The sequence below is a fragment of the Euprymna scolopes genome, chromosome 25, assembly GCF_053919585.1.
Source record: "Euprymna scolopes isolate OS-2025 chromosome 25, ASM5391958v1, whole genome shotgun sequence".
In the NCBI taxonomy this organism is placed as follows: Eukaryota; Metazoa; Mollusca; class Cephalopoda; order Sepiida; family Sepiolidae; genus Euprymna; species Euprymna scolopes.
The window spans coordinates 33238899-33310987 of NC_136506.1; the positions used below are offsets into that span (position 1 = coordinate 33238899).

A 72089-nucleotide genomic window follows, 5' to 3' on the forward strand; every position below is an offset into this window, starting at 1 on the left:
TCAGTGTATACATCCTTCATCAATCACCATAAAAAACAACACACTATTGCTAAACTATTTAAAACCTATATTATTTAAAATATGTAACGGGGGAATAGGGGCATAACAATTTCATATAGAAAAGAAAAATATTTACAATGAAAATAAAATAAAATAAAGATTAACAAGTGAAGCATGCATGGTCCCCCGTTAGTGCGCAGTGGACACAGCAAAAAAAAAAAAATAACTAAGTTCAATATTTACCCCCTCTCACTCTTAGCCCCGAAAAGCCCTTAGTGGACGTCAAATCCCGGCGAAAATGAACAAACGGTGCAGTTTTATGCTTTAACATGTCAATTTGAGTTCTGCATTATGCAAAAAAAAAAAAAAAAAATTACTAAGGCCATCATTTACCTTCCCCCGCCATTTAGCAACCAAAGTCTCCAAGGCCTTAACATATTTAAATTTGAGTTCAGCACCATGTAAAAATGCTAAATAGATATCTAAAGAAAATTTTGGATAATATGATAAAATAGTCCCAAAAATGGAGTGTTTTATTAGCCCTAAAAGAGCCCCTGGTGCACACCCAAGAGTCATCGCGAAGTATAGACAAACAAAATTATATAGAAATCAGTTAGTTACGACTTTTCAGAAAGTTTTATAAAAATCCAAGGTATCATTTTTTTAAATAAGCACAAAAGTGTAAATTTTAGCCATTTAAACCCGAAAGGCACCCCTCCTAGAGGGGCAATCGGGATTTTCCATGAAAATCCGTTGTTACTTTTTTACTTATATCATGTTTTATGTTTGTGCAAAATTTCAAAAAAATTCCAAGGCGTAGCTATAGTGAAAAGTGCGGACAGACGAACGGAAAGGTTACATTTAGAGATACACCCTTCTTTTGTCGGATGACCGATAAAAGACCCCCCATTACTAAACTGTGGCAAGAAAATTCAAAAAAAAATAAATGTTTTATTGTATAAATAAAATAAAATAGTATAGTATAGTATGGTATGGTATGGTATGGTATAGTATAATATAGCCAAAAGTTTATCGGAATGTTTCATTTGTAAAAAAAAAAAACGATTTTATTAATCCTATTGTAAACATTTTAAATCTTGTTACATTCAAGCTAATTTCGTCTGTCATATTTGTTAGCCAATCAAATTGCGTTGGTTTGAAAATACGCCATGACTCAATGAATAATGAGCATAGTAACTGTTTAAAAATCACGATAAATACTGAGCAATTTGATCAACCAGAATCGTGGCGAGTATTGTACAAAGGCAACTAAGCGATCTAAAGAAATTTGACAAACCGGGATTACACGCAAATTTGTTGTAAGAAAAGACAGGCAAACAAGAACCCCAACATGTATCGACCAAAACTCTATCTGATACTTTCGCACATATTCTACGCTGCAACCTCCGTGTCGTTGATGATACTTTGCGCCGTAAACGAATATCGTCTTGCTACCGATTATCACTGGATAGAGAACATTTTTAACGTCCCGAATTCTATCATGGTCGCCTATGCTCTGATGACTATTATACCCGCCATTGCCGTCCTCATCGGAATCTACTACGAATGCTATTGCCAATTGGTTGCGCTCTGTTGCAGTACCGTGTTTCTGCTTGTATTTGAATTGCTAATAGGACTCTCCGGTTTTGCTCTGAAGTCTGGTTACGTTAATGAAGTTTTAAAAGCCTTATCATCTGTTGAGAATTCTTACACCGGCGATAATTCTGCACATGCTATCTGGGATTCTGTTCAGAGAAACTTCGGATGCTGCGGATTCAATAACTACACCGAATGGTACCGATATCTGTCTCCCACCAACCTCCCGGACTCCTGCTGTATTCGATATACCCCTGGTTGTGGGAGTACCGCATTCAACACCGGTAATTTCTACGAAACCACATGTGCTGTTGCCATTTCCCAATGGGCTACAATCGCTGAAGTCGTAATGGGACTCTTCTTCTGGTTCATTATATTTCTAAAAATGACCTGTCTCTACTGGTTCCACGTGTATTTGGAAAGACTCATGACGTCTGGAACACATGATCTTGGAGGCTTACCAGATATTAACTCCAATCGAATCTAAATCCGTTTTGCGTTTTATTTATAGCATAAGTAAAATTTCTACACTTTGTATACAAATTCTTGACTACGAAAGCTTTAATTTTAACTGGAGTGTTACTGTATTACGCGAGCTAACGAACAGTTTATAACTTTACACTTGCATTGAAAATGTACACTGAGCATCTTTATAAAAGCTATGGTTGAATTGCTTTACGAACGTAAGATTAATTCTTACGTAAGCCTATTCACGTTAAATTAATCAAATACTTTATCTGTTTCGGTTGTTTTACTTCTAACTCGAATTTTACTCTTTTTACACAACAATAACGTAAGTTGTGGCTTTAATTAAAATGAATGCGTGTAACTATATCTAAAATAAGATGCCTCTTGTGTAAAATAAAGTCTCGAAGACTCCGTATGTTTTCAAAAACCGACTTTAAATATTTTATCCGAAGTTGGACTCCTACGTTAAAATCCATTTCATATTTTAACAATTTTTTTTTTTTTTTTTTTTTTTTTTGCTTCAATTTTAGTAACCCGTAATCGTTGAATTGATTCGTTATTGTTATTACAATTTCTTTAAACATAAGCCTGAATGTCTAGTTAAACTCTTCTTGTTTAACTTTATTTTCTGCCATATTAGTCAATTGATGCTCAGTGCCCGCTCGCGGGGCCTTCCTTTTAAACCGAAGGCCATTTCACGAATATTTTAAAACTTGATCCAGCCCTTTTATCATAGGTGATTGAGACTCGTAATGACTACTTTTCTAGCCACTTTCCGTTATGCTTCTGACTTGCAACATTCCAGAATGTTGGAAAAGCGATCTCGCTGACGTCTTAGCTGTATTGGTTTTGATCCACACAATGACCGGCATAAGATCTGTGTAGAAAATTGTAATACCCACCCATTCCAAAACAGCCAGTCTGGGATAAAACAAGTCTAGAAAATTTCTAAGATAGTACGGTAATGAAAAGAAATCCTCCGAACGTATACTATTTAAAACATCGAGGTAATATCAAACTTCTAGTATTGCTGGCGAAAACTTAAGGCAATGTTTTTATTTTCTAGTTAAAAACCTACGATTCTCTAGATCCAATTAATTTTAATCCATCTAATTTCATTTGCCAAGTAGGCATTTGTGTCAATATTAATAGTTTCGTGTTACATTGCCCCCCCCCCGCTCTTGATGCTAACACACGCATTGCAATGCTTTGTCTTACGATTCTCCGTCTTAATCGCACAATTTAGCCTAAGCTATTCAAAATATTGAATAATCCCAATGTCTTAGGTGAACATATGCAATTTTTAATATGGACTTGAATTTCGAATATTTAAATATCAGTCAGAAGGAAGTTTCTTTCCCGTAAATAAAATGGTACGGGCTCGTGAAAATATAACACGCTTTTGTGAATAAAATCACTTTAAACTTGTCTAATCCGTTTCATTTCGATGAAAACGTTAAATCTAGAAGAGAAAAACGTAAGAATTGTAACTTGTTAGCAATTATCTGTAACATTACTTGATTGCTCTCTTGGCCATATACCAAGATCTTTATCTCCAATATAAAAATATTGGATTTCTGGAATTAATGAAATCTTCCAAGTAATAGATGATTCCAGCAACATAAGTGTAAAACACAGTAAAGAAAATACGAGTTCTAACGTCACGCTCTGTGCCACGATGTGGAAGTTTTTGAAAATTTAAACTCTAACCATTACTTTCCGTTTTTCAATTAGTAAGTTTTTTTTCTTTACCTGTTCCTCAAGCGAATCGACTTAATACAGAATGTTTGATCTTTAACATTTTGATCAGTCTGCAGATTGTACGGAATCGACTACAATTAAACCTTGCTGGTTTATATATATATATATATATATATATATATATATATATATATATTTACAAATTAAAACTAAAATAAACCAGTAATTCAACTTTTTCTGAATTAAGATTCGGTTTGTGAAAAATTTTCTATAATTTTATAATTGGTACTTCTACGGACCGTGCTATTTTTTATATAGGAATCATTTTTCTAATCTTAAATGATTAGGTGAAAATCCAGAATTACAAAATTCCCTCGGCTATGTTAATGTTATTTTAACATGGTCTGCATTTTGTATCTGAAGAGGTAAAAACACTTTAGTACGGTTGGAGTTTTATTTTTGGAATCTAATTGATAAATTATTAAAGTTATTTCACTTGAAATGAATTTTAAGGTGGTTATTGTTGTCATTGAATGTTATAACTTGACTATTATTAGTACTTTTGCAGAATGGACTTGTTTTAAGATAGGATTTTTTCCGTAATCTTAAATGATTAGCTTAAATTCCAGAATTAGAAAACTCCTACGTTAACTTTCTAATTGTTTCAATACGGTTTGCATTTTAGTATCTGAAAGAGGTTAAAACACTTGAATACGGTTGGAGTTTTATTTTGGGAATCTAATGATTCTGAAATGAATTTTAGTCATTATCATTGAATTTTATAACTGAGAATTTTGAATTGGTTGACTTGCCGAGGGTAGGTCGGTGGGGAAGGAGTGCTGGTAGCTGTGACCAACACGGCCGGTGGTCCGTTAATCAAAGAACCTGAGTGCCTATTCCTTACAAGTTAGACATTCCAGTCACGCGTGAATCTCGTTGACTGACAGTTGGAGTAGATAAAAGGGGTGGCCTCTCTACTGTTGTTGTAGTTGTTGCTGTCTTTTAGACAAATTACACTTCGACCATTGTTACCATTTGTGTCTTTTACAAGGAAAGACTGCTTGTAAGCAACGTCGGCATTTCGTTGCAAGACTTAAACCGTCTTTCTTCTCCTCCTACTCGTCGGTATGCTAATTCAGACATAACTAGATACAAGGAAGTGAGACGGGACTCGTTTCCTATCATTATTTCCCTTTGATCTTCAAAGAATAAAGTACCTTTTTTCTCTCTAAAGCTTTATTATACCATGACTAAAGATCAGTTAGTATCTGTTCTGATGCTACGCTTCAACATTTGTCATAATCCCTTCTATACTGAGGCAACTTTAATTTTTGTTTCTATCCAGAGTTTCCCATCTTTTTTTTTTTTTTTTTTTTTTTTTTTTTTTTTTTGTGGGGAGCTGGATTTCCCCACATTAATGACCGACCTTGTGTCTAACACTACCGTCGTGTGGATGCTAGTAAATAGTAACATGATTGACAGTCCGGCCTCTCTTTCAGCTTAATAATGAACACTAACGTTTATTCTCAAACCAGTAAAAATGAGTCTATATAAACTGGATATTTAACTTTATGTAATAGAACAGTTGTAGCCTTTTGCTATTTATCCTATTAAACAGATGCCATCACTACCTTCGTGCAAGCATGATATTTAATATTTTAACCACTTGTCTATGCCCTGTACTTACAATGATACCACATTTATTCTGATTATAATACTTACGATATGTGGTAATTATGTACACATCGGACCAGAGAGAAAATGGCAGCTGATATCTTAAAATGTGTCCAATTTATCTAAATAGTGTTCGACAAATTTATGCTGGTCAGTGAATATTCGAACTTGTAATTACTGTCCGAAAATTTGGCATTATTCACTGGTTTGCCAACCATCGGTTAATAGCAAATTCTTGGAACGCTTATCCCCGAGTGGCTTCCGGGCCTTGATAAGTGGTGACTACCATGTGGAAAAAAAAGTTATGCTATTCTCACTCAATGTTTTGACGTTAAGTGGGCTGGTAAACGGCAAAAAATAAACCAAATACAATACGCAAGTCAAGCTAGAATTCATCACTGACAATTTTCTCTCAACTTCAAGCACGTCTCTCTCAACTGCCTCTGCCAACAGACATTTTATTAGAAAACTGACCCCATCCATTTGCATACGTGTAGTGGAAGATAAGATCTCGTGAGATTCCACGAGACTACACCTTATAAATCCATGGCTGCCATCTTTAATATCTCTTTCTCTCAGATCCCATCCGAAGGTAAGTTGTATGACCGCACGACACAAACACACGGGAGCACTTTTCTCTTTGATTGTTACATTCAACTCTACACTCCCCCCCTTGGTCTCCAGACCACACGTTTGGCATGCTGGACATGGTCGTCTGTTGCGGGCACTCATACGAAGGGGGGGGGGTCTGGACTGCATCTTCATTTGAGCTTTCAGAAGATGTGTCAGAACCATCAGCGTACAGTTATACCACCAGGCTGGGCGACTTCATCTACATCAGAGCTCTCAGAAGGGGTCCCCATAGACGAGAGCCATCCATTTCAATTGATGCCAAATTTGGATCAGAGCGTTGATGATGTAAAGATAAGAGCTTGGTTTTAGATGCATTAAAAGTAACCAGCCATCTCTTCCTCCATTGTACCACGCGCTAAAGATCAAAGGAGAGAGAATCAGAGAAATTTGTCATTTACGGCCTTTGCTGTGTTGTCATAGATGGTCCTCTCATCAGCATACATGTCAACGAATGATTTAAGTATGTGTTTTGGGAGATCATTCATGTAGATTAGGAAGAGAGTTGGGCCCAGGATTAATACTGAGGGCTTCTGATTTCTTCCCATGAACCATTACTCGTATGTGCCTATCCGAGAGAAATCATTTAATGATTGAGAAAACATTACCAGTTATACCGTAGCTGGAAATCTTGTGAAGTAGGCTCTTATGTTATACCTTATAGATGGCCTTTGATATGTCAAGAACAATTGCCCTAGAAAGTAAGCCTTATCAAGAGATTAACTAATCCTATTAGATATAACCGTTAGCACATCTGCTGCAGATCTGGCAGAACGGAAAACATATTGCATGTCACTAAGAAGGTTATTTCTGCTGAGGTGGTTGACTACTTCTCTATTTAATATGGATTCTAGCATGACACACAGGAGACTTATTGGTCTGTACTGACAGGCAGACGACTTATCACTTGGATTCTTAAATACAGGGCATACTGATGAGGTTTTCCAGGGTGTTGGGAAGCACTTCTCCTTAAAGCAACGCTTAAACAGTTTTGTACGTATGGGGGCAAGTTCTGGTTGAAGCTTTTTCAGCACTATAATTGGAATGCCGTCATGGCCAATTGCTTTTCTGGAATCAAGTTTATTGATTAGTTTGGCGACATCACGCACAGATATTTTTATGTTGGTAGTGTGTTATGTGTTATAGGAGGAAATACGGGTAGTTGATGGCCTTCATCGCATAGAGTAGAATTAGCTGCAAAGTTCTTCGCAAATAGTTTGGCCTTGTCTGATGCTGACGAGATGTCCTTAGACCCATTGATGATGGTTGGGATAGAACGCACGTTTCCATTCAGGATTCTGTTCGCTATTTGCCAAATTTAGTGGGAACCAAGCCGCTGCTCAGCTACTTTGGATTTAACGGACTGAGCATATAGCTCCCTTGCATTTTTTATCACTGTTTGGCAGTGGGTGCTGGAAGTCCTGAAAGCAGCCTTAGTCTCAGTGCATCTATTACGTTGATAGCTATGGAAAAAGTGATTTCTGTGCGCGATGGCAGCAGCACATTCTGGGGAGAACCATGGCTGGCTGTTAGATTTTTTCTGGAATTTTTTGGATCGTATGAATCGGTCTATGCCTACAATTAACCATTCGGTCAAGTCTGATACTATGGAGGACACATCCTTTTTAAACATGGAATGCAGGGTTAGATCAGATATAAATGCACGGAAGCTCTCAGTCAGCCGTAGAGAATCAATATGCAGTACAGTGGAAACGTACGTCTGAAGACTTATTACATTTCATTTTTATCTTAACTGATACAACCGAGTAATCGGAAATCCCAGAAGAGACAGAACAGAATATGAACATTGCTCAGGGGAACTTTTGAGAAAAAGGCCTAGAAGGCTAGTGTACTGACCGGAGGTATCAGGCACACGGGTTGGTTCGTGAACAATCTGGAGAGGTCATAGGCAATGGCGAAATCATAACAGAACCTCCCCTCATCATCTGTCTTGTTACAGTGGGTCAGCCATACCACATTGTGGACATTGAAGTCACCACAAATGCGGATGTTAGCCGAAGGATGAGCAGACAGGATGTGGTCAACTTTCTCGGATATGCTCTTAAAGAGAATAACTCCGCTGTTTTGGGGGCGATAGAGGGAGAATATCAATCCAGTGGTGTAAGCAAGTGAAACCCGCAAGCACATATAAGGTAATTTAGGGGCTTTACTGGATATTTCCCTACCACACGGAAAGCAAAGCCATCTTTAATGTAGGCATATATTCCATGCCCATGGCGATCTTGCGGCTCAGATTTAGATGTTAAGTTAGAGTATCCTTTAATTAGAAACTCGTCTAGGGAAATGGTCTGTCCTATGCCAGTTTCTCTTTGGAAGAATATGTCCGATCTGTCCCCTGCAATTGGATTTTCACCTCTGGAACGTAGACCCCTGGCGTTGGAGAAGGAGACATGGTAATAGAGGTCTACTTTGGAGGATAGGGGTCTAGGTTTATTCGTGTGTTTTTTTTCTGGAGATATTTCATGTTGAGGATTTGGGATTTGTGGAACAGGTCGACCGACTTGGTTAGAACAGGACAGATAGGGAAAGCAAGATAGAAAAAGACAGGAAACTTTTTGTAGCACATGAAAAGTAAAGCTGTAACAAATACCCACTAGAATGGCATCGAGGGGCCCCACCAAAAACTACTGCATGGTCCAGAATACATTCACCAGATAGCAATACAGCAGCCCCAGTACTTTGCACCTGCTGATAGGACAGCCTCTTAGTGGTTAATCGAAAATTTGGGTCCCTAACTATCAGGCGAATAACGTCAGCCTCGATGGAATGTTTATCTCCAGCACTCTTACTAGTGAGATGGCCACAAGGATAGACATAGAAACAGAGAATTTCTTGACGAAGTACTGCCGACCTGGAAAGCAGCTTTTTCTTCACCCTTTGTCAGAAAAATCACTGGAAATAAAGACTGAGGGACAAATAAGGAGAAACGAGAGTAACGAGTGCTGCCGATAACGCATCCACACTGCGTTGTCTACTCTCCATTACTCTTGTACAGGTAGAGAACTGCGTCGTGGGTGAAATACTTTCTAGGGCGGTAAAACGATCCAACCATTGTTCCAGTGATTTTTGGCAACATATAGGTCTTTTAATTCAAGACAGAAGTAAAGGTCAGTTCCAGAAGTATGTCGAAGCCCTGTGCTGCATAGAGGCGAGAACAATTCATTTCAACTGTGGAAAAGCGGTCGTCTGAGCATTGGTGGTGAAAAGGCAAGTTTAATTCCTAGGTGAATATTTGGTGAATTTTTTTTCACCTCTTTCTGGCTTACCCCGAATATCCACAAGAAAGCCATTCTGAACACGTTTCATAATCCGTCACATTTGCTTTCAAACCATTAAAACTAAATTTTACAGACTTTTCGTTCCCTGAGAGTTTCTTGTTTTATGAGTATGTTTAGTGTTTTTGCAGTATTATAAGTTTCGCTTTATTTATTTTTGAACACTAATGAATCTTGTTTAGTAATTATGGTGAGTTTTAATTTCTATTTACGAGATATTTTTCATTAACGTCGTTATGTACATATTGTGAAATCTATATATTAATACGATAGCGTGGTGTTATTTTTTGTGTCACGTTTACATCAGTGTCGTTTAATTGTTATGTACTTCCATTTCTTATAATAAATAATTTTACCATGAATTCCGCATAAGTTTCTGTTTCGGTTTCTTTTAAAGCTGACGGCACTCAAGTACTATTGTGTTATTAATAAGTTTACTAAGAATTCTTCATAATTTTTGTTTCAATTATAGCTGATAGCGCTTAAGTCATCTATTTTTTTAAATAAATAATTTTACTAAGAATTCCTTAAATGTTTTGTTTTCGGTTTCGATTATAGTTAATCACACACCAATAATATATTTTTAAAAATTAATTTTATCAGAAATACTTCATAAGTCTTAGTTTTGGTTTCGATTTAAGCTGATGACACCTTAGTAATCTATTTTTTAGAAAAATTTTATCAAGAATTCTTAAGTTTTGGTTTCGGTTTTGATTATAGCTGTTGAACTAAAATTATATAAATATATATATATATATAAATATATATATATATAAATATATATATAAATATAAATATATATATATAAATATATATATAAATAAATAAATATATATATATTTATATATATATTTATATATATAAATATATATATATAAATAAATATAAATATTTATATATATATAAATATATATAAATATATATATATAAATAATATATATAAATATGAATATATATATATAAATATATAATATATATATACATATATATACATATACATATATATAAATATATATATAATATATACATATATATATATATATATATGTGCATGGGATTCGGTTTCGAATCAAGCTGATGAACCCAAGTAGTATAATTTTTTTTTTTGAAATCGCAACTTTATAATATATGAAAATCGATAGAACCTTTACTCCATAAAAATATATACTAAATCTGCAAGAATAAAACTATCATATTTAAGCGTATTTTATCACCCGATTACGCGCCGCGTTCCTGCTAGCTTGGATAAATACTTTTGCTACAATTATATCAGAGCGTCTCCATTACCTCTCAATATCTACAGAATGCCAACATCAATATATTACATATGAATCAGCCCCCTAGTGCTAAATTCAACGGATATCGAAAAATGTGAACGGTCCAGTTTGAAAGTAAAATATCATTTAAAAAATCTTATACTGCGAGAAACATCAATTAATATAAAGCACATTTGTATTTTGTATTGTTTGTTTTCTTGCTTAGAGCCAAAGGTGGCTTCGTCGCGACGTTTACATCTTTCGAGGAGCAGCAATTGTCACTTTCTGCACTGATGACAGTGAATACGTGAATCACTAATGTATATATATATGAAAATTATTTATAATTCATAATTATTTGGCCCATGTATGTGGTGGACCTGAACGAAAATCACTCCCCTTAAGAACGGCTTTCGGAATAAACACCCCAAGTTCTCCATGTTAAGAACCACATTCTTTTTTTTTCTCTTTATTTGTTTCGCAACTTTTTCAATGGATTACTATTGATTTGACATATAGAGAGGGTGATTCTCGTTCAGGTTTGCCGATGGAAGATCAGAGAGAGATTCTGATCACATAAAATAATTATGAAGTCAGTTGGAAAAGCGTTGACTTAAGATTTTTCTTAGCAAAGTGGTTGTATAGATATAGAGGAAATGTACTAGGATTAAAAAATGTGTACATTTTTTGAAAATGAGAAGGATAGGGATGTTACAGGAAAACGGGCTGCTCTTTTCATGTAAATAGGAAGAACATTAGGTAAGTGAAAATTTGGTTAGGATAAGCCGCGGCTCGAACCTTGTAAGCAAGGTTAAGAGATAGAACGTTTGAAATCGGAATGTTAAATAGGCCTATTGTTAAATTCTATTTTAAATAGTTAGATATTGTTTATATCGTAAAAAGAATTGATTGCTCAATCTTTTATAAAGCTGAATATTAAAAATGTCAGCTAAAAAGAATGAACAATTCAAATTAAAAATGTATTGTTAAAAATAGTTTAGGTTACAAATAGGTTAGTTGAGAAAGTTGTCAAAAGTGTGTTAGGAAAAACGTGTGCGTAGCTCCGTGAATTGATCACGTTTTGGAAACACACTTCTGACGTCAAAGCAAAAGAGGGATTCTCACTATAGGAGCTAGAGTTACTCAGAACAGAGTAGTTGAGGCAGAACAGTAAGCAGATTCTGTCAGAGAAAGTTGATCGGCCAAGAGTTGACATGGTCAGAGGAGGGACATTTGGAAGCGAAGGGTAGAACATTAAACTATGTGGATCCCAAATGTGAATTCCTGAAGTCATCAGCATTCGACCGGTCCAATGAATAAATAATCATCTTTGTGTTTTTTGTTAAGCTGTTGTCATGTGTCCTCTGTCAACACCCAGAAGGTAATGTGTTAAACATCTTATTATGAACATTGCGTAACCCTTCCAAGAATATGTATCTTTTTTCCTCTCTACATGTGTTACAAGAAATATAAGAACCGTGCATCTATTACCCTATCACCCTCAATATATATATGAAGCTCCATGCATCTCAGAACAGAACTGTATATGTATAAATGTCTTCTATCTTCTCCATCTCTCTCTCTCTCTCTCTCTCTCTCTCATCATCGTTAGAGTCTTGGCCTTGCTGGGTACACTGAAGAAATTATTTAGGAATTTTTGGAGTATTTGTTGTCAATCAACTTGGATTAAATGGTCCACAAGGTCCGTGCCATCACTTTTGGGTGAAGATCAGGGTCTTTCTTTTTGTCAGGGATCTCTGCAGAAATCCATTTTTCTGGTAGACGTTTGTACTCTGGGGCCTGCCAGGTGAGAATATGCGCATGCGGCAATCCTCTCTTTTGATATTCAATGCTGTACATGAAAGACCCTTCCCCACCTGACAAATCCCCCTTTCTTAATAAATTCAAGTAGCTCTTTAATATCACTTTGGCGCTCAAACATGTATCGAGGGCCTCCTGTGTAAGTTGCCGGAAGTACAACTCGTTGACTAATCGGTTCTGTATTCCCATCCTCCCTAAGCATTGATTCCTCAATTTGCCATGATTATCCGCCCCCAAGGTCTGTTGCTCTCGCCTCCGGAACTGAAAAAGTTCTCTTTCAATCTTGCAGTACACACCCACCAGCCATTGTTGAAATAGCCTCCAATACCAGAGAAAATAGTTTCCAAGCCGAGTCATCAAATGGTAGGAATAAAATTGCTGTTAGGTAACTTTTCGCCTTCATTGGATGCCTTCATGTAGATGTCGTAGGATGGAGAACCATAGGGGTAAATTAATAGGCACATTAAAGTATCGTAGAGGGGATGTAGTTCGGAGATCCGTTTTAATGTATCATTTTTAAAACGCAAGACGGTTTGCTGTGGATTCGTTCTCAATTTAGATTCCAATCTCATACATTGTCATTGGAGCATTGAATCTTGCGGCATCCGAGCTTACCTTATGACAAGTTTGTGTTCTACCAAGTTTTCTTCTTCAGTCTTCTCATTTGTTGTTTTCAGTTGACAAATAAGTTGTTCTCATGTAAAAATTCAGTCAGCCTTCGGAGAATGTCTCGATTGAGTCTACTGTCACGTTCCCAACTATGTAGTTCCTCTTCCAGACTATCCCAGAAGTAGACTTGAATAAACTTTGCTGTTGCATCTTCAGGTGGCAAAAGACTCCTAATTTTGTAGCAAAATTGGCCTCGATTTCTTACAGAAGGATTCCAGCAATGTACCGCCGCAATTTCGTGACCAAATGATGCCATTGCTAAACAATTGTTATAACTGCGTGGATTTTGCAGAAACTCTTAAGAGATGGGACCGTTGTCGGAGAGCAAATATTGCAGCAACTGAACCAGTGGTGAAAAGCTATCAAGCACAACCTTGAGAGCGGACAACCTTGCCAGAAGAACAACAACCAGGGGGGGGGTCCCCCTTTAAATTTCACAGCTGAGAAATGTTGGCACACTTTGTCTATTTTTCCTATATGGGCTGTATTGAGAGAGTTATTTTTGTTGTAGAGCAATTCTTTTCTATTGCTTTGTTCTATTTCATGTTGTCTCAAAGCAGTCATTCGTTGTTTAGCTGCCTCTTTTTCTGTCATTTGCTGGGGCAAAGTCACACACACTCTCTCTCTCTCTCTCTCTCTCTCTCTCTCTCTCTCTCTCTCTCTCTCTCCTTGCAGCCTCTCGCTCTTGCCCTTGGTATAGGCGAAAGCTTCGGTGGGTTTTTGATTCATTCTGTCGTCGTTGAGCCTCTCACAACTGACCTTGTGTACGTCTACTTGTTACCTCATGTTACTTATTTGATCGTCATATTGCTTCTCTTTCTCGAGCACCTCTTTGCCTTTCTTGAATTTCTTCTTGTGATGAATTTAACCGGCTTGCAGCATGCCTATTTCTGCCAGCTTCACGTTAGGTTGCTTTTTGCAAATCGAACAGTCTTGCTCTCCTTTCTCTTTGACGTATTCTGTTGGGTTCCAGACGTTTTTCTCTATGTGAAGTGGTTTCATTGAAGCTAATTGCAGCAACTCTTAGTCGATTAGCTTCCAATCTTTCCACTCTTTCTTCCTCAGTTTCATTTCTACTTCGTTTGTGTGGCATCATTCCGGTTTCAAATGCAACTGTTGAAAGATATTAATGACTGTAAATTAATTAAATATAAACGAAATTTATACTAACTGAAATAAACGAACTATAAATAATATTTCTAAATAGTACAATTACAACAACGCCACCTCCCCCGGACGCCGTCGACCCCCAAAATGTGTTTGTCGGGGGGAGGGTCAACGTGTGAGTGCTAATTTTAAGTTAAATTATTATAGAAAAGTGATCCCCCACTTTATTGAAACTAACATTTCTTCAAAAAGTCCCAGAGTTCAGGAGTTCAAACCATACAAACGGTAAATTTGCGACGGGCTTGATCATCATATTTGGTGACAGAAAAAAAATCGGTTTGTGTCAAAAAACAAAAATAAATGTTGTTTTTATCATAAAAATAATTATTTGTCCAATCATGAGATTTTCCTAAATGCCCGGGCGGCCATCTTGCTTGCCAAACTGTTGTGATTACGTTGGACATTGAATGTCTTCAAATATGAATAACTACTCGTTTGCGTGAGAAATAAATGAGATATGCATTTTCAGCGTACCCAAAATCTATTTAAAGTCGACAATTCAAAGGTGAATGCATAGGGGTCGGTAAACTAAAAAAATACTGATTTATGGTAATAATAATACCATAGCGATGTATGCGATATCATATATGGTAAAAAATTATATTTTATATTAAATAAATTATAAAGAAAATCTGTTTCGCAGGCAATTAAACACACTTGCTATGGTATAATTATTATAATAAATCTTGAGCAACACCGATTAAATTTTATAAACAAAAAAAGGAGCAAATAACGTATTGGATGATGAATTTTGCTCACATGGAAATTGGCCCTGTGTGTGACTAACTCTGCCCTCGTGGGGATGCAAGTAAACGAGGACAGAAATTTTAATTATTTTTCTCTAAGCCCGTACCCCCTTACTCCCGGGCATCAGCGTTGAAAATAAGGAAAAATGATGTATTCTGGAGCAGAAGTTTTTCAAAAAACAACTTATGAATTATATCGGCATACTTATAGATCACATTATCAAAGAAAACGACTAAATACAGAAACGGATAAGCCAGCAATAACAAATAAAACAGTTTACTTAAAAATTAAGTATAAGCGAAAAAATACCTTCAAATTAAAAATAAAAATAATAATTCAGCTTAGAAAATATTTCGAAATGAAAACAAACTAATACAGAAAATATTTAATAACGTGATCCGTTTTAAAGAATTAAACTATCACAGTTATTCTTCTTTGGTTTTCTGGCTTTAAAATTAAACGGTTTCAGATTTCAGATAATAATAAGTTAAATCAAATATAAATTTAAATCTATATAAACTAAATAATTAAATTTTAAATTATATTTTAAATAGTACAAGTGAAACGAGTCTATTATGTCGAATACATAATATCATCGAGCTAATTATTTAAATAGATTAAATTTAATGTGATATGCTAATGACCGTAACTCAATCAATGTAGATGTGGTTTGAAGGATGCTATATATAGAAATTACGCATAAAATATAATGTCTCCTTTTACAGAAGTATCCTATCATAGGCGTTAATATTTCTTGACCAGGAGAAGTGTACATACATACACCTTTATATTTCTTTGATCATAGGGAGTTGTACACACGGACAGGCACACATGGACGCTACTATTATATGTATAGAGAGAAGCAGCTGTATTTTCTAAGCTCGTACAGCAAGTGACTGCTTTTCCATAAAAATCATTTTTTTTTGTGCTGATAAATTTTACAATTTTCTTAACATTTGTGATGCTTAAAGAAGTATTAACTCATAAAGTTAATACGATATTGCGGTGATTGTGTAAAACTGTAATACTGTAAAAAAAACAGTATGATAAAATGTTTACGAGTGTTGAGTCTCTTTTTTTCAAAAACAACGAATTAGCATTGTTTCCAAATCAAATGAAATGTTGTAATTTGTTGTTAAAATTTTGCTCTAAAAGTTTTATTCGTGGTATTTGGATTCTTCGAACTACTATTCTCATCTTGGGTGGTTTTCTTTTTTTCAAAACGTTTCTGGCGATGTTCTTCAGGTGTATCTTGTTGAAATCGGGGAATTGGGATTCTGCACACGATTTCAAACTGAACCCTTTATTTAATCTACGTGGTTAGCATGCTCTTGCTCCGTCAGCGCAGTGGATAAAGTGTTTGGTAAAAAATTAATTGTAAATTACACACTTCTGGAGGTTGAAGGCCCAATAATCAGTGTGGGCGACACTCAGAAAACAATTGTGAATTACTTAAGACTTCTATCCAGTCATGACTGACAGAATGAGCTTCAAAACGCGTGGATTAAATAAGGAGGTTTGTTCGAAATGCCGTGCAGATTCCTGTGTTCGACAGAATGATTACGGAGTTCGACGAGATAAACCTGAAGAAGGTCAGAGGTTACATCTAGCGGACCGTTGTGAAAATAACACTAAAGACGGGAACAGTATACCGAAGAAAGTAAATAAAATTATAAATCCATATCCCTCTAAAAATTCAGATAAATAAAAATATTTATTCTCAATAGAAATGTAATATTATAACGAACCAATGCTAACTAAGCTAACCTAGTTTGTACTTACTTTAACTCTATTCTAACCAAGATACCGCATTAACGTCCATCAGTGTATACATCCTTCATCAATCACCATAAAAAACAACACACTATTGCTAAACTATTTAAAACCTATATTATTTAAGATATGTAACGGGGGAATAGGGGCATAACAATTTCATATAGAAAAGAAAAATATTTACAATGAAAATAAAATAAAATAAAGGTTAACAAGTAAAGCATGCATGGTCCCCCGTAAGTGCGCAGTGGACAAAGCAAAAAAAAAATAACTAAGTTCAATATTTACCCCCTCTCTCTTAGCCCCGAAAAGCCCTTAGTGGACGGCAAATCCCGGCGAAAATGAACAAACGGTGCAGTTTTATGCTTTAACATGTCAATTTGAGTTCTGCATTATGCAAAAAAAAAAAAAAAAATACTAAGGCCATCATTTACCTTCTCCCGCCATTTAGCCCCCAAAGTCTCCAAGGCCTTAACATATTTAAATTTGAGTTCAGCACCATGTAAAAATGCTAAATAGATATCTAAAGAAAATTTTGGACAATATGATAAAATAGTCCCAAAAATGGAGTGTTTTATTAGCCCTAAAAGAGCCCCTGGTGCACACCCAAGAGTCATCGCGAAGTATAGACAAACAAAATTATATAGAAATCAGTAAGTTACGACTTTTCAGAAAGTTTTATAAAAATCCAAGGTATCATTTTTTTTAAATAAGCACAAAAGTGTAAATTTTAGCCATTTAAACCCGAAAGGCACCCCTCCTAGAGGGGCAATCGGGATTTTCCATGAAAATCCGTTGTTACTTTTTTACTTATATCATGTTTTATGTTTGTGCAAAATTTCAAAAAAATTCCAAGGCGTAGCTATAGTGAAAAGTGCGGACAGACGAACGGAAAGGTTACATTTAGAGATACACCCTTCTTTTGTCGGATGACCGATAAAAGACCCCCATTACTAAACTGTGGTAAGAAAATTCAAAAAAAAATAAATGTTTTATTGTATAAATAAAATAAAATAGTATAGTATGGTATGGTATGGTATGGTATAGTATAATATAGCCAAAAGTTTATCGGAATGTTTCATTTGTAAAAAAAAAAAACCATTTTATTAATCCTATTGTAAAACATTTTAAATCTTGTTACATTCAAGCTAATTTCGTCTGTAATATTTGTTAGCCAATCAAATTGCGTTGGTTTGAAAATACGCCATGACTCAATGAATAATGAGCATAGTAACTGTTTAAAAATCACGATAAATACTGAGCAATTTGATCAACCAGAATCGTGGCGAGTATTGTACAAAGGCAACTAAGCGATCTAAAGAAATTTGACAAACCGGGATTGCACGCAAATTTGTTGTAAGAAAAGACAGGCAAACAAGAACCCCAACATGTATCGACCAAAACTCTATCTGATACTTTCGCACATATTCTACGCTGCAACCTCCGTGTCGTTGATGATACTTTGCGCCGTAAACGAATATCGTCTTGCTACCGATTATCACTGGATAGAGAACATTTTTAACGTCCCGAATTCTATCATGGTCGCCTATGCTCTGATGACTATTATACCCGCCATTGCCGTCCTCATCGGAATCTACTACGAATGCTATTGCCAATTGGTTGCGCTCTGTTGCAGTACCGTGTTTCTGCTTGTATTTGAATTGCTAATAGGACTCTCCGGTTTTGCTCTGAAGTCTGGTTACGTTAATGAAGTTTTAAAAGCCTTATCATCTGTTGAGAATTCTTACACCGGCGATAATTCTGCACATGCTATCTGGGATTCTGTTCAGAGAAACTTCGGATGCTGCGGATTCAATAACTACACCGAATGGTACCGATATCTGTCTCCCACCAACCTCCCGGACTCCTGCTGTATTCGATATACCCCTGGTTGTGGGAGTACCGCATTCAACACCGGTAATTTCTACGAAACCACATGTGCTGCTGCCATTTCCCAATGGGCTACAATCGCTGAAGTCGTAATGGGACTCTTCTTCTGGTTCATTATATTTCTAAAAATAACCTGTCTCTACTGGTTCCACGTGTATTTGGAAAGACTCATGACGTCTGGAACACATGATCTTGGAGGCTTACCAGATATTAACTCCAATCGAATCTAAAACCGTTTTGCGTTTTATTTATAGCATAAGTAAAATTTCTACAATTTTGTATACAAATTCTTGACTACGAAAGCTTTAATTTTAACTGGAGTGTTACTGTATTACGCAAGCTAACGAACAGTTTATAACTCTACACTTGCATTGAAAATGTACACTGAGCATCTTTATAAAAGCTATGGTTGAATTGTTTTACGAACGTAAGATTAATTCTTACGTAAGCCTATTCACGTTAAATTAATCAAATACTTTATCTGTTTCGGTTGTTTTACTTCTAACTCGAATTTTACTCTTTTTACACAACAATAACGTAAGTTGTGGCTTTAATTAAAATGAATAAGTGTAACTATATCTAAAATAAGATGCCTCTTGTGTATAAAACGTCTCGAAGACTCCGTATGTTTTCAAAAACCGACTTTAAATATTTTATCCGAAGTTGGACTCCTACGTTAAAATCCATTTAATATTTTAACAAATTTTTTTTTTTCTTTTTTTTTTTTTTTTTTGCTTCAATTTTAGTAACCCGTAATCGTTGAATTGATTCGTTGATATCGTTATTACAATTTCTTTAAACATAAGCCTGAATGTCTAGTTAAACTCTTCTTGTTTAACTTTATTTTCTGCCATATTAGTCAATTGATGCTCAGTGCCCGCTCGCGGGGCCTTCCTTTTAAACTGAAGGCCATTTCACGAATATTTTAAAACTTGATCCAGCCCTTTTATCATAGGTGATTGAGACTCGTAATGACTACTTTTCTAGGCACTTTCCGTTATGCTTCTGACTTGCAACATTCCAGAATGTTGGAAAAGCGATCTCGCTGACGTCTTAGCTGTATTGGTTTTGATCCACACAATGACCGGCATAAGATATGTGTAGAAAATTGTAATACCCACCCATTCCAAAACAGCCAATCTGGGATAAAACAAGTCTAGAAAATTTCTAAGATAGTACGGTAATGAAAAGAAATCCTCCGGACGTATACTATTTAAAACATCGAGGTAATATTAAACTTCTCGTATTGCTGGCGAAAACTTAAGGCAATGTTTTTATTTTCTAGTTAAAAACCTACGATTCTCTAGATCCAATTAATTTTAATCAATCTAATTTCATTTGCCAAGTAGGCATTTGTGTCAATATTAATAGTTTAGTGTTACATTGCCCCCCCCCCGCTCTTGATGCTAACACACGCATTGCAATGCTTTGTCTTACGATTCTCCGTCTTAATCGCACAATTTAGCCTAAGCTATTCAAAATATTGAATAATCCAAATGTCTTAGGTGAACATATGCAATTATTTTTAATATGGACTTGAATTTCGAATATTTAAATATCAGTCAGAAGGAAGTTTCTTTCCCGTAAAATGGTACGGGCTCGTGAAAATATAACACGCTTTTGTGAATAAAATCACTTTAAACTTGTCTGATCCGTTTCATTTCGATGAAAACGTTAAATCTAGAAGAGAAAAATGTAAGAATTGTAACTTGTTAGCAATTATCTGTAACATTACTTGATTGCTCTCTTGGCCATACACCAAGATCTTTATCTCCAATATAAAAATATTGGATTTCTGGAATTAATGAAATCTTCCAAGTAATAGATGATTCCAGCAACATAAGTGTAAAACACAGTAAAGAAAATACGAGTTCTAACATCACGCTCTGTGCCACGATGTGGAAGTTTTTGAAAATTTAAACTCTAACCATTACTTTCCGTTTTTCTATTAGTAATTTTTTTTCTTTACCTGTTCCTCAAGCGAATCGACTTAATACAGAATGTTTGATCTTTAACATTTTGATCAGTCTGCAGATTGTACGAAATCGATTACAATTAAACCTTGCTGGTTTATATATATATATATATATATAAAATTTAAAAAATTAAAACTAAAATTTAAAACTTAAAAATTAAAACTAAAATAAACCAGTATTTCAACTTTTTCTGAATTAAGATTCGGTTTGTGGAAATTTTTCTATGATTTTATAATTGGTACTTCTACGGACCGTGCTAATTTTTATATAGGAATCATTTTTCTAATCTTAAATGATTAGGTGAAAATCCAGAATTACAAAATTCCCTCGGCTATGTTAAGAATGTTATTTTAACATGGTCTGCATTTTGTATCTGAAGAGGTAAAAACACTTTAGTACGGTTGGAGTTTTATTTTTGGAATCTAATTGATAAATTCATGTTATTTCACTTGAAATGAATTTTAAAGTGGTTATTGTTGTCATTGAATGTTATAACTTGACTATTATTGGTACTTTTGCAGATTTTTTTAAGATAGGATTTTTTTCGTAATCTTAAATGATTAGCTTAAATTCCAGAATTAGAAAACTCCTACGTTAACTTTCTAATTGTTTCAATACGGTTTGCATTTTAGTATCTGAAAGAGGTTAAAACACTTGAATACGGTTGGAGTTTTATTTTGGGAATCTAATGATTCTGAAATGAATTTTAGTCATTATCATTGAATTTTATAACTGAGAATTTTGAATTGGTTGACTTGCCGAGGGTAGGTCGGTGGGGAAGAAAGGAGTGCTGGTAGCTGTGACCAACACGGCCGGTGGTCCGTTAATCAAAGAACCTGAGTGCCTATTCCTTACAAGTTAGACATTCCAGTCACGCGTGAATCTCGTTGACTGACAGTTGGAGTAGATAAAAGGGGTGGCCGCTCTACTGTTGTTGTAGTTGTTGCTGTCTTTTAGACAAATTACACTTCGACCATCGTTACCATTTGTGTCTTTTACAAGGAAAGACTGCTTGTAAGCAACGTCGGCATTTCGTTGCAAGACTTAAACCGTCTTTTCTTCTCCTACTCGTCGGTATGCTAATTCAGACATAACTAGATACAAGGAAGTGAGACGGGACCCGTTTCCTATCATTATTTCCCTTTGATCTTCAAAGAATAAAGTACTTTTTTTCTCTCTAAAGCTTTATTATACCATGACTAAAGATCAGTTAGTATCTGTTCTGATGCTACGCTTCAACATTTGTCATAATCCCTTCTATACTGAGGCAAGTTTAATTTTTGTTGCTATCCAGAGTTTCCCATCTTTTTTTTTTTTTTTGTGGGGAGCTGGATTTCCCCACATTAATAACCGACCTTGTGTCTAACACTACCGTCGTGTGGATGCTAGTAAATAGTAACATGATTGACAGTCCGGCCTCTCTTTCAGCTTAATAATGAACACTAACGTTTATTCTCAAACCAGTAAAAATGAGTCTATAAAAACTGGATATTTAACTTTATGTAATAGAACAGTTGTAGCCTTTTGCTATTTATCCTATTAAACAGATGCTATCACTACCTTCGTGCAAGCATGATATTTAATATTTTAACCACTTGTCTATTCCCTGTACTTACAATGATACCACATTTATTCTGATTATAATACTTACGATATGTGGTAATTATGTACACATCGGACCAGAGAGAAAATAGCAGCTGATATCTTAAAATGTGTCCAATTTATCTAAATAGTGTTCGACAGATTTATGCTGGTCAGTGAATATTCGAATTTGTAATTACTGTCCGAAAATTTGGGATTATTCACTGGTTTGCCAACCATCGGTTAATAGCAAATTCTTGGAACCCTTATCCCCGAGTGGCTTCCCGGCCTTGATAAGTGGTGACTACCATGTGGAAAAAAGTTATGCTATTCTCACTCAATTTTTTGACGTTAAGTGGGCTGGTAAACAGCAAAAAATAAACCAAATACAATACGCAAGTCAAGTAAGAATTCATCACTGACAATTTTCTCTCAACTTCAAGCACGTCTCTCTCAACTGCCTCTGCCAACAGACATTTTATTAGAAAACTGACCCCATTCCATTTGCATACGTGTAGTGGAAGATAAGATCTCGTGAGATTCCACGAGACTACACCTTATAAATCCATGGCTGCCATCTTTAATATCTCTTTCTCTCAGATCCCATCCGAAGGTAAGTTGTATGACCGCACGATACAAACACACGGGAGCACTTTTCTCTTTGATTGTTACATTACAACTCTACACTCCCCCCTTGGTCTCCAGACCACACGTTTGGCATGTTGGACATGGTCGTCTGTTGCGGGCACTCATACGAAGGGGGGTTGGCTAGACTGCATCTTCATTTGAGCTTTCAGAAGATGTGTCAGAACCATCAGCGTACAGTTATACCACCAGGCTGGGCGACTTCATCTACATCAGAGCTCTCAGAAGGGGTCCCCATAGACGAGAGCCATCCATTTCAATTGATGCAAAATTGGGATCAGAGCGTTGATGATGTAAAGATAAGTGCTTGGTTTTAGATGCATTAAAAGTAACCAGCCACCTCTTCCTCCATTGCACCACGCGCTAAAGATCAAAGGAGAGAGAGAATCAGAGAAATTTGTCATTTACGGCCTTTGCTGTGTTGTCATAGATGGTCCTCTCATCAGCATACATGTCAACGAATGATTTAAGTATGTGTTTTGGGAGATCATTGATGTAGATTAGGAAGAGAGCTGGGCCCAGGATTAATACTGAGGGCTTCTGATTTCTTCCCATGAACCATTACTTTTATGTGCCTATCCGAGAGAAATGATTTGATGATTGAGAAAACATTACCAGTTATACCGTAGCTGGAAATCTTGTGAAGTAGGCTCTTATGTCATACCTTATCGATGGCCTTTGATATGTCAAGAACAATTGCCCTAGAAAGTAAGCCTTATCAAGAGATTCATTAATCCTATTAGATATAACCGTTAGCACATCTGCTGCAGATCTGGCAGAACGGAAAACATATTGCATGTCACTAAGAATGTTATTTCTGCTGAGGTGGTTGACTACTTCTCTATTTAATATGGATTCTAGTAACTTACTCATGACACACAGGAGACTTATTGGTCTGTACTGAGAGGCAGACGACTTATCACTTGGATTCTTAAATACAGGGCATACTGATGAGGTTTTCCAGGGTGTTGGGAAGCACTTCTCCTTAAAGCAACGCTTAAACAGTTTTGTACGTATGGGGGCAAGTTCTGGTTGAAGCTTTTTCAGCACTATAATTGGAATGCCGTCATGGCCAATTGCTTTTCTGGAATCAAGTTTATTGATTAGTTTGGCGACATCACGCACAGATATTTTTATGTTGGTAGTGTGTTATGTGTTATAGGAGGAAATACGGGTAGTTGATGGCCTTCATCGCATAGAGTAGAATTAGCTGCAAAGTTCTTCGCAAATAGTTTGGCCTTGTCTGATGCTGACGAGATGTCCTTAGACCCATTGATGATGGTTGGGATAGAACGCACGTTTCCATTCAGGATTCTTTTCGCTATTTGCCAAATTTAGTGGGAACCAAGCCGCTGCTCAGCTACTTTGGATTTAACGGACTGAGCATATAGCTCCCTTGCATTTTTTATCACTGTTTGGCAGTGGGTGCTGGAAGTCCTGAAAGTAGCCTTAGTCTCAGTGCATCTATTACGTTGATAGCTATGGAAAAAAGTGATTTCTGTGCGCGATGGCAGCAGCACATTCTGGGGAGAACCATGGCTGGCTGTAAGATTTTTCCTGGAATTTTTTGGATCGTATGAATCGGTCTATGCCTACAATTAACCATTCGGTCAAGTCTGATACTATGGAGGACACATCCTTTTTAAACATGGAATGCAGGGTTAGATCAGATATAAATGCACGGAAGCTATCTCAGTCAGCCGTAGAGAATCAATATGCAGTACAGTGGAAACGTACGTCTGAAGACTTATTACATTTCATTTTTATCTTAACTGATACAACCGAGTGATCGGAAATCCCAGAAGACACAGACCAGAATATGAACATTGCTCAGGGGAACTTTTGAGAAAAAGGCCTAGAAGGCTAGTGTACTGACCGGAGGTATCAGGCACACGGGTTGGTTCGTGAACAATCTGGAGAGGTCATAGGCAATGGCGAAATCATAACAGAACCTCCCCTCATCATCTGTCTTGTTCGAGTGGGTCAGCCATACCACATTGTGGACATTGAAGTCACCACAAATGCGGATGTTAGCCGAAGGATGAGCAGACAGGATGTGGTCAACTTTCTCGGATATGCTCTTAAAGAGAATAACTCCGCTGTTTTGGGGGCGATAGAGGGAGAATATAAATTCAGTGGTGTAAGCAAGTGAAACCCGCAAGCACATATAAGGTAATTTAGGGGCTTTACTGGATATTTCCCTACCACACGGAAAGCAAAGCCATCTTTAATGTAGGCATATATTCCATGCCCATGGCGATCTTGCGGCTCAGATTTAGATGTTAAGTTAGAGTATCCTTTAATTAGAAACTCGTCTAGGGAAATGGTCTGTCCTATGCCAGTTTCTCTTTGGAAGAATATGTCCGATCTGTCCCCTGCAATTGGATTTTCACCTCTGGAACGTAGACCCCTGGCGTTAGAGAAGGAGACATGGTAATAGAGGTCTACTTTGGAGGATAGGGGTCTAGGTTTATTCGTGTTTTTTTTTCTGGAGATATTTCATGTTAAGAATTTGGGATTTGTGGAACAGGTCGACCGACTTGCTTAGAACAGGACAGATAGGGAAAGCAAGATAGAAAAAGACCGGAAATTTTTTGTAGCACATGAAAAGGTAAAGCTGTAACAAATACCCATTAGAATGGCATCGAGGGGCCCCACCAGAAACTACTGCATGGTCCAGAATACATTCACCAGATAGCAATACAGCAGCCCCAGTACTTTGCACCTGCTGATAGGACAGCCTCTTAGTGGTTAATGTAAAATTTGGGTCCCTGACTATCAGGCGAATAACGTCAGCCTCGATGGAATGTTTATCTCCAGCACTCTTACTAGTGAGATGGCCACAAGGATAGACATAGAAACAGAAAATTTGTTGACGAAGTACTGCCGACCTGGAAAGCAGCTTTTTCTTCACCCTTTGTCAGAAAAATCACTGGAAATAAAGACTGAGGGACAAATAAGGAGAAACGAGAGTAACGAGTGCTGCCGATAACGCATCCACACTGCGTTGTCTACTCTCCATTACTCTTGTACAGGTAGAGAACTGCGTCGTGGGTGAAATACTTTCTAGGGCGGTAAAACGATCCAACCATTGTTCCAGTGATTTTTGGGAACATATAGGTCTTTTAATTCAAGACAGAAGTAAAGGTCAGTTCCAGAAGTATGTCGAAGCCCTGTGCTGCATAGAGGCGAGAACAATTCATTTCAACTGTGGAAAAGCGGTCGTCTGAGCATTGGTGGTGAAAAGGCAAGTTTAATTCATAGGTGAATATTTGGTGAATTTTTTTTCACCTCTTTCTGGCTTACCCCGAATATCCACAAGAAAGCCATTCTGAACACGTTTCATAATCCGTCACATTTGCTTTCAAACCATTAAAACTAAATTTTACAGACTTTTCGTTCCCTGAGAGTTTCTTGTTTTATGAGTATGTTTAGTGTTTTGTGCAGTATTATAAGTTTCGCTTTATTTATTTTTGAACACTAATGAATCTTGTTTAGTGATTATGGTGAGTTTTAATTTCTATTTACGAGATATTTTTTATTAACGTCGTTATGTACATATTGTGAAATCTATATATTAATACGATAGCGTGGTGTTATTTTTTGTGTCACGTTTACATCAGTGTCGTTTAATTGTTATGTACTTCCATTTCTTATAATAAATAATTTTACCATGAATTCCGCATAAGTTTCTGTTTCGGTTTCTTTTAAAGCTGACGGCACTCAAGTACTATTGTGTTATTAATAAGTTTACTAAGAATTCTTCATAATTTTTGTTTCAATTATAGCTGATAGCGCTTAAGTCATCTATTTTTTTAAATAAATAATTTTACTAAGAATTCCTTAAATGTTTTGTTTTCGGTTTCGATTATAGTTAATCACACACCAATAATATATTTTTAAAAATTAATTTTATCAGAAATACTTCATAAGTCTTAGTTTTGGTTTCGATTTAAGCTGATGACACCTTAGTAATCTATTTTTTAGAAAAATTTTATCAAGAATTCTTAAGTTTTGGTTTCGGTTTTGATTATAGCTGTTGAACTAAAATTATATAAATATATATATATATATAAATATATATATATATAAATATATATATAAAAATATATATAAATATAAATATATATATATAAATATATATATAAATAAATAAATATATATATATTTATATATATATTTATATATATAAACATATATATATATAAATAAATATAAATATTTATATATATAAATATATATAAATATATATATATAATTATATATATAAATAATATATATAAATATGAATATATATATAAATATATATAATATATATACATATATATGCATATATATAATATATATATATACATATATATACATATATATATATATATGTGCATGGGATTCGGTTTCGAATCAAGCTGATGAACCCAAGTAGTATAATTTTTTTTTTGAAATCGCAACTTTATAATATATGAAAATCGATAGAACCTTTACTCCATAAAAATATATACTAAATCTGCAAGAATAAAAATATCATATTTAAGCGTATTTTATCACCGATTACGCGCCGCGTTCCTGCTAGCTTGGATAAATACTTTTGCTACAATTATATCAGAGCGTCTCCATTACCTCTCAATATCTACAGAATGCCAACATCAATATATTACATATGAATCAGCCCCCTAGTGCTAAATTCAACGGATATCGAAAAATGTGAACGGTCCAGTTTTAAAGTAAAATATCATTTAAAAAATCTTATACTGCGAGAAACATCAATTGATATAAAGCACATTTGTATTTTGTATTGTTTGTTTTCTTGCTTAGAGCCAAAGGTGGCTTCGTGGCGACGTTTACATCTTTCAAGGAGCAGCAATTGTCACTTTCTGCACTGATGACAGTGAATACGTGAATCACTAATGTATATATATATGAAAATTATTTATAATTCATAATTATTTGGCCCATGTATGTGGTGGACCTGAACGAAAATCATTCCCCTTAAGAACGGCTTTCGGAATAAACACCCCAAGTTCTCCATGATAAGAACCACTTTCTTTTTTTTTCTCTTTATTTGTTTCGCAACTTTTTCAATGGATTACTATTGATTTGACATATAGAGAGGGTGATTCTCGTTCAGGTTCGCCGATGGAAGATCAGAGAGAGATTCTGATCACAGAAAATAATTATGAAGTCAGTTGGAAAAGCGTTGACTAAAGATTTTTCTTAGCAAAGTGGTTGTATAGATATAGAGGAAATGTACTAGGATTAAAAAATGTGTACATTTTTTGAAAATGAGAAGGATAGGGATGTTACAGGAAAACGGGCTGCTCTTTCCATGTAAATAGGAAGAAAATTAGGTAAGTGAAAATTTGGTTAGGATAAGCCGCGGCTCGAACCTTGTAAGCAAGGTTAAGAGATAGAACGTTTGAAATCGGAATGTTAAATAGGCCTATTGTTAAATTCTATTTTAAATAGTTAGATATTGTTTATATCGTAAAAAGAATTGATTGCTCAATCTTTTATAAAGCTGAATATTAAAAATGTCAGCTTAAAAGAATGAACAATTCAAATTAAAAATGTATTATTAAAAATAGTTTAGGTTACAAATAGGTTAGTTGAGAATTCTTTGTTGTCAAAAGTGTGTTAGGAAAAACGTGTGCGTAGCTCCGTGAATTGATCACGTTTTGGAAACACACTTCTGACGTCAAAGCAAAAGAGGGATTCTCACTATAGGAGCTAGAGTTACTCAGAACAGAGTAGTTGAGGCAGAACAGTAAGCAGATTCTGTCAGAGAAAGTTGATCGACCAAGAGTTGACATGGTCAGAGGAGGGACATTTGGAAGCGAAGGGTAGAACATTAAACTATATGGATCCCAAATGTGAATTCCTGAAGTCATTAGCATTCGACCGGTCCAATGAATAAATAATCATCTTTGTGTTTTTTGTTAAGCTGTTGTCATGTGTCCTCTGTCAACACCTAGAAGGCAAGGTGTTAAACATCTTATTATGAACATTGCGTAACCCTTCCAAGAATATGTACCTTTCCTCCTCTCTACATGTGTTACAAGAAATATAAGAACCGTGCATCTATTACCCTATCACCCTCAATATATATATGAAGTCCCATGCATCTCAGAACAGAACTGTATATGTATAAATGTCTTCTCTCTTCTCCCTCTCTCTTTCTCTCTCATCATCGTTAGAGTCTTGGCCTTGCTGGGTACACTGAATAAATTATTTAGGTATTTTTGGAGCATTTGTTGTCAATCAACTTGGATTAAATGGTCCACAAGGTCCGTGTCATCACTTTTGGGTGAAGATCAGGGTCTTTCTCTTTGTCAGGGATCTCTGCAGAAATCCATTTTTTCTGGTAGAAGTTTGTCCTCTGGGGCCTGCCAGGTGAGAATGTGCGCATGCGGCAGTCCTCTCTTTTGATATTCAATGCTGTACAGGAAAGACCCTTCCCCACCTGACAAATCCACCTTTCTTAATAAATTCAAGTAGCTTTTTAATATCACTTTGGCGCTCAAACATGTATCGAGGGCCTCCTGTGTAAGTTGCCGGAAGTACAACTCGTTGACCAATCTGTTCTGTATTCCCATCCTCCCTAAGCATTGACTCCTCAATTTGCCATGATTATCCGCCCCCAAGGTCTGTTGCTCTCGCCTCCGGAACTGTAAACGTTCTCTTTCAATCTTGCAGTACACACCCACCAGCCATTGTTGAAATAGCCTCCAATACCAGAGAAAATAGTTTCCAGGCCGAGTCATCAAATGGTAGGAATAAAATTGCTGTTAGGTAACTTTTCGCCTTCATTGGATGCCTTCATGTAGATGTCGTAAGATGGAGAACCATAGGGGTACATTAACAGGTACATTAAAGTATCGTAGAGGTGATGTAGTTCGGAGATCCGTTTTAATGTATCATTTTTAAAACGCAAGACGGTTTGCTGTGGGTTCGTTCTCAATTAAGATTCCAATCTCATACATTGTCATTGGCGCATTGAATCTTGCGGCACAGATCTTACCTTATGACAAGTTTGTGTTCTACCAAGTTTTCTTCTTCAGTCTTCTCATTTGTTGTTTTCAGTTGACAAATAAGTTGTTCTCATGTAAAAATTCAGTCAGCCTTCGGAGAATGTCTGGATTGAATCTACTGTCACGTTCCCAACTATGTAGTTCCTCTTCCAGACTATCCCAGAAGTAGACTTGAATAAACTTTGCTGTTGCATCTTCAGGTGGCAAAAGACTCCTAATTTGGTAGCAAAATTGGCCTCGATTTCTTAAAGAAGGATTCCAGCAATGTACCGCCGCAATTTCGTGACCAAATGATGCCATTGCTAAACAATTGTTATAACTGCGTAGATTTTGCAGAAACTCTTCAGAGATGGGACCGTTGTCGGAGAGCAAATATTGCAGCAACTGAACCAGTGGTGAAAAGCTATGAAGCACAACCTTGAGAGCGGACAACCTTGCCAGAAGAACAACAACCAGGGGGGGTCCCCTTTAAATTTCACAGCTGAGAAATGTTGGCATACTTTGTCTATTTTTCCTATATCGGCTGTATTGAGAGAGTTATTTTTGTTGTAGAGCAATTCTTTTCTATTGCTTTGTTCTATTTCATGTTGTCTCAAAGCAGTCATTCGTTGTCTAGCTGCCTCTTTTTCTGTCATTTGCTGGGGCAAAGTCACACACACACTCTCTCTCTCTCTCTCTATCTCTCTCCTTGCAGCCTCTCACTCTTGCCCTTGGTATAGGCGAAAGCTTCGGTGGGTTTTTGATTCATTCTGTCGTCGTTGAGCCTCTCACAACTGACCTTGTGTACGTCTACTTGTTACCTCATGTGATTTATTTGATCGTCGTATTGCTTCTCTTTCTCGAGCACCTCTTTGCCTTTCTTGAATTTCTTCTTGTGATGAATTTAACCGGCTTGCAGCATGTCTATTTCTGCCAGCTTCACGTTAGGTTGCTCTTTGCAAATCGGACAGTCTTGCTCTCCTTTCTCTTTGACGTATTCTGTTGGGTTCCAGACGTTTTTCTCTATGTGAAGTGGTTTCATTGAAGCGAATTGCAGCAACTCTTAGTCGATTAGCTTCCAATCTTTCCACTCTTTCTTCCACAGTTTCATTTCTACTTCGTTTGGGTGGCATCATTCCGGTTTCAAATGCAACTGCTGAAAGATATTAATGACTGTAAATTAATTAAATATAAACGAAATTTATACTAACTGAAATAAACGAACTATAAATAATATTTCTAAATAGTACAATTACAACAACGCCACCTCCCCCGGACGCCGTCGACCCCCAAAATGTGTTTGGGGGGGGCAACGTGTGAGTGCTCATTTTAAGTTAAATTATTATAGAAAAGTGATCCCCCACTTTATTGAAACTAACATTTCTTCAAAAAGTCCCAGAGTTCAGGAGTTCATACCATACAAACTTGCGACGGGTTTGATCATCAGATTTGGTGACAGAAAAAAATCGGTTTGTGTCAAAAAACGAAAATAAATGTTGTTTTTATCATAAAAATAATTATTTGTCCAATCATGAGATTTTCCTAAATGCCCGGGCGGCCATCTTGCTTGCCAAACTGTTGTGATTACGTTGGACACTGAATGTCTTCAAATATGAATAACTACTCGTTTGCGTGAGAAATAAATGAGATATGCGTTTTCAGCGTACCCAAAATCTATTTAAAGTCGACAATTCAAAGGTGAATGCATAGGGGTCGGTAAACTAAAAAAATACTGATTTATGGTAATAATTATACCATAGCGATGTATGTGATATCATATATAGTAAAAAATTATATTTTATATTAAATAAATTATAAAGAAAATCTGTTTCGCAGGCAATTAAACACACTTGCTATGGTATAATTATTATAATAAATCTTGGGCAACACCGATTAAATTTTATAAACAAAAAAAGAGCAAATAACGTATTGGATGATGGATTTTGCTCACATGGAAATTGGCCCTGTGTGTGACTAACTCTGCCCTCGTGGGGATGCAAGTAAACGAGGACATAAATTTTAATTATTTTTCTCTAAGCCCGGACCCCCTTCCCCTCCCCCGAGCATCGGCGTTGAAAATAAGGAAAAATGATGTATTCTGGAGCAGAAGTTTTTCAAAAAACAACTTATGAATTATATCGGCGTACTTATAGTTCACATGATCAAAGAAAACGACTAAATACAGTGTAAGAAACGGATAAGCGAACAATAACAAATAAAAAAGTTTACTTAAAAATTAAGTATAAGCGAAAAAATACCTTCAAATTAAAAATAAAAATAATAATTCAGCTTAGAAAATATTTCGAAATGAAAACAAACTAATACAGAAAATATTTAATAACGTGATCCGTTTTAAAGAATTAAACTATCACAGTTATTCTTCTTTGGTTTTCTGGCTTTAAAATTAAACGGTTTCAGATTTCAGATAATAATAAGTTAAATCAAATATAAATTGAAATCTATATAAACTAAATAATTAAATTTTAAATTATATTTTAAATAGTACAAGTGAAACGAGGCTATTATGTCGAATACATAATATCATCGAGCTAATTATTTAAATAGATTAAATTTAATGTGATATGCTAATGACCGTAACTCAATCAATGTAGATGTGGTTTGAAGGATGCTATATATAGAAATTACGCATAAAATATAATGTCTCCTTTTACAGAAGTATCCTATCATAGGCGTTAATATTTCTTGACCAGGAGAAGTGTACATACATACACCTTTATATTTCTTTGATCATAGGGAGTTGTACACACGGACAGGCACACATGGACGCTACTATTATATGTATAGAGAGAAGCAGCTGTATTTTCTAAGCTCGTACAGCAAGTGACTGCTTTTCCATAAAAATCATTTTTTTTTGTGCTGATAAATTTTACAATTTTCTTAACATTTGTGATGCTTAAAGAAGTATTAACTCATAAAGTTAATACGATATTGCGGTGATTGTGTAAAACTGTAATACTGTAAAAAAACAGTATGATAAAATGTTTACGAGTGTTGAGTCTCTTTTTTTCAAAAACAACGAATTAGCATTGTTTCCAAATCAAATGAAATGTTGTAGTTTGTTGTTAAAATTTTGCTCTAAAAGTTTTATTCGTGGTATTTGGATTCTTCGAACTACTATTCTCATCTTGGGTGGTTTTCTTTTTTTCAAAACTTTTCCGGCGATGTTCTTCAGGTGTATCTTGTTGAAATCGGGAAATTGGGATTCTGCACACGATTTCAAACTGAACCCTTTATTTAATCTACGTGGTTAGCATGCTCTTGCTCCGTCAGCGCAGTGGATAAAGTGTTTGGTAAAAAATTAATTGTAAATTACACACTTCTGGAGGTTGAAGGCCCAATAATCAGTGTGGGCGACACTCAGAAAACAATTGTGAATTACTTAAGACTTCTATCCAGTCATGACTGACAGAATGAGCTTGAAAACGCGTGGATTAAATAAGGAGGTTTGTTCGAAATGCCGTGCAGATTCCTGTGTTCGACAGAATGATTACGGAGTTCGACGAGATAAACCTGAAGAAGGTCAGAGGTTACATCTAGCGGAACGTTGTGAAAATAACACTAAAGACGGGAATAGTATACCGAAGAAAGTAAATAAAATTATTAATCCATATCCCTCTAAAAATTCAGATAAATAAAAATATTTATTCTCAATAGAAATGTAATATTATAACGAACCAATGCTAACTAAGCTAACCTAGTTAGTACTTACTTTAACTCTATTCTAACCAAAATACCGCATTCACGTCCATCAGTGTATACATCCTTCATCAATCACCATAAAAAACAACACACTATTGCTAAACTATTTAAAACCTATATTATTTAAAATATGTAACGGGGGAATAGGGGCATAACAATTTCATATAGAAAAGAAAAATATTTACAATGAAAATAAAATAAAATAAAGGTTAACAAGTAAAGCATGCATGGTCCCCCGTAAGTGCGCAGTGGACAAAGCAAAAAAAAAATAACTAAGTTCAATATTTACCCCCTCTCTCTTAGCCCCGAAAAGCCCTTAGTGGACGGCAAATCCCGGCGAAAATGAACAAACGGTGCAGTTTTATGCTTTAACATGTCAATTTGAGTTCTGCATTATGCAAAAAAAAAAAAAAAAATACTAAGGCCATCATTTACCTTCTCCCGCCATTTAGCCCCCAAAGTCTCCAAGGCCTTAACATATTTAAATTTGAGTTCAGCACCATGTAAAAATGCTAAATAGATATCTAAAGAAAATTTTGGACAATATGATAAAATAGTCCCAAAAATGGAGTGTTTTATTAGCCCTAAAAGAGCCCCTGGGGCACACCCAAGAGTCATCGCGAAGTATAGACAAATAAAATTATATAGAAATCAGTTAGTTACGATTTTTCAGAAAGTTTTATAAAAATCCAAGGTATCATTTTTTTTAAATAAGCACAAAAGTGTAAATTTTAGCCATTTAAACCCGAAAGGCACCCCTCCTAGAGGGGCAATCGGGATTTTCTATGAAGATCCGTTGTTACTTTTTTACTTATATCATGTTTTATGTTAGTGCAAAATTTCAAAAAAATTCCAAGTGAAAAGTGCGGACAGACGAACGGAAAGGTTACATTTAGAGATACACCCTTCTTTTGTCGGATGACCGATAAAAGACCCCCATTACTAAACTGTGGCAAGAAAATTCCAAAAAAAATAAATGTTTTATTGTATAAATAAAATAAAATAGTATAGTATGGTATGGTATGGTATAGTATAATATAGCCAAAAGTTTATCGGAATGTTTCATTTGTAAAAAAAAAAAACGATTTTATTAATTCTATTGTAAAACATTTTTAATCTTGTTACATTCATGCTAATTTCGTCTGTCATATTTGTTAGCCAATCAAATTGCGTTGGTTTGAAAATACGCCATGACTCAATGAATAATGAGCATAGTAACTGTTTAAAAATCACGATAAATACTGAGCAATTTGATCAACCAGAATTATGTCGCGAGTATTGTACAAAGGCAACTAAGCGATCTAAAGAAATTTGACAAACCGGGATTGCACGCAAATTTGTTGTAAGAAAAGACAGGCAAACAAGAACCCCAACATGTATCGACCAAAACTCTATCTGATACTTTCGCACATATTCTACGCTGCAACCTCCGTGTCGTTGATGATACTTTGCGCCGTAAACGAATATCGTCTTGCTACCGATTATCACTGGATAGAGAACATTTTTAACGTCCCGAATTCTATCATGGTCGCCTATGCTCTGATGACTATTATACCCGCCATTGCCGTCCTCATCGGAATCTACTACGAATGCTATTGCCAATTGGTTGCGCTCTGTTGCAGTACCGTGTTTCTGCTTGTATTTGAATTGCTAATAGGACTCTCCGGTTTTGCTCTGAAGTCTGGTTACGTTAATGAAGTTTTAAAAGCCTTATCATCTGTTGAGAATTCTTACACCGGCGATAATTCTGCACATGCTATCTGGGATTCTGTTCAGAGAAACTTCGGATGCTGCGGATTCAATAACTACACCGAATGGTACCGATATCTGTCTCCCACCAACCTCCCGGACTCCTGCTGTATTCGATATACCCCTAGTTGTGGGAGTACCGCATTCAACACCGGTAATTTCTACGAAACCACATGTGCTGCTGCCATTTCCCAATGGGCTACAATCGCTGAAGTCGTAATGGGACTCTTCTTCTGGTTCATTATATTTCTAAAAATAACCTGTCTCTACTGGTTCCACGTGTATTTGGAAAGACTCATGACGTCTGGAACACATGATCTTGGAGGCTTACCAGATATTAACTCCAATCGAATCTAAATCCGTTTTGCGTTTTATTTATGGCATATGTAAAATTTCTACAATTTGTATACAAATTCTTGACTACGAAAGCTTTAATTTTAACTGGAGTGTTACTGTATTACGCGAGCTAACGAACAGTTTATAACTCTACACTTGCATTGAAAATGTACACTAAGCATCTTTATGAAAGCTATGGTTGAATTGTTTTACGAACGTAAGAATCACTTGCGTTAGCCTATTCATGTTAAATTATTAATCAAATACTTTGTAACCGTTTAAATATTTTAATTGTTTTACTGCTAACTCAATTTTTTTTTTTTACTGTTATACATTAATAACGTAAGTTGTGACTTTAATTAAAATGAATTCGTTTAACTACATCTAAAATAAGATGCCTCTTGTGTATAAAAAAATATATATTTATATAATCTCGAAGACTGTTTTCAAAAACCGACTTTAAATATTTTATCCGAAGTTTGACTCCTACGTTAAAATCCATTTAATTAACAAATCTATGTAGTCCTCCTCCGTTTTAGTAACCCGTAGTCTTTGAATCGATTCGTCGATAACGTTCTTACAATTTCTTTAAACATAGGCCTTCGAATGTCTTCTGTTAAACTTTTCCTGTTTAACTTTATTTTCTGCCATATTAGTCCGTTGATGCTTAGTACACGCCCACGGAGCCTTCCTTTTAAACCGAAGGGCATTTCACGAATAATTTTTTAAACCTCCTCTCGCCCTTATAATATTGAAGTTGATCATGAGACTCGTAATGGCGGCTTTTCCGACCACTTTCCCTTATGCTTTTGACTTCCAACATTCCAGCTGTATTGGTCTTGGCTCAACACAAAGATCGGCATAAGATCTCCATGTGAAGAAAATTCTGCTACCCCCCCCTCTATTCCAAAACAGTCTGGATTGATAAAACCGGTCTAGAAAAATTTCTTAGATAGTACGGTAACGAGAAAGGAAATCCTCCGGACGTATACTATTTATCTAAAACGTTGCGGTAATATTAAACTCCTTGTATTGCTGCTGCGACTTAAGGAAAGGTTTTTATTTTCTACTTCAAAACCTACGATCCTGTAGATCAATTATTTTTAATCGAGCTAATCTAATATCATTTGCCAAGTAAATGGAACTAATCCCACCGTAGGCATTTGTGTCAATATTAATAGTTTGGTGTTACATTGCCCCCCCCCGCTCATGATGCTAACACCCATTGCAATGCTTCGTCTTACGATTCTCCGTCAAAATCGCACAATTTAGCTTAAGCTATTCAAATTATTGAATAATCCAATTGTCTTAGGTGAACATTAATATGCAATTATTTTTAATATTGACTTGAATTTCGAATATTTAAATATCAGTCAGAAGGAAATTTCTTTTCTGTAAATAAAATGGTATGGGCTCGTGAAAATGCAACCCGCTTTTGTGAATAAAATCACTTTAAACGGGTCAGACAAAAGTTTAATTTCAATTGAAATGTTGAATCTAGAAAAAAACGTACGAATTGTAACTGTTAGCAATTATCTGTAACATGGTTTGATTGCCCTCTTGGCCATATACCAAGGTCTTTATCTCCAAATATAAATCTTGGATTTCTGGAAATGACATTTTCCAAGTAATAGATGATCCGAATGTTTAACCTTAGTAACATAAAACGTTAACGCACAACTTGGTAAAGAAAAAAAAATCACGCTCTGTACCACGATGTGGAAGTCTTCGAAAATTTAGACTCGACCCATTACTTTCCGTTTTTCTATTAGTAATATTTCTTTATCTGTCCCTCAAACGAATTGACAGAATGTTTGATCTTTAATATTTTGATCAGTCTGCAGATTGTACGGAATCGATTACAATAAAAATGTTGCTGGTTAATATATATATATATATATATTTGAACTTTAATAATTAAAATTAAAATATACCAGTATTATAATTTCTAAATTAACATTGGGTTTGTGACTAAAGTTTTCTCGCTGATCATTTTATGATTGGTACTTGTACGGCATACGCACCGTGCTGTTTTTTTTTTTTTTCATCTGAAAGATGATTTCTAGGATATAAACTCTGCTCATGAAATCTTCCTTTAGTTTTGGGCGCAGATAGGAATTAATAGTAGTTGGCGGTTGTTTTGTCTATGCAAGTTTTTGTACTGGGAGGGATACCTACCATAAATGTTTCGATAGAGCAGATATAGACTTGCAACGTCTCTTCTGTGAGGGAGTAGAGGAGAAAGTTATTGGTCACTGAATTTCGAAAACGGTTTTGTACCCTGCCAAAACAAAAGGGTGCGTTTAGGGACTTCACCCAACAGATAGTAACGGTACTTTATCGTCTTGATTTTTGTACAGGCAGAGAATTGCATCGGGAGTGAGATACTTTCTAGGGCGATAAAACGATCCCACCATTTTTTCAGTGATTTTTGGCAACAGATAGATCTATTTCAAGACAGAAGTAAAGGTTAGTTCCAGAAGTTTGTCGAAGCCATGTGCTTCATAGAGGCGAGAACAATTCATTTCAACTGGAGGAAAAGCGGTCGTTTGAGCATTGGTGGTGAAAAGACAAGTTTAATTCTGTAATTAAAGACGTTAGAATTTTAGGTGAATTCTTTTTTCAACTCTTTCTGGCTTACCCCGAATATTCACAAGAAAGCCATTCTGAACACGTTTCATAATCCGTCACCTTTGCTTTCAAACCATTAAAACTAAATTTTAGACTTTTCATGTTTCGGTTTCGATTATAGCTGATCGCACCCAAGTACTTTTTTTTTCTATAAATAATTTTACCAAGAATTCCTCAAAGGTTGATTTCGATTATAGTGTTTATCAAACACCAGTGGATTATTATTGATTGGGCATAGTAATTCTCGTTGAGGTTCGCCGAAGTAAGTTTTTAAAAGTTGAGCACAGTCTAGGAAATAAAAGGCGGTCGCCTGTACTTGTGCAAGATTGGGATTTCCGGTTGCTGTATCACTAAAGATTCACTTACTTACGTTAAGGCTGAATTTGGCTTTATAAACTAAATTTCCCTTAATTCCCGTGGCGGTTGACCATGACAAAGGGAAAACGTTCCGTGCTAATTGAATCAAAAGTGGCTTCGTGACGAAGTTCGAATACTTCGACTAGCTTGATTCGTCGGTTCCTGCACTGATGATCGCGAATGCATAAAACACCTATTGACACTATAGGTATTATATAATATTACCACTTCCCGAAGTCTGAATTACACCACAATAAGGCCATGCTGTTTGGTGGTCTGCGACTAGTCTAATTTATGGCAGTTTTTTTTAATGTAGGCGAAATCATTACAGCTGAGAAGTACTGTCAACAAGTGGATTAAATGCATCAGAAACTTCGACATCATCCAGTATTAGTCAACAGAAAATACCCAATTTTCCTCAACGGCAATGCCAAACCGTATGTTGCTAAACCGACCCTGCAGAAGTTCAAGAAATTGGGCTACGAAACTCCGCCTCATCCACCATTATCTCCAGACCTCTCACCAACTGACTACTACTTTTTCAAGCATCGTGATAACTTCATGTGTTAGAAATGCTTCAAAAACCTAAACGATATAAGAAAACAGTTTCAGCGATTTTATCGCCACCAGAATGCAAAATGTTTACGTTACTGGCATAAACACAGGGTGGAACGAGAAGTGTCGCTCTACAGAAAACAACACTACAGTTTTATATTAACACTTTTATTGAAAAAATCAATTCATGTTGCTTATGTAGTAGAGTTGATATCAATTCAATGCAACCTCAAACACAGCCTTTATATTGATCCGGGACTGGAAGCATGCTTTTTCCACATGAGCTCAGCGGGTAACGGCGTTCAGGCTGGCTTTGGCGTTGTGGGAGGTCATGTTTGTGATGTTCACGGCGTATGACCAAACGAATTAGTCCAGCAGGTTCAGGTCGGGAGACGAGGATACACAGCGAGAGAAGGGTACAGAGTCGTAGCACTCTTTCTGAAGCCAACCCTTGGTATCTTTAGACTTGTGGGATCGCGCCGAGTCCTGCTGCCACACCCAAGATCAACGTCCACCTGATTGTACCCGCGGCTCACCACACTTCAGCATACCCAGATACATTTTCGTGTTGACTTTCAAGCCGACTTCGAAGATGTATGCTGGCATGATGTAGAAACCACACCAAAGACCGTAACCATGGCCGGAAACTTTGCTTTCATCACGTTCGGCACGTCCCTGTTATTCGTTGCAATGAGGGTGCAGCGATGCATTTTAAGGGTGCTGGAAATAGTCTTGTTTCCATTACTATGATCGGCAGAGAGCAAGAGTTGTACAGCGGCGCATCTTTGAATATTGTGTCATTTTCAGACATGACAGAAGGCCTTATCGCTCTGAGAATTTGTACACAACTAACCAACTAGTAGGTAGATGGTATGCAAAAAAAAACCCCAAAGTTTTTACCAAACGGAAATGGAATCATGTTGTCATTTCTAGGGTGGCAATTGCATCGTTTCACTCTATATACTTGTTTTGCGTTGCCAAAAGAGTGTTCATTCTGATTATGCCTATTTTGATCAATAAATTTTTGTTGGAGTCAAAATATGTCCACTTGGTTTTAGAAGCTAAAAATCGCAAGAACTTTCCTGTCAATCTGATAATTAAAATTTAGTTTCCAGCAGTGCATATCCGAACTCTGGTAAATCTCCATGTAGCATTAATTTTGAAAAGCCTCTACATAAACAACATTTTGGTTGTAACCTCTTAAAGGTGTGTAAATATAGGTTTTCAGAACTTCGAATGCATGAGCAACCAATATGCAACTGGCCATGAGAAAAAGCAGATGTATGAAGATTAAGACCACCAACTTTGAGCCTTTGTCCTTGAGCTTTATTTATAGACATAGCAAAAGTAATTCTTTTGGGGAATTGTAAACCCTTGAATGTGTCAAAAGTAATAAGGGGAATCCGATGAATTAACATTTCCACCCTTAAAATTTACAGTTATTAAAATAGCTTCCAGAACATTAGTTTTTAATGATTGTATTGCTTACCGTGTGCCATTACACAGTTTAGGTGGATCTAGATGTCTTAACAAACCATTCGGCGTTCCAGCCGCGTTTTCTACCGATGTTGTAATCGAGAGAAAGATAATAAAATCTTAATACTAAACGACTTGAAGAAATCAATTGAATTTGAGCATGCGAAGAAAAATAAAATATGTCGGCAAGTTCATATAAACATTTCGCATTTCAACTTGTCGGCATATGTCTGTACGCGTTATTCACCCGTACAAACAAACATTTTACTCCCTATAAACCATCATTGATGCATGATTTCTGTTTCCTGTTTATTTCAGTTTTATGTAACCAGTACATTAAGAGTCCATCAGTTAAATATTTACGCACACATACATACATAACCTATTTTATTTATATAGATATTTTGACTTTAATTATTTACTCATTGTAGATATACCATTAGCGCATTAGTTGGATATTTAAATATTTTTAAAATGGAACGTAAACACGTGTTATGTGGCACCTGGCATTGATAGAGGCGATCTTGGATGACGGTGGCGTCTTTTTTTTTTGGGGGGGGGGTTGGCATTTAACAGGAACCACACACACATTTTATATGGATTAGGTATAAAAATTGTGCTTAAGTGAGGAAAGAATAAATATACAGACGAGCGTGCGTCAAAATAAAAATGGGAATAAACGAATAGAAGGGTCACCAGGAAGCAAGTGTTACCTTAAAAATAATCAGAATTGTGTAAATGCAAAAATATGAAAAGCCGGAATTTTATAAATGAAATACAAGATATGGGACTATAAAGATTACTTTTAATACTTAAGTCTTTTTATATATATAAACACGTATTTGCTACAGAAAGTTCCGTTATTAGTCACAATTCAAAATGTTTCTCTTATGTATATGCATTCATAAGAAACATACGTATGTAAGTATTTGGCAGCATGGCATTGTATATGTGTGCGTTGGTTTACATTGTTAATCTTACTGCGCGTATAACCGTGAGTAACTGTTCGCTTCTGTTCACCTGATTCGTTTGTGTGTAATCATGTGTGTACTAGGTAAAAGATGCTGGTATATGAGTTACTAAATTATTTTCAGTTTACTCTTAGCCTCCCTCGACCCAAAAGTTCATGAGTGAGTGTATTTCAGCGATCTCCCTGAAATGCCTTTATGTCCGGCTGCAGAAATATCTTTTCTTCAATGTGTGGCTCTTATTTTTATAGGAGGTTTTAAATTCACACTAGCTTATGTTAATATAAACATGTTACTTTTTGGGCTTTAAAATGGTTTCTATTAGGTGAAAATACTTTAGGTAAACACGCTAATGGCAAAATTGACTAGTTTTAGGAGGTGATGAAAAGAGCGAATTCCAGGGAAGCGAAGAAAAAAGAGTGCAGCAATTAGAGAATTTTGCTTTTCAGCATTCATAAGGCATTTATCGATTTACCCACCATACTTTATAGTAAAAAATGTAAATAACGGCATTATTACTAAAATAATAGTTTTCAAATTTTAAATGATATTTAAAACGTCTTTCTATATAGCATATAGTATTTCAAAAGATCTTCTGACGAGAAAAAAGTTTGTCTTCGAAATATCCTGATGTAAGGAAACATAAGATAAATAAGTAATGTATTCAGTAAAAAAAAATGTTCTTATATGCATTCGTTATGTAAAAAAAACGGTTAGGACGTAACCGGTTAATCTCTAAATTATGGAATTTTTTAATTCCTTTATCTTTTTCTTTCTGATATATCTTGTCTCCACAGTATATCATTTTTATATCTTGTATTTTATCCCCATATCATTTATACTATATTTATAATGTTGACCAACCATTATTGTTGGATATCATCTCTTTTAAATCTATTATATAACCCTTATCCCTGAGTGGCTTCCGGGCCTTGATAAGTGGTGACCACCGTGTAAAAAAAAAGAGCAGTGTGTGTGTGTATGTTCGTATGTTGTATGTCCAGCTAAAAGTAAAAAACAACAAATAAAAGACCCACAATTTTTTTAAAATTTTTTATCCGAGTTGTTCTGCATGTATACTATCTTAAATCAAACAAGATTATCTATTCTTTGTGTGTCAACTGTACCAGGTCAGTACTGGCGGGTCAGTTGTGTCCAATCTTATCTATTATATACATAAAAGATGAAAAATGGATGGCGAAGGCGAATGTGGAAAAACGTGCAAAGAGGAAAGACAGTATATATAGACGGATTGAGAGAGTTAGGTAGAAGTTTTAATATTAAGATGCTTCACACTTTTAAACTTCTCTTATATTTCGATTCTTTATGGTTCCGGGCAGTACCGGGTTAGCTTGCTAATCTGACATAAAATAAAAGTTTATGATCATTTCTGTGTGTAATACTTCTAAGAATGTATGAAATAATAACTGGAGAATTTTCACATCCTTAAAACTTAAAAAAATATTGATAATTTTATAAAAAAAATAAAAGTGAAAATTATTTCATTATTATAAGCAAAAACTAACAATTATCTTCTTAGTAATTATTGATTCACTCATTAATTTCATATAAAATCGATGGTTTTACTGTTGGTATTGGTTACCCCGATACATGTTTATAGTTAGAATTACTTCTAGAAAAACATGAGTTACTAACGAGAGGAACAACGTTGACGTTGCCAACATCCTAAGTAAAAGTGTTTCTGTGGAAGGAACTGGATTCGAACTTAGTACACCCGGATCGTTAGTCTGTGTCGCTAACCACTTAGCCACCGTCACTTTCTATTTTTGTTTAATAAGTAATTATTAATATAAAGTATTTGGGTTTTTTTGTAAAAAGATTTTTATATCATTCAATATATTAGGTGGGTCAAAAAATAACATCGTCTTTATATATATATTTACTATAATAATTAAATACCTACAGACACTAGTGTTTCATCCTTTCGGGATTCTTCAGTGCAGAGTGTCACGATTACTACCAGTCGAACGATTCGAACCCGCGACACGAGACATCTCTGGCTCGATAAGCGGAGGCCGTATCCATTCGGCTACCATTAACCGTGTGAAATAGCGTTGAATTTTAAACATTTTAATTTAAATGTTCATTACGTCAGACAGACAGTGATCAAATCGTTATACGATGATCTACGCATAAGAGCTAAATTGACCGACTTTTAATTCAACTGAAAGTGCTCAACGATAAGAAACGAATTTCTTAAAGGGGCTGTCATAATTATTTTTTTACTATAATAATTAAATACCTACAGACACTAGTGTTTCATCCTTTCGGGATTCTTCAGCGCAGGATGTCACGATTACTACCAGTCGAACGATTCGAACCCCGCGACACGAGACATCTCTGGCTCGATAAGCGGAGGCCGTATCCATTCGGCTACCATTAACCGTGTGAAATAGCGTTGAATTTTAAACATTTTAATTTAAATGTTCATTACGTCAGACAGACAGTGATCAAATCGTTATACGATGATCTACGCATAAGAGCTAAATTGACCGACTTTTAATTCAACTGAAAGTGCTCAACGATAAGAAACGAATTTCTTAAAGGGGCTGTCATAATTATTTTTTACTATAATAATTAAATACCTACAGACACTAGTGTTTCATCCTTTCGGGATTCTTCAGCACAGGATGTCACGATTACTACCAGTCGAACGATTCGAACCCCGCGACACGAGACATCTCTGGCTCGATAAGCGGAGGCCGTATCCATTCGGCTACCATTAACCGTGTGAAATAGCGTTGAATTTTAAACATTTTAATTTAAATGTTCATTACGTCAGACAGACAGTGATCAAATCGTTATACAATGATCTACGCATAAGAGCTAAATTGACCGACTTTTAATTCAACTGAAAGTGCTCAACGATAAGAAACGAATTTCTTAAAGGGGCTGTCATAATTATTTTTTTACTATAATAATTAAATACCTACAGACACTAGTGTTTCATCCTTTCGGCATTCTTCAGTGCAGGGTGTCACGATTACTACCAGTCGAACGATTCGAACCCCGCGACACGAGACATCTCTGGCTCGATAAGCGGAGGCCGTATCCATTCGGCTACCATTAACCGTGTGAAATAGCGTTGAATTTTAAACATTTTAATTTAAATGTTCATTACGTCAGACAGACAGTGATCAAATCGTTATACGATGATCTACGCATAAGAGCTAAATTGACCGACTTTTAATTCAACTGAAAGTGCTCAACGATAAGAAACGAATTTCTTAAAGGGGCTGTCATAATTATTTTTTACTATAATAATTAAATACCTACAGACACTAGTGTTTCATCCTTTCGGGATTCTTCAGCGCAGGATGTCACGATTACTACCAGTCGAACGATTCGAACCCCGCGACACGAGACATCTCTGGCTCGATAAGCGGAGGCCGTATCCATTCGGCTACCATTAACCGTGTGAAATAGCGTTGAATTTTAAACATTTTAATTTAAATGTTCATTACGTCAGACAGACAGTGATCAAATCGTTATACGATGATCTACGCATATATATAGTTGAATTTCAAAAGACGACGTTATTTTTCCACCAACCTAATACCTTGTCCCTTCATATCAAACGTAAGATATTTGTAATAACCATAGTCAAAACACAATGAGAAAATTTCTAAAAAGCGATAAAGCATTGGAGATGTGAATAAAGAAGAATTAAAAGCCAACAATCGATAGAAAATAAGACTAAAACATAAACCCTTATGCCCGAGTGGCTCATGCGCCTTGATAAGTGGTGACCCCCATGTAAAAAAAAAAGTTTTGACACATTTAAATTCTAGCTTCGTTTAAAGAAATGATCTTTTATTCTTACCTTCAACTCTAATTTTTTATGTCTATCATTTCGATTATGGATATATAGCACTCTCTTCCTAAAAAAATGTGTGTCTCAAATAGGCTGTAACAACCCAGTTCAGCTTCTGGCTTTCTCCTGTGGCTTGGATACTAAGCCCGGCGAAACTTTTACTAACTCTGAGACGAGACAAAGGTGGTCTACTAGCGCCTTTAAACTAGTCACTTCGGAAAGGATGGAGATTGCAACCCTGATTCAAAACTAAGGCGGCCTGACTTTTTATTGTTATTATCGGCAACTTCTGCAGCGCAGTTAAGGCCAAGCTGTACCAGCTCTATCTTTCTCTTGGATAATATGGCTTTGCAGAAAGGAGGGACTGCTACATGGGACACAGTTATCCTCCGGATGGTTGCAAAAAAAAAAACGTATTTGGCCTTAGTTATGAATGAGTGTAAGTAAATCTATTTTTAAATGGAGTAAATACAATAATTATTCACAAAAGGCAACACAAATTGTCAACTGAAGGTTGGAACGATGAAAATGTCACCATAAAAACACAACAGCTTTATTTTAAAAAAATTATGGTAAAAATAAATTCAGGTCACTTGATTATGTAGTAGAGCTGATATATATTCAATGTAGCCACCTTCAGCCTCAATCACCGCTTCAATACAGGTCCGGAATTAGGAGCATGCCTTTTCCATAAGCGTTGGCGGGAGGTCGGCGAATACTCGTCAGATGGCGGCGATGAAGCTGGCTTTATTGCTGTGGAAGGTCATATTGGTATTGTACCTGATGTATGACCAAACGAAGTAGTTCAACCGATTCAGATCGCAGGATGAGGGCGCCAATGAAAGAAGGGTAGAAAGTTCATTCTTTCTGAAGCCAAGCCTGGGTTTCTTTAGACTTGTGGGATGGCGCCAAGTCCTGCTAGCACACTTAGAGTCTGTTAGCGGCCACCTGACTGCATCAGGGGATCAACACACTCTTCAGCATATCCAGGTACACATTGGAGTTGATTTTCTAGCCGACCAATGATGTGAGGTTGCACGATGTGGCCCTCACTTAAAACACATGACAGGCCATAACCGTGGCGGGAAACTTTGTTTTCATCACTTTGGTCACATCTCTATTATTCGTGGCAATTCAGCGATACATTTTAAGAGTGCTGGCAATAGTTCTGCTGTCATAACTTGGACCGGTAGAGAGCATGAGCTGCAGCGCGGTGCATCTCGGATCTTGCTCGTTTAGCATTGTGTAACTTTCAGACATGATAGGAAGCTTCAATCTCTTTGAATTTGTGCAGAACTGGCCAACTATAGATGGTCTGCAACAAGAAAAAAGAAAACCGGTTTTCATCATATGGAAATGGAATCATGTTTTCTTTTATAGGTCGACAATTTTTTCATTCCACCCCGTACTCATAGAATTATAAATTATTTACTAGTCGATTAAGGGGTTAGTCAAATAATAAATAAATAATAATAAATAAGATATGTGAGGGGTTAGTCAAATAAATAATAGTTAGTCAAATAAATAAATAATAAATAATAAATAATAGTTAGTCAAATAAATAAATAATAATAGTTAGTCAAATAAATAATAAATAATAATAATAAATAATAATAGTAATAATAAATAATAATAATAAATAATAATAATAAATAATAATAATAATTAATAATAATAAATAATAATAATAATAAATAATAATAATAATAAATAATGATAATAAATAATAATAATAAATAATAATAATAAATAATAATAATAATAATAATGAATAATAAATAATAATAAATAATAATAATAATAAATAATAATAATAATAATAAATAATAATAATAAATAATAATAAAGAATAATAATAATAAATAATAATAAATAATAATAAATAATAATAATAATAATAATAATAATAATTAATAATAAATAATAATAATAAATAATAATAAAGAATAATAATAATAAATAATAATAAATAATAATAATAAATAATAATAATAATAAATAATAATAATAAATAATAATAAATAATAATAAATAATAATAATAATAATAATAATAATAAATAATAATAATAATAATGAATAATAAATAATAATAAATAATAATAATAAATAATAATAATAATAATAAATAATAATAATAATAATAAATAATAATAATAATAATAATAAATAATAATAATAATGAATAATAAATAATAATAAATAATAATAAAGAATAATAATAATAAATAATAATAATAATAATAATAATAAATAATAATGAATAATAAATAATAATAATAATAATAAATAATAATAATAACTAATAATAATAAAGAATAATAATAATAATAATAATAATAATAATAATAATAATAATAATAATAATAATAATAATAATAATAAATAATAATTAGTCAAATAAATAATAATAAATCAGATATGTGAGGGGTTAGTCAAATTTCAAATTACACACATTCATCACAATGTTACCTTTATTTTACAGACTATACTGCTGAAGATAATAACAAAAATAATTTCATTATATTAATATTCATTCAATAAATAATAAACTATTTTACATTTAGTGAAAATCAAATAATTCTCAGATTTGATATAGAATTTGTTTTTCATCTAAAGTTTTCGTTTTTAGTTTGAGAGAACGTAGTATTTCTTTAGATAAGGATAATGCTAAGAGTTGCAGCTTTAGAAAAAGTTTCCTGGCGCGCTTATTACTCTCCCAAATTAACAGATCATCAAGATACGAAGGCCTTATAGCTCGTATGCTTTGTAAGTTTACAAACTGGCAGCAAATTGCCCTATTAAATTAGACATTAGACTATTATATGATGGATTGTTTTTTTTAATGCTTGTGTTTTAATTTGATCGAGCATCAGTGTAATCCCAAAAAGAATTATTCGTTTTTGAAGGGAGAAAGTTTCTATGTCAATTAGTGGACATGGTGTCAGAAATGAACAACAAATTCGGATTGGCACAGTGAGCGGAAGATCAAAGCATGCGCATTTATCATATTCTTATACTTTATCTTATTCCTTCATTCCCATTTCCAATATAAACCCATATTTTATCTATATTTACATTGTGTATAAATCTGGCCATTCTCCTTTCCTGATGAGAAACATTTAGCTTCGAAATGCCATGGCCTAAAACGGTTTAATTTTCTTTTGTTTTCTCTTTTACTTTTCCTTGGTGTTCTGATGAGTTGTATATACTTTTTATTCCTCACTTTTTATTTAATACTAAGAAAGTATTAGACATAGTTACCATATGCAATCCGGGATTAGTATAAAACGACTCGACTTTCATAAATGTGACAGATAATAATTGGATTTGCCAATCGGAGAAAAATCATGCAGTTATCCAAGGTTTTATGATACACACCTCTTTTCAAATTACAAAAACTATTGCTAAGATGACTGACACGTACCCCATTCCTAACGTAATCCTACTCTTGTATAGGAACCAAATTTATCTTTAGAATGTTAATGCGATATCTGGAACGGGTCCGCTCGAAGTACTTTTTCCTGTGTTAACTGAGTACAAAACTGATTTCGTAATATAGTGAGATAATCTCTTTATTTCTTTACATCCTACACATGAGATAGATTGATTGGTTCTTTTTAATGTATCGTTATATTCATGATAGATTTTCGAAACACCATTACTCGTCCTCTCTTGTAAACCATTTACGGCATGAACCCGCCAAGCTACAATCTCAAATGAGGACTGTCCTTTCACCGTCGCAATACAGAAGTTTATTTCCTAGACGGTCCTACCTGTGGAATAAAATATCATGAAGCTGCTTCCCAACCAACTACAAGATGGTCGTCTTAAAGCCTAATGAAAACAAAATATTTTGCGCCACCTTCTTCGTAAATCAATTCGGTTTAAGACATTCTATTTCATTCCCAAGCATAATGGCGCTAAAAGTCCGATTTACCACTGCTCTAATACTTTTCCTCGAGTGGCATCCAGCTCTTGATAGGCAATGATTCATTATCAAAGAAAATACATAGAAAAAGGCCTGTGTAACCGTTAACTAATAACCTGTCATCTATTCAGAGATTATTCTATTTATTCATTTATACCGTACCTGAATACCCCATAAAAGCAACTTTTTAAATGGAAGTTTTCATTATGTCATAATTACTAGGGCTATGAAAAGAGAATATTTTTTCCATTATTTTGACTCTCGAGTATATATCCATTAATATTGTATATGTTTTTATATAGAGTGATATGGTTCTCAATTGATTAACTGTGTCGGATATATACTTGAGAGTCAAGAAAATGATAAGAATATTATTTTGTCATGGCCCTAATAATGACTAAATATTTTGCTCAAGAAATATACTTATTCTAACCATATTGTTTTGTCAATAGCAGTCTGATTGACGACTTCTCGAATCCTTATCCTCGAATAGCCCTAATCCCTTGATAAACGATGATTCATTTGCAAAGAAAATAAAAAGAAAAAACAGTGCATCGTTTACCTAATAACCTATCACCTATTTAAAAGAAGCGATGAGAAATTATCAAAACGAAATTGGGGTATATATTTATTTTCATTAAAAATATAAAGTTCATTTTTTTTTTAAATTAGCACAACTCTGAAAAGGGTGGGGGGAGATGTAAAAGCCGGTGTTCACTGTCGATTACAAACTAACTTATTTAGTTTCTACTTTCATTGTTCTCTCACCAAAATAACACATTTACATAATACATTCTTCGCCGTGCACATCTTTCATCGATCACGATAAGAAATCGTATCTACTTAAAACATATTTTTATAAATATGCAACGGTGAAGTGGAGAAACGAAAACAATTACATACAAGATAAAAATGTAACTATTTACAGTGAAAAATGAAGTTAGTAAAATGACACCCATTAAAAACCAAACTGTGGTACATATAACGATTTACTCAAGAAGATGATTATGGCCCGAACGCGTTATAAACTACGTATATCTGACCGAAATATCAAAAGGAGACTAGTATATCTTAAACATAAAGAGATCTATCACTACATTATGGACAGGAGCGATCTAATGCTAATTTAGTGTCATATTCATTAGCCAATCAAAAGGCTTTATTTGAAATACAACGTGTTTCAATGAATAATTTGTATTGAAATCGTTTGAGCATAAATACCATAAAATACGTACTAAGAATTAAATCAGTCTCTTCTTAGGACGTTGTGCAGATTAGTTGGTTTCAAAACGTAAGATGTATCGACCAAAACTCTACCTAATACTTTCTCACATGCTCTATGCGGCAACCTCCGTGTCTTTAATGATACTTTGCGCCGTAAACGAATATCGTCTTGCTACCGATTATCACTGGATATACAACGTTCTTAACGTTCCGAATGCTATCATGGTCGCCTATGCTATAATGACTATTATACCCGCCATTGCCGTCCTCACCGGCATCTATTACGAATTCCGTTGCCAGTTGGCTGCTCTCTGTTGCAGTACGATGCTTGTGCTTGTATTTGAATTGCTCATAGGAATCTGCGGTTTTGCTCAGAAGTCTAGTTACGTGAGTTCCGTTGTAAAGGCCTTGTCATCCGCTGAAAATTCTTACTTCGGCGATAATTCTGCACATGTTTTCGTGGATTCTGTTCAGAGCAACTTCGGATGCTGTGGCGTCCATAACTACACCGAATGGTACCGATATCTGTCTCGCACCAACCTCCCGGACTCCTGCTGTATTCGATATACCTCTGGTTGTGGGGGTACCGCATTCAACACCGGTAATTTCTACGAAACCACATGTGCTGCTGCCATTTCCCAATGGGCTACAATCTCTGAAGTCGTAATGGGACTCTTCTTCTGGTTCATCATATTTCTAAAAATAACCTGTGCTTACTGGTTCCATTTGTACTCGGAAAACTCGTGACGTCTGGAACACCTGATCTTGGAGGCTTACCAGATATTAACTCCGGTCGAATCTTAATCTGTTTTACATTGTTTATAGCACGAGTCAAATCTTTACGATTTGTATACAAACTCTGGACTTTGTTTTTGACAAGTTTATACTGTATAAACCTTACCAATAATTAACTCTTGAATCTTAGTCTACTCGAAAATCTTTATAGCATACTTCCAATTTTGTTGAAACTTCCATACAATGTCTTGACTTTGAACACGTTAATATTTTCAAACTAAGGTTTTCATATTTGCTAACGATTAATCTATAACCAGACATGTACGCTGAAAGTGTACACCCGATATTTGTTACGAATCGATGTTAAATTACATTTGTCTATTCGATTTAAGCAAATCGGCTTCTGTGTCATGTTAATTCATCTTCAATTAACTAAAAGAATTATCGAACACATCCTTCGTATATTTTTAACACGTTAGACTTAAATATTGTACAATTTACGTTCACATAATCCTATATTTCTATGTTGACTCTGCTTTTGGTTTTAATAACCCATTCTTGACACGATTCGTGTAGTTTATTACAATTCTGTTTATCCATTAGGGATAACATAATTTAAGTTGTTAAACCTTACTGTTTAACTTTGTTTTCTGCCATGAGTCTTTGTAAATCAAATGTCATTTTCACGAATCGAATATCTGAATGCTTTTATCAAATGTAAATCTAATTTATAACAGCAAACTCATATGACCAGTTCAATTTGATAAAATTTTCCCCTCCCTCCGTACACTATATCCGAATTCTTAGCTGTTCTTACATTTACTGTTTTCTATAAATATAGGCAGATTTAGCATAAAATCGAACAAACCAGGAGGAACCTCAAATGTACTAAAATCTTATAACCAATACAAGTTATTTAATTTTATCTTGCGTATCGGGCTCTTGTGTTTTAAAGGCATTTTAAATGTTTTTTATCTATTCGTTTTCCTTTACTTGTCTCTTTTTCAGACAAGCTAGCCTAGTGTTCGTGGAGGTGTCGGATGTGCCGCCGACGTTTTGTTAAACAGTTCGTAAAAATCGAACATGAGAAAGCATTTCAAACTAAAGCACAAATGAGCCAGATATGCAGGTAAATTGTTTCGCTCTGGAAACAATTTATTGTATATTTAAATATTTGTTCGTTTGTTGGCTTCTCTGCGTAATCCTCGAATGTATAAAGTCTGTTAATGTGACGAAACCCAGTTGCAAAAAACTGGTACTTTGGATTACTAATACAAATAAAGGATTTCTTTCACTGACAAGATTGTAAAGATCTGATTTAGCATCAGAACATCTGCTTGTACTGCCGCCGCAGATTTGAAGTTAAGCAAACCAATATTTTTTGGTATGAAAACTTTTTAAGTCATTTTAAATTACAAATTTTTAATAAAATTTGTCTAACAAAAACTTACGTAAATTTTAAGTTTACGAAATTCATTTTGTGAAGATTTCTGATATCTGTAAAACGTACAGGACATTTCTATATCTGCATTAAAACTTTCAGAAACTTAACTGATAGTAATTGTTTAAAAAAAATTTTATTGGTCACCCATTAAATGTTTAAAAATTAATATTTATATCTTAGGAAATAAGAATTGTATCTGTATTATCCGTACATTATGATTACTCTCATAGTCATGCACGAACATGTATCTGCAACTTTTTTTTTTTTTTTTTTTTTTTAAGTCCATTCTCTTCTCTGCAAAAGAGTCTAAAAATTTTATAACTGTTAGCAATAGTCTACGTTTAATCAAATTTAGACTTCTCGACGTGACTTAATGTTATTTAAATTGAATCAATTACATATTTTCCATATCCTTTTGTTAGTCTAGCGAATAAACTAAATCCAGTAAGGCTTTTAGATAAGCCCAAATTAAACTAGAATGTCAGCAATTCTCAACTCCGTATAAGATTTAAAACCTTCAATTTTAAACATTTCAAACATACTATAGAAGATGTAGTATTTCACACGAAATGTGTGGGAGGGCATAACCCTTAAGTTTGACATAGAAAATAATTTTAAACCTTTACTTCGAAAGGATTTTACGATTGGTAAAATATTTTGGAAGCATCTTTAAATTTAAGACCTTTTGTGGTTTACAGCGCCTAAAAATCTTTATGCACGCTACGATATAAACTCTATACATCCCTAACATTTTTACAAAGTTTTTTTTTTTTTTTTTTTTACCATCCGAAATTATTAAAGGAAAAATTTGAAATGAAATTTTAAAATATTTGCACTTAAACATTGTTTTAAAACCTATTCTTTATGGGCAATTTAATAGCTGCTTCAGTAGGGGGCATGGTTTTTAACGCCGGTGAATCATAATTTTAATTTTGAGTACTTTTTATTATAGTTAAAAGTTAATTTAACAAAGAAAAGATGCGAAATAAAATACATGGAACAATTTGATCTAAAATCTGAAACCTTTTCATTTCACGTAAAAATTCATTGAAAAAATCGCCTTTACATTTTTCTTGCCAGAAAAATGTTTTCTGGAATTATTTCCAAGTATTAAGTTAAAGTCTGAAGATAATGAATTTTTTCAATACGATAAAAGTTTCGTTCCTACCAGTGATACATTTTGGGATTATTATTAGTTGTTTAGCAAAAGTAAAATACATTTATTGTATTAACAATAAATGTATTTTTATTTTGGTAAACGAGTAATTATCCCAAAATGTATCACTGGTAGGAACGAAACTTCTATCGTATTAACAAAAACTCTGGCAGCAAAATTCTAAGTATGGAAAGACAAACTAGACATAATTTCTTTATTTAACATTATTCCGGCATACCGAGCGACTTAATCTATTTAATTTTTTTTAGTCGCAGACCCTCCTTACTTCATTTAAAAATACATAAGTTAAATGCATTAATTATACTAATGACAATTTATTCTGAAAGCTAGCACCCTTTATCAATACAAAATTACAATTGGTTAAAACAATTTATAATTATTGAAAAAATTACACTAAAAATACTTTCGTTAAAATTTATGTTTACGTGAAATTTAAAAGCAAGCAGGTGGGTAGTTAAAGAGGCGGAGAGTGGGCAAAACTGACCTTTTAACTCTTCGCATCGGTACGTACCAACATGGAATGTTCGTATACCTTTTGTCTTTTTTCTCTCAAGATTATATGAACGTTATTTTACGTTGATAATTATACGTTCTTGCGTACAATGGAAATATTAGAATTACAGGTGAAGATTCTTTAAAATGTAAGCGTAAAAAAAATTGTGTGAAAATATTAAACCATGCTTAATTCAATAATATTGGTAGTTCGAACACTTTTCCGAGTTATATCTAATTCATTAATACGAACTTCAGGGGATTTCTTTTCTAATGTTCCTGTAAAAATTTTATTTTGTAATTGTTACAAATTACGATGACTTTTTTTTTTTTTTTTTTTTTTTTTTTTCTTTTTTTTTCTTTTACATAAAAGAAAAATAAATTCTTGCGTTTTTGAATGCTGAACTTAGTCATTCTTATGCCTCGTTCACTGTGCACTCACGGGATCATGCATTCTTTACTTTTATTTTTATCGTACACTGGACAACTGCGTCATCCATCTTCAAGCTATACTACATTTTACTATTTCTTAACTTCCAATTTTCGCAATGTCATACAACTTATTTTCTGAGGAAACTCTCTTATAAAAATTCTACTTCGGTCAGATTTGATTTTAAGGTGTTATAATCGTTAAAGTTTTCAATTGCTAAAGACCTCGCCGATTGTCTTATAAATTAAATAAAGTTAATGTTTTTATAGTGTTTTTAATAACATCTTAAGATCGAATATGGTATAATCTTTAACACTGCATAATGACTGCAGATGGAACGTCGCCCATCTTCAAGGTATTAGATGCATACACTTTATACAAATCTGAATGTGAAAAATGAAAACTAACAGCTAGGCACCCCGCTTTATTCGCCAAACGGTGCTCAACTTTAAGAATTTCCTTCTTAAAGGAACTATTAATTATCTATATATTAATACGATAGTGTTATTGTATCACGCTTACATCCGGGTCATTTAATTATGTGCTTCCATTTCTTGTCATATATAATTTTACTAAGAATTCATAATTTTGGTTTTGGTTTCGAATGTCATCTTTTTAAATTATTTTACCAAGGATTCCTCAATTTCGGTTTCGATTTATAGCTGAAGGAACTAAAGTTATATATATTCATAAGTTTGGGATTCGGTTTCGATTCAAGCTAATGAACGCAAGTGATCTATTTTAATTTATGAAATCTTAATTTTATAATATAAAAATCGATAGAACATTAACCCTGTAAGATATACAACATCTACAAGAATTAAAATATTTAAGTGTATTTTACGACCTGACTACGCCTGGCGTCGCTGCTAGCTTGGATAAATACTTTTGCAGCCTATCACCTCATTGAAACCTATGGTTACATTTTATGTGAAAATAAATTAAGCTTTCTAATGTATTTTTATATTCATTAGCCAATAAAAAGGCTGTATTTAAAGTATATGCTTGAATAATTAGTATAGAAACTATTTGAAACTCGCCATAAATACCCTACAATTCGTTTTGGAGGGTAGATCTCTCCGTTTATCTTGAACGTTTAGTTAAAAAACGTAAGATGTATCCACCAAAACTCCATCTGATACTTTCTCACATGTTCTATATAGCCTTGGTTTCGTTGATGCTCTGTGCTGTAAATCAAGTTCATTTAAGTAAAAATTATCACTTGGTAGACAACATTCTTGCCGTCCTTAATGCTATTATGATCGCTTATGCTATATGATAATTATCCCGCCCTCGCCGGCATCTATTATGACTGCTATTGCGTTCTCTTGCAGTACGATGCTTCTACTCCTATTTGTATTGATCATAGGAATCTCCGGTTTTGCTCTGGAGTCCGGTTATGTTAGTTGGGTTTTAAAAGCATTGCCATCCGCTAAAAATTCCCACACCATTCTGCCCATGCAATCTGGGATTCTGTTCAGAAATACTTCGAATGCTGTGGCGTCCATAACTACAAAGAATGGTACCGACATCTGTCTCTGACCACCCCGCGGACTCCTGCTGTATTCGATACACCCCTGGTTTTCGGGGTACTGTATTCAACTCCGGTAATTTCTACGAAATCACATGTGTTGCTGCCATTTCCCAATGGGCTACGATCCCTAAAGTCTTAATGGGGCTGTTTTTCTGGTTCGTCGAATTTCTGCAAATATCATTCTTCACTGATTCCATGTGTACTTAGAAAAGCTCGAGCACGTGATCGAGGAACCCTACGAAGAATCAATTATTCTCGAATGTATATCTTTAATTCTGTAAAAATTTAAATTATGCTATAAAGGCATAATTTATATTTTTTTGCAGGTTTTCAAATCTCTGTTCTCTGCGAAATGAATCTTTGCGTCTTACACTTTTTAAAAATCTATTTAGCTAAGGAACATTTACTGCATCACTTTCATTGGAAGTATTATAAAAATCCGTATATACCAACCCACTTTTAATTTTTAAGCTAGAATTTTTTTTTTTTTTAAACTATTTCGTTTTTTTGTAACGATGTTTACATTTTAGCGGTACGTCTCTTTTTGGTTTAGTTTAATAGGTATTTACTATCTTGTATAGAAAGCATGTTTAACTGTGCAGTTCTAGGAGATCCACCCCTCCAGGCTTTGCCTTAATCGCTTGAGGCACCCTTATCGGAAAATGAGGACAGGGCTGACTAGGCAAATTTTGCAGGTCATATTCCCCCTCCTCCTAAACGCCGACTTCTCAATTCCATTTCCCGACTCTCTTTTTTTAGTTATGAATATTTATTACTTACACATTCCAAAGTTTAAGTAAAAACGCTATGATGTACTTACATGGCATGTAAAAATAAGTAAAATAACGAAAACTTAGAAAAAAATAAACGAATCGAAGATTGCATTTTATTTTTCTCGATTCGTCACGTATACAATTAAAGAAACAATTTACTCCATGGGGCGGAAATTTATAAATACAACTACAATTGCTATGTTTAATACGCGATATTAGTTTATTCTTAGCCCCGCGAACTAAAAGTATTTATTTAATATTCTTTCTAAATTCATGTATTTTGAGAAGGGACCAGCAAATATAATTTAAATAGTGCTATAAAACTGATGTTTCGAACTCTGCTCACCTACGTCGTTATTCAACGTTTATCGCTTTCCAAATAACGTTAATTATAGCACACTCTTTTAACGAGCACAATGATAATTAGTTTTTAAATGTTTTTCTTGTGTATTTGAACAAACGTTTTCGATGTGAGCTAATGGATATTAAGAACACAATTTTTTTTTCAGTCAAAGTAATCGCCGCGTTCACAAAAATTAATAAACGATGGAAGAAAAAAACGGAAACAAATTACTTGCATGCATTTCGGCATTTGTACAATAGCCAATAACAGTCACAAAGACAGATTGGGAAAATTCGGGTTAATTGACCAAGGTGATGAATGGGAACTGATTTAATGGAAAATGGCGAAAAAAATTTAATTTGGACATGTTTAAAAAAATATTTCGTCTCTATTTGCAAAATTATCGTCAAGAAAGAGTTGTAACAATTCGAGCCAAATACAAATTGAATTACATTACCAATTAAATAATAGAAGACCATCCGAGATCCGTGGAATCACAACATTTATAACGTTTATTCCTACATTGATTTCATGCGAAAATTTATAACCTGTGATATATTTAATAAATTTTTCTTGCATTACTAAAAAATGGTCAGTCGCGGTTTCTAAAAAGGATAAGTCGTTTTATATTATAATTATTACGATAGAGAACACATTACATTACACCCCCTCCTAAAAACGAAAAAGAGAGGCAATGGCTAGGACAATAGTATCATAATGGCAACTCATATTACATTACCCCAAAGGAACATGAACTTATGTCAAAAGAAATGCTAAACTGGGCTGCCCTACGGAAAAGGAGGATGTCTGTGAAAGAACAGGTATTACAATATTTCTATCCTATTGCAGACTAGTATATACTGTGAAATATTCTTCATATTGCCTGCCTCGAGAATTGGACCTCTAGCCGCCAAAAAATAAAGTACTAAGTAAAAATCCAGTTATAAGTGACACTGTTCTAGAGTTTCAAAGTCCAATCCCCAGTGTAGTCGATACGGATCATACAGCTGCGAATTATTTAAGACTTCTACTTGAACATGGCTGACTGAACGAGAACAGAATAAAATAAAGGAATCCGTTCGAAATTCCGTGAACATTACCGAGTCTAACACAGATTTCCGAGATCCAAAAATACACGTGAAGAATGTCGGAGCTCATATCGGTTTAAACATTGTGCGACTAACACTCGGGATCAGGACAGTAGAAGCAATAATCCAAAAAAAAAAAAAAAAAAAAACTCAGTTTACGTATGTACAGTGATTAGTAGTACAAAATGTTTTGTACGAAGGCACATCAACAAAATTTGAAACTTACACTGAACAACCAGTAAAATAATTAAAATAAAATAAAGTTGTGAACAAAATCCTTGTATTGTTTCGTTACCTTTGAGATTATGAAGTTGTAGATTTTAACATGCGGTTTATGCTGACATAAAGCATCGTTATATATTGATCTACGAGTGACGAAACGTGCCTTTTTATTTTGATCAAAGCGCGCTCGTTGTAAATATATTCTGTATATCAACCGGGGCCAAATATAAAAACCTAGTAGAATAAAGGGTACACTTTGTATCATCCATTGATCGCAGGTTAAATAGTTTACATCCACTATGTAAAAATAAAAAAGACAACATCTAAAATAAGCAGCTTTCAGTTCGTTACACACACACACACACACACACGCACACACATATATATATATGTATGTATATATATATATATATATAAGCAAACGTACCCGTCGTTGACTGGGTTCAAAAACAGCCTACAGAAAATGGACTCTGATTTATGAAAGTATGATAGGTTATGAAAAGGAAGAGTTGTAAATTCGGGTTGAATTTTGGGGTATCAAAACCTAAGCAAAATATGATGAAAGTAAAAATAAAATAGATAAACCCCATAATTTATTATAGCATACTTGTTCACACTGAAACACTTATCACAATATTCTGTGGATTTATATTAAAAAACCTTGTTAAACTTTGTGACGTATTTCCATTCTATGGAGGTCAGCCGCGAACGAACACCCCATAATTTTATTATACCATATTTCTTCAAACTGAAAAATAATTATCAAAGTATACTTACGCAGATGGATATGAACAGTCTTTATTAAAGTTTGTGCCTATTTCCATTTTATGGAGGCCAGACGCGAACGCAGACACCACAATTTGATTATACCATTTTTATTTAAGCTAAAGCATACTTATCAAAGTATTCTTATGTACATCTATATCAAAAACACTTGTAAACGTTTTTTTTTTTAAATTTTTTAATTTTTTATTTCCATAATTTGTGGACCAGGCGCGAACGGAGACCCCACAATTTTAATGAACCACCATTCTGCAAGATCAAACATACCCATTCCTGTGTCTCGATACACTTTCTATCATTATATATAATCAGTTTTTAAAATAGTCAACCACATAGGAGCCTATTCGTGACTACACACACACACACACACTCACACACACATTCAGCTTTATATTATAGATATACAAACTGAGCCACAGAAACGCGTGGCCGGGTACAGCTAATATATATACAAGTTAATAAAGCATTTCATCGAAGGCATGAAACAAAATGTTTTTACTATAGGCTTTTATCTTCAAAGTGCACTTTTATAAATTCTACAAAGAAAAGTATGAAAATTTAACTTAATTTGAATCAAAAAATTACCTTGGATTTATTTTATGTAATGTACATTCTCTTGCACTTAAAAAAACATTGAAAATTTTATAACTATATCATTAATTGCTAGATGAAATATAATGTTTTTAATTTGCAACAAAATGTACATTATCTCTATCCCGTGTGATTTTGACCGTAATAGGATTAAAAATCAAGATATTTCATGCAAATACAATATGCACAAACGGCAGAACAATATCTGAGGTGTGTTATAGGCTTATTATTTCTCAAATTCCTCGATAATCTTAGATTTCTATACTTTTTCTGCTGAGAAGTCACGGCCAAAATCGGTTAAGATCAATGGAAGTGGTAAAATATTTTCTCTCTAATAAATTCCTCATCCCCCTGCCACCACTTAACACCGTTTGGGGATCGTTCACAAGGAACAGTTGAGAAGAGAACTAAGCTGCAGTGCTCCGTGGCGTAGTGGTTAGCGTGCTGGACAATTCACATTATATTTTCACGTTCGCGCCGACCTACCGTAGTCGTTTTTTTTTTTCTTAAACAACTGGAATGGACTTTTCTTGGTGGCCGAACTGTTAACGTTGCAGATTTTTTTTTCACACTTTATTTTCCTACTTTTACTCATGACTCCGGGTTTGATCCTTCCTACTTACCTACCATAACATTTTTTAAAACTCCCCCCCGTCCCCGAAGCAAACACTCGGGCAACGCCGGGTAGCCCCGCTAGTATAAAATAAATCCAATAAAATTTCCGAGTATAGAACGCGCAACATATACTTGTCCATGTGAAAAAGCCATCGGGGAGTGAATGTAAGTCATACAAATATAAAAATTGCCCCTGAGACTTTTTTAATGGTTATTGCAAGCGAATTTTGAAGTGCAATATCTTAAATTAAAATGGTAAAACCGTTTAAATCATTCCATGCACGTTCACTCCCCGTTTTTCCTGAGGTTGACAGAGGGGAAAACATGAGGGTTTTATTTTACTATAGACATGTAAGTGTGTGAGCACGCACGTGAAAATCTCGTAAATTAAAAAAATTAGCTGATTTTTTTTTTGTATGAAAGTATCGTGTTTTATCAAAAGTAAATCGATCGAAGAATTGAAAAGAATACTGTTTAAAGACTTATAAGAAAATAAGTGGGAGGCCGATGATTAATCAGAAGGAAAGAAAGAAAGCATACAAGAATGTATTTTCGCACAGAATGAAAATATCCAAAACTCACGAAAAACGATAAGGTAGAAAATAAGTATTAAAGAAAATAATTTTCGAGGAAATGCGAAATTTTCGCTATTTACCTTGTGTTTACGTCACATGTAACGCAACAAAACAAACATAGCCGAAATCATTTTTTTCGTTGAATCATGGAAGACATAAATAATTTTGACATGAAAATTAGGTAGATAACATTGCTTATTGTTGAAATTGACAAAAAATGTAAGTAGTAACATATTTTTGATTAAATATCAGCTTTTCGGCCAATTTCGCTACAATAATAAAGAAGCAGCCGTTTTTATCAGCCGACCTGTACAATGAACACACCGTATATATTTTTCGGTGCTCTTGCAGAATTTGACCCGGATCCTCAGGATTTTGCGTCAATCATGGTTCGGAATCGACTGAATTAAATCGATGAAAGTAACAGACGCAGACGCATTCGAAAACAAACAAACCGGGAAAAAGAAAAGTAAACTAAAACCTACTTTTATTATTTTTTTTCAATTTTTTTATCAACAAAAGTTGCGGGGTATTCCAATAAAAGATTTTTTTTTTTACCGTAAATTGTTAGGTGAAAATTTTTTTTTTAAGAAAACTTACATTTTTTTTTTTTTAAAGAAAATTGGTAGTATGTCTTTCTCTTTATTTTGAAAACAGATTTTTTTATAAGAAAAGATGAATGGTTTTTATGAAAACGATAAATTGGTAGATGAAAGTACAGAAAAGTGTTTTTTAAGAGAATGTACAAATTATTTTTGTCAAAGGTTATTTAAATAATAAAACAGAAAAAAATACCTCCAATCATCCGAGAAATAATTAAAAATTTAGATTTTTTTTTTACACGGTGGTCACCACTTATCAAGTTTATGGAGGTCGTTTATGGAGATCAGGAAGAGAGTTGGGCCCAGGATTGACTCCAGCATTAATACTGATTTTTGTCCGTCGACCACTACTCTTATGAGCCTATCGGAGAGAAATGATTTTATACAAAAAACAATGTCGATTTAGTGTTTCGACATTTGAACAACGCACGGCTTAATTCAATTATTGCTGGTCGAGCTCTAACCATAATTGACGAAAAGTCCCGAGAATGCAGGCCAAATTCTGCAAGAGTACCATTCTTTTTAAGTTACTATTGTTTTATTTTTTCAATGTTTTCAACGGATTATCAGCGATTGCAAACTAAAAACTTCAATCAAAAAAATTCAGTAAATTAAGATTTTTAAGGGGTTCTAAGTTTCTAAGAAAAAATCCTAGTAAATCGATTCCCCTTATTGAAAAACACTGTAGGGAATTACGATACCAAATTATTGCCCGTATGTTCCTTTCGTTTGTTTTCAATATTTTTTAGTAGATTATTATTGATTTGACACTTACCAATCAGATTCTGTAATCTTTTTTTTTAAATGCAAAATTTTTAGGGGTCGCTTTGTTTCTAATATAACGCAGTTAGATATAAAAGTTTGTGGAGGTTTCATGATTAAACTTTTTATAACTTATTGTATTAATGTTATTTTTTAGTAAAAATTATATTTAAGTTTGGATATAAATTACTAAATTTACTTCACTCTACATGATTTAGGTGACTGAAATAGGAATCTCACTGAACAATTCCATTTGCATTTTTAATTTTCTGTCTATTTCAATAAAAACATCGTTTCCGAAACGATCGTACAATCTATTGATTTTGTTTGCTTTCATTTTGAAACTGATTTTTAATTCAAATTATGAATCATTTTACTCAATATATATATATATATATTATATATATATACATAAATATATATACATATATATACTTATATATGTATACATACATATATATACATAAGTATATATATATGCATATATATATATATATATATATATATATATATATATATATATATATACAGGGTGACCTAAAAAAAAAAGAAACGGGCCCCGTGTACACTTTATGTGATATCTCCATTATTCATTCACCGATTGCCCTTATCTTACAGGACATGGCAGAATCAACGACTGTGAGTACACCAAGACCACATTGGGAGCTGGGACAAAGAATACATTGTGTTAAATTTTACTACAAAACAGGCTCGTTTAAGAAAACATAGGACAGTTTCATGCGTCAATTCGAATGTGAAAAGGCTCCATCCAAAAGCAGAATTCAGAACTGGGTGGACTACTTAGAGAAGTATGGGACGTGGAGAACTTCAACGCTGCCAGAACGAACCGTCCAAGCCACTCGGGACGTCCCAAGAAGCGAACAGCCGAGCTAGTCGAAAGATGAGAGAGTTTCTCCAGCAGAGTCCGAAACGCTCTGTGCGTAAGCGAAGTCAGTCCCTCGGTATGTCCCGTGAGACTTGCAGGCGAGTGCGGGTGAACGATATCAGGGTTTATCCATACAGAATACAGACGCTGCAGACCCTTACAGCCTCAGACAAGAAGCAGAGGACGAGGGCTATGGCAGTCAGGAGTCTCGAGGAGACACCAAGTTTCGTTAACCTCCTTTGGACCTCAGATAGAGCCTACTTCCTCCAAGACAAATGTCTTCTGGGGTCCTTCAATCCCCTGCACTCTCCTAAGTGCACGGCGTGGGCTGCAATCTCGGCCAGAAGCATCATCAGATCAATATTCATCGAAGAATCTGGCGCAGCAGTGACAGTCACCAAGGAGCGGAATGTGGAGGTCCTCAAAACCTTCAAGAGTGAGCTCCAGACCATATACCCGTCACTTATGAGCAGGTTCTGGTTCTCACACCTCAAACCTGTCCCGAGATTGGCTGAAAGATAACTTCGGAGGCCGAGTGATCAGTCTCAAGGTTGATTTGGAGTGGGCACCCCATAGCCCGGACCTAAGCCCCCAAGATTTTTTTCTTTGGGGCTATCTTAAGGACAGAGTCTACGTAGGGAAACCCAGAACCATCATGAAACTCAAGGAACCCATCAGGGAGAAAATGAGAGCCATTACCAATTCGGTCTGTAAAAATGTCATGGACAAATTGAGGCCATCTAGAATATATGCTGTAGACGGAGAAAAAAAATGCCAAGGACCCTAGTGTTTTGATGTGATGTTTTGAATATAATAAGCTAGTTATGACCAACGTTTCATTTCATTCAGACAAAACAATAAGAAACAATGCCTAATTAGATTTGGGGCCTGTCTTTTTTGGGTCACCCTGTGTATATATACATACATATATATATATATATGTGTGTGTGTGTGTGTGTGTGTGTGTGTGTGTGATCCAGAAGGGAAATACTAGCTTTATCTTAAAATTGACCATATCTAGACAATTCGGCTATAGATGTCAATAAAATGTTCACAGATATTTTGACTTATGATGCTAATAATGTCTTTGAAATTTAAAACGAATACTCGGCGTACTAGTGTATATATATATATATATATATAATATATATATAATATACATATATATATATATATATTAAGACAAAGTTTGCCACGCTGACGATTCCTAAACGCATGCGCAAGCGGATTACTTTCATAAATAATATGTCTTTCCTTTTATTTCTTTTCTTCTCCAACTACAGGTTTAATGCAGTCTCATTTTATGATGGAAGATTCCAACGTTTTAAAAATTATCTTTTTTTATTACATTGCTTTTGTTTTATTATTGCTTTTAATAATAACAATGATAGAAAGAGAGATAAAGTAAGCAATATGTTTAATGAGAGAGGAAAAGGGCGATAGAAAGATATCGGTACGGAGTGAGGCAATTACATTTATGACAAATTAGAATAATTAACGCGATATCATCAAAGTGTAGGAATATTTTCTTATATATTAGGGAACTGCTTCAGGGAATTAAATGTTTTGTAAACTCGCATCTAGTATAATAATAGTTGCCTATCGAATTGTCTTTATCTTCCTTTCATTATTTAGACTGGAATTATGAACTGGAAGTGTAAATTTTTACTTGGCTCTGAAAAATCATTCACAGATAATTCGTCGTTCACGCCGCAAACAAGGTTTTAGCACGTCGACGCTAAATTGCCTTAACCCGAAGAAAAATCTCTTTTCACACGTGGAAATCAAACTGTGGCCTTGTTAGGAGGGCCTCACCAACGCCATATTCTAACGCAAGTGTCTCCATCCTTATTATGATGCCATATAGGAAATTTCTATAACAAGAGATAGATGAAGGCTACTGGGGATGCTGATACATTTTTCACATAAATAGGTTCTTTCATAAAATTACATAATAAAACTAGAAAGTAATGTTATGTATTGTGATTTACAATCTTGCCCAGGGCCTGTTGTTTGGGAACCATTTTTATTTACCTTACCTTTCAATATTTGATTTTTTCCATCATGGCTATACGATGTGAAAGACTTACTTCCATTCGTAGAATACAGCAGATATTTCTTATAAAGATATTTGCGCGAATAGTCTAAAAGGAAGCAAGATTTGCGTAATACCAACCCCCTTATTTTTAAAGCGTTGGCTTACCTTCAGTAACAAAACGTCCACAGTGACTGGAAATAATAAGATCATTAGATAAATAGTAGCCTATAGTTATGACAAGTAAACTGCACAGAAACGTCTGTGATTCACTTCCGATAAAGATCATACAATTACATCATAGAAAAAAATGTAGCACTCCATACAATAAATAAAACCATTAGTTTAATGCATATTCCTTCCCTAAAGCCAAGAAAATATATTTATTTTTTTTAAACAGGTTTTTAGCAACCTTTACTTCGAAGTCCGTCAAGCAAACAAAGGATACATTGGTGAGAATACATCCAATGATATTGAGTCATTGTTGTTGTCACGTAATTCTATTGACAACTATCCTTATCTTTTAATTCCGTTATTTATTTTACAAAATATGAGATTTAATACTTATATTAACATTAATAGGGTATCTGGCGTTTACTGGCGCAAAATTCAAACATATTTCTGTTAAAACCTTTATCTTCTCTTTATCCTTTTTTTCTCTCCGCAGGGTTTCTCCTCTTTTCCTTTCCCCATTCTACTGTTCTTTCACCATTCATCACATTTCTTTCCTTGGACACAGAACTCACCTTATATATTCCTCAATGAATGTGTCCACATAAGGAAATTAACTACTTGATTTTTTTTTACTTTCCTTTAGTCAGTTACTGGAAAACATTACTTCGTAAAAAATCTGCGCCAGTTTAGTGTCTTTTTATACATTTTAGTTATTATTCATCCGGGGAAACACCGTTCAATGAAATACCAACTATGTGAGTGGTGATTTTTTTGGTTTTGGATTATAGCAATACATACATACATACATACATACATACATACATACATGATGATTGCAACGTCTTGTCAGAGGAGTGCCACTCCCTCAGGCACTGAAAGTCCATGACCCGAAAATGACTTTAGTCCCGCCGGCAAAATTCATACGCTCAGGCATGACACTGAAGACGGTCACCAGTATACATACGTATATATACATGCACGCATACATACATATATACACATACATACACATACAAACATACATATAACACACATTTATGCATACATACATATACTATACATAATACACATACATATACTACATAAACATACACAAGACAAGTCAATGACATGCATACATATATATAAATGCAAATATACATATATACACTTACACACATACATATCTGTAGACACACACAATGCATCATACACATACATATACAGACACACACGTATGCATACACATGTGCATACATATAAATACACACACATATACAAATACATACACACATATACATATACACTTATGTACACATATGCAAATATATATACATACACTTACCAACATATACATACACATACATAAATATGCACTCATACACAAACATGCTCATAGATACACATCTACATGCATACATATACATACACACATGTATATATACACATACACATACACACGCATGTATATATGCAGGTACACGCATGCATATATACACATACATACAAACAATATGCTCATACATACACATCTACATGCATACATATACATACACACATATATATATGTATACATACACATACACACGCATGTATATATGCAGGTACACACATGCATATATACACATACATACAAACAATATATATACGTATATACATACACACATATACATATATATATACGTATATACATATGCATACGTATACATACATATACACATAGATATACACACATATACATACACCTTTACATAAACATACAGTTATACACACATATATACATATAATGATGGCAGATCAATTATTACATGCTTCGAGCATTTTAGGCTTGCTCGCATCACAACTTTTCCATGGCTGAGCGAGTATCTATACACAGATGATATTACAGAGTTTTAGCTTTGTACGACAGCTTAATCTCTCTCTCTCTCTCTCTCTCTCTCTCTCTCTCTCTCTCTCTCTCTCTCTCTCGGTTCAAAATGTTGACATCCAGAAACAAGCAAGAGCAAGATAGCCAGCAGCAAGTCAAACTGCAGACCAGCTTAATGCGGGTACTGGTCTCCCGCTTTATGTTTTTGTTTTTAATCTAAGATTTGCTTCTCCTAAAGGGGTTGCCTTCACCACGTTTTGCGGGAGCCCTTTCCACCCCACATACACATGACAATAAACACATGCGTACATACAGATGTACGCCAGCATACGTATGCATGTGCACACATATGCAACCATAATAATGTAGAGGCACACATATACGCACACACATGCATATCCCTATACATACGTACACACATATATACATGTAAAATACACATGAAGGAACATTCCAAAAGTCATACATAGTAAGTGATCAGCGGCTGGACCGTTTTTGCCTGCTTTCCTTTCCTCATTCCTTTTTTTTTAATAAAAAGTTTGTTTAGATTCACACATGCAGTACATGATGATGATTATGATGATGATGATTATGATGACATATTTACACATAATTTTCCAAATAACTCATCGTACGAATCGACGAAAAATAACAGTCTAATTGATATGAAATTACAGACGCTTGTTTTTAAAAAAAAATAAAAAGTTTGTTTTAGACTCACACATATGCAGTACATGATAATGATGATGATGTTGACAAATTCACATATAATTTTCCAAATAACTCATCGTACGAATTGAGGATGAACAAACAAGCATACATGCATACATAAACACATACATACATACAAATATACATACATATAACTGCCTTTTATATTATAGATTATTTCGGTGTTCTTTTATTTTTTTCTGTGATTCAATGATGGTGAAGCAGTAAATATATCTTCAATTCACTCTTGCTTTTATGACAAAACTTCTATTTACGTTTCGCTGACTATCGGTATCGTTTTGAAGCTTTACCCTTCGGACGACAAATATCGAAAAATTGGCTAAAAACATTAATTCCTTTACCCTCAACTGGGCACTTTTCTACAGGGAAGAGTCGCTTTCTTAATATGCTGATAAAAGGCTATAAATTAAAATCCAGTGATAAACGATTCATGGTTATAATTGAAGCAATTTTGTCAGTTAAGTTTATATTCTTTCCACCGATAAGACAGACGCAAATACACAGATGGAGACTGAGAATGTGTCTGCCAACAAAAATGTAAGTGCGTAGTTTTTTTTTTAATAATTAAAAATATTTTTTACTAAAATTTTTTTCTTATATTTTTTCACATTTAACCATATATTTTCATTTAAATATAAACAGTAAGTGTTTTTTGGGGTGCTGAAAACGATTATAACATTTAAATTTTGGGCAGATAAGTACTTTTCATGATATAAAGAACTTACTTTTTCAATAAGTGGGGGGTCATTTTCCTATATAAATTTAAATGAAATTGAGCACCCACTTTCTGGACACCCAGTAATTTCTTCATATCATGAAAACAAATTTTTACGCTACGTTTACGCTACGCGCGAGCGCATAAACGAAGGTTGTTAAATGCGCACTCGCGTACCAAACTACCTTCTGACATTACGTAGTTATCTTTAGCGGCACAACAAAGAATAGATTGACCTTCGCTCCATGAATTCACCCAGCTTGAGTGCAACTCTCGCCTATACACATGCATACATTCTCAGAGCGTTAGATAATAATATGATTAAACGTTAAATTAGTTATTATCGATCTATTTATATGTCTACATATCTATTTATATAACTACCTATCTATTTATATGTATACCTATCTATTTATCTATCTATCCAATAATATTGTTAAAATAGTTTAGATTGAGAGTTATTCAATGTTTAGCTAAAGATGTTTACAAAAATTAACTAATTTAAATACACAAAATAACCCTCAACAGTTGCGTGCGTGACAGAGGACACACGTTAGGCGACGTGTGCGTTTGATGATGACGTAACGGAACTGGCAGGTCAAGAGGTCAGGAGACTGGATTTAAAATTAGATGATAAGTAGTTTCCCAGATAGTAAGCAATGTAATTCTATATATTATCAGTCGTGGCCATTTCTGTACGCGAAAGCGCGCGTATATATTTGACGCCCGTGCGTCAAAAATGTGCGCGCTTTTGCGTACAGAAATGGCCACCTCTGAATTGACGCACGCGCGTCAAAAATCTGCGTGCGCTTGTGCGTACAGAAATGGCCACCACTTATAACATATAGAATTACTTTGCTTGATATCTGTAAAACTACTTGTTTGCGGCAAAAATATGCACGCCTAAGTGTATAGAAATGGCCACCACTGATAACATAAGGAATTACACTATCTGTATACAGATTTTCCTTTATTTTTGTTTTTCAATTTCCTCGTATTTTTATTGAAAGATGAAAGCAGGGAAAAAAACCTTTTAGCCAATAAACAAACAAAAAAATGCCCCCTCGCTGGGTGGCAAGAAAACAGGTGCTCAATTTAAGTGAAATTTACACGGAAAAGCGATCACCCAGTTTTTGAAAAAAGTAATTTTTTTCATATCATGCAAACTACTTATATGCCCCAAAGTTAAATATGATATTCGTTTTCTGTACCCCCGAACATTTATAAAAAGTCGTCATTTTAAAGTTTTTGGAACAGTTGAGAAAAAACTTGACATTGACCGAATTTTTTTTTGTTTGTTTAATAGTCTTTTGAAGGGGAATTTCTGCAGTATGCAGACGGCGACTATTGCCAGGGCGCGAAAACTCCAATTTCTTCTTGTTCAAAAACACGGCAAATAAGTAACAAACTAGACTATTTTCCCAAACAAAAAAATATTTGAAAACCAAAATATTTATTGTATAAAAATTTTATCAATATATAATTGTAAAACATTTATTTAAAAGTTTACGTAAGAAAATATAATTTTAATAAAACAATTTTGTAATGAAAGCAACTGGATTTTTTTATGAACACATAAATAATTTTTTCCGAACAAATAAATAATTAAAATGAAAGTTTTTGAATTTAAGCAACTTTGAAGTGTCAACAACAAATTAATAATTTAAATGTTTTTTGACCCAGAGGCGGACGACGAATTAAGGAAAACTCGTCCCCTGAAAACTCGTACTCGAAAAACTCGTACCCGAAAAATTCGAACCCGGAAAACTCGTTCACTTTTGCTAGATAGGAAAACGGATCGATTATTGAAAACACATTATATGACCACTCTTGAAGGAGACACTGTTTTTAAAAAAGAGTACACATGTCATAATATTAAAAGAATATATTTTTACTTGTTTACTGTAGTTTTAAAAAGATAAAATTGATTTTTCTAAGTGTTTATTTTGTACCTAGCTGCCTTTTGTTGTTTCGTGATCACATTTTTTTTAAATACTAAATTAAGTAATGATTTTAATAACTATATGGTTTCGTTTTTCGTGTCTTACGTCCGGTTTCGTTACATAATCAACCGTATATACTTCCAGTAGCTTGATTTTTTCCGAGCAGTGATCTTGGATATAAACTAAAAAATATACAAATATATTTTCTATTGGAGGTGGGAGCGTTATTAAACTATATCTACCTAAGAATGTTCTTTAATTTTCTATTTTTGAGCGATTATCGAGACTCCTAAGACGTGATCCTCTCATGTAGGACATTTTTATTCCAAAGTAGCACTCGACAGTACTTGAATCACTAAAAACTTTCAAAGCTAGGTAAAATGATCACAGGAAAATCCATTTTATTTTTTTAAAACAAATAAAAATATGGCGAACCTGTACGAGTGTCACCCTCTACTATAAATTTGTTTCTGTTTTAAAATAATTGTGATCACGAAACAACAAAAGTCACTTCTGCAGTATACGGAGCTCGGTCATCTTTTCTTGGTGCGTTTCACTAAACTGTCGCCAGGGATGCACGGAAAACTCGTACCCAAAAAACTCGTTCATTTTTGTTAGGTAGGAAAACTGGTCCATTATTGAATAAATATCGATTGAAAACCCATTTTATGATCATTCTTAAAGAAGATATTGGTTTTAAAGGCGACTACGCATCATCATAAAATTTTTTTTTTAAATAGTTTTAACGCTTTTAGTGTTATTACAGAACAATAAAAAGAAAGAACACACTTATGTATTATCAAAAAAAGCAAATACTTTTTCAGAAGAATTTAGTTTTAACAATTCTTATGTAATTACGAAACAAAAAAGAAAACACGGTACTTGTGTATTTTTATTACCGCGCTTAAATAATAACG

At 34.5% G+C, this 72089-nt stretch overlaps 4 protein-coding genes across 4 annotated transcripts; all 4 read left to right on the forward strand.

Annotated features, from left to right (window-relative positions):
• Positions 1-1230: 1230 nt before the first annotated feature.
• Positions 1231-2557, forward strand: LOC145247248 (CD63 antigen-like). Its single transcript, XM_080108866.1, has one exon. It carries the CDS (start codon positions 1352-1354, stop codon positions 2081-2083), a length of 732 nt encoding a protein of 243 aa, XP_079964992.1. The 5' UTR covers positions 1231-1351; the 3' UTR covers positions 2084-2557.
• A 15629-nt stretch (positions 2558-18186) lies between these two features.
• Positions 18187-18918, forward strand: LOC145247158 (CD63 antigen-like). Its single transcript, XM_080108798.1, has one exon. It carries the CDS (start codon positions 18187-18189, stop codon positions 18916-18918), a length of 732 nt encoding a protein of 243 aa, XP_079964924.1.
• Positions 18919-34988: 16070 nt separating this feature from the next.
• On the forward strand, positions 34989-35720 carry LOC145247159 (CD63 antigen-like). The gene has a single exon (XM_080108799.1). The coding sequence runs from the start codon at positions 34989-34991 to the stop codon at positions 35718-35720; it is 732 nt and encodes a 243-aa protein (XP_079964925.1).
• A 14951-nt stretch (positions 35721-50671) lies between these two features.
• LOC145247321 (tetraspanin-3-like) lies at positions 50672-52060 on the forward strand. The gene has a single exon (XM_080108965.1). The coding sequence runs from the start codon at positions 50748-50750 to the stop codon at positions 51420-51422; it is 675 nt and encodes a 224-aa protein (XP_079965091.1). The 5' UTR covers positions 50672-50747; the 3' UTR covers positions 51423-52060.
• The last annotated feature ends 20029 nt before the right edge of the window (positions 52061-72089 follow it).

What these genes read in the sequence shown, in the direction of transcription:
- LOC145247248 (XM_080108866.1), top strand. Translation starts at nt 1,352, where the DNA reads ATGTATCGACCAAAACTCTATCTGATACTTTCGCACATATTCTACGCT.
- LOC145247158 (XM_080108798.1), top strand. Translation starts at nt 18,187, where the DNA reads ATGTATCGACCAAAACTCTATCTGATACTTTCGCACATATTCTACGCT.
- LOC145247159 (XM_080108799.1), top strand. Translation starts at nt 34,989, where the DNA reads ATGTATCGACCAAAACTCTATCTGATACTTTCGCACATATTCTACGCT.
- LOC145247321 (XM_080108965.1), top strand. Translation starts at nt 50,748, where the DNA reads ATGTATCGACCAAAACTCTACCTAATACTTTCTCACATGCTCTATGCG.